This window comes from Blennius ocellaris (genome assembly GCF_963422515.1).
Source record: "Blennius ocellaris genome assembly, chromosome: 15".
Lineage (NCBI taxonomy): Eukaryota > Metazoa > Chordata > Actinopteri > Blenniiformes > Blenniidae > Blennius > Blennius ocellaris.
In genome coordinates this window covers 11,028,275-11,082,692 of record NC_137664.1, presented here as the reverse complement: position 1 = coordinate 11,082,692, position 54,418 = coordinate 11,028,275, and the positions used below count along the sequence as shown (strand labels likewise).

At 40.7% G+C, this 54,418-nt stretch overlaps 1 protein-coding gene across 1 annotated transcript; it reads right to left on the bottom strand.

Moving 5' to 3' along the window:
* Positions 1-13,938: 13,938 nt before the first annotated feature.
* On the bottom strand, positions 13,939-42,385 carry gnaz (guanine nucleotide binding protein (G protein), alpha z polypeptide; the record flags this gene model as incomplete). The annotated part of the gene is made up of 3 exons (XM_080510041.1): positions 42,095-42,385; positions 25,720-27,099; positions 13,939-14,283 (listed from the first exon to the last, which is right to left on the bottom strand). The coding sequence occupies exons 2-3, from the start codon at positions 26,440-26,442 to the stop codon at positions 13,939-13,941; spliced, it is 1,068 nt and encodes a 355-aa protein (XP_080366167.1). The 5' UTR covers positions 26,443-27,099; positions 42,095-42,385.
* Positions 42,386-54,418: the final 12,033 nt, after the last annotated feature.

Sequence of the window (54,418 nt, the reverse complement as noted above, 5' to 3'; positions counted from 1 at the left end):
CTTCTTCTTATTAGTTAATATGCTTCAGTAACTATAGCAACTTGAGTCTCAACTTCAAAGTTTTTTTCTGTAGTAGTTGCTGATGAATGTCTCTGGCAATTGTGGTTTTTTTGTTTTGGGTTTTTTTTTCCTTTTGGTTTCTGGCCAGTGTGTTGTCATAGAAACACACAGATAAAACCAAGACTATAAACCAGAGTGTCAAACTCATTTTAGTCCACAGGCCACATGCAACTTAATTTGGTCTCAGTTTGGCTGGATCAGAAGAACGATGGCGTAAGAACTAATAAATACTAACAACCATGAAGTGTGGATTGCTGCTTAAGTATTCAGTTAAACCAATATCAGATACATAAAAATGTCATTGTTAATCAAAATGCATCAGTAAAACAACCATCAACAGGGGCGTCATGTCACTGATGATCCTGTTCTCATGCTCTCAGTCCAGAAAGCTGCTTGCTGTGTGCACATGATGTGTTTCCTATCATGAAGTATGTTGTTGCCGTTTCATTTTTTATCATCCAGAATGATAGAGATATTGTGAATTATAGCAATTGAGGGAAGTAAATAGCCCAAAGAGCAATTAAAACACAGTGTGTGTGAATGCGTGCATGCGTGTAATTAATTAAATTGCATACATTAATGGATGAAATGCACGTTAATGCTCACAACTCCATATTTAGCAATTAGGCTACAATTGCTTTGGAGATGTGTTAATTCTTTGTTGTATATTTTCGCACACAGCAGTGCTCTTATCCTCTGATCCCACAATATTTTAGACTTTCCATCCCTCGGGCCAAGGACCACTCTCATCTGTTTCATTCATAAGATCCATTGGCCTGCTACTGTTCGTCTTCACTCTCCAAAACCAAGTCTTTATTAAAGGAAACAACTACTGTCCAAATTGAAACAAAAATGTTTAAGGGTTCCAAAGTAGAGATGACGCAAACATGTGCAAAAGTGATATTGAACACATTAGTAAAATTTTGCAAATTCTTTTCAAATTCAGGTTTATTTGTTGTAACTGCTCTGATTTATTTGAAGTTCTTCACCATCAACATGTCCAACTTCATGGTGCCACATTTTATTTCGTTGAAGCTCAGTGTTCCATCGGATTATTCCATGTCAAAGTCACGCAAACAAAGACGGAAGCGGTACAGTTTGCAGCAGATTAGCCTAATCTACACAGAAACCTCATTTGAATACTGCTGTTTGCACGTGATGCTGCTCATGATGATCTTCTTGTTTGAACACCGACAGGACACATGTATACTGAAAGCTTTATTATTATCTATTAGTTATAGTATCTATAAAAAAGGAATAATGTGAAGTCACTGTCACCGTGATTTGGTGATCTTACTGCTGTTTCATTCTATTTACCTGGAAAAATCTGTTGGAGGGAATAAATGCATATGCCCTATATTAGACATTGTGACTGCACACTTTATTAAAGTAAATGTCTTACCAGCTCCAAATGACCAACAGTCATTTCTGCCTCGTGATAATAAATACTTCTGTCTCTCATTTCAGTTAAGCTTCATATGAAAATCCATCCCTTGAACATTTTTCACCTAACAATATTGCTTTATGTCCTCATATTCAGTAGTCAGTGCATGATTTACCGATAGATTGGCTGCAAATATATATATTCCAGAACAAGATTTTATTTTAACTCGACAAGCTGGCTATCCAGCTAACTTGTTTTCTTTTTAAACTAAAAACAATTAACCAAGTAGCAATAATTTTAACTAGTACAATAAAGAATGTACAATGAAAAGAAGACTGGTGAATCAGCTGAAAAACAGTGGCTCACCTCTTAGTTTTTCAGGACTGTAGCAGACCTAATCATCATCATCGTTTTTGGCCGAGAAGACATACGTGTGTATTTTGGCTGCAGTTGCGCGCGTTGCGAGGTGACTCTGTTCCCCGTCGTGCTGCGTATTCGTTCAGATGCTGGCACACATGCAGAGGTATTCATGGGCAAACGGCCCGATCACGGCAGGGAGAGGACAGGCGAAGTATGGGGAAAGTGGAGGCTGGAAAGATGCTTAATATATTTATGCTGCGTGTTTTTACTAAAGCAATTCCTGAATATATAGGGACTACAACTGTCATTTAGATTTTAGTGTTCATTCCTGAAATACTTTGTTGCAGGTTTGTGTTTAATCCTATGCAACTGCAGCTGTCAGTACATCAACTCCCCCTTCTTAACAAGAGGGACCACCACCCCGGTCTACCAGTCCAGAGGTGCTGTCTCCGACCGCCACGCGATGTTGCAGAGACGTGTCAGCCACGACAGTCCCTTGCGCATCCAGAGACTTAAGGAACTCAGGGCAAATCTCATCCACTCCCGGTGCCTTGACGTCAAGGAGCTTAGCAACTACCTCGGTGACTTCAGCGTGGGGTATTGGACGAGTGCATCTCTGAGCACTCAGCCTCTGCTTCCCACCCGCGGCACTACTATTGGGCCCGGGCCCACCTATTTTGACCATGCTTTTGACCCAGGCCTATCAGCCAATCAGCGGCTTCTTGGATCCCCACACGCAGTGTGCAGTGACGTCAAAATCGTCCACAACGACCCGACCCCCAGATACAGAATCTGTTTTTTGGGGCATAACTTCAAGCAGATAAATGAAATTGACATTATCAAAAACTTGAGGTCAGACTTTGTTGGTGATACAGCATTACAGACAGTTGGTGTGATAAAGCACAAGAGGAGGGCAGGCTGCCCAGTATTTGGAAGCCTGTACGCCTATTAATTATAGGTGGTTTGCCTTTATGAAATCATATCTGTGATCTTTATGAAGTAATGGAATACATGACAACCAAAGGACTTACAGAGGCTGGAAATAAATAATGTATTTAAGTAGGCTTATAAAAATTAAGGTCGCCATGGAAATGGAGATAAATAGAAGATGAATGTGGACATGGTTGCAGCTGCGTTCTTGAAAATTAGGTTTCAATACAGAAACATTTTGTTCTTTAGCCAAAATAAATGATTTCCTTGTTAAATAACACATCATATTCTCTGGTGACCCTGGTCAACTGAGAATATGAATAATGATCTCGATTGTTTCAACTGACAGCGTGAAATAAAAAATAAAACCTACAGATGGAATAACAACTTGGGCCTGCGGGCCTTGTCCCTCTCAGATCAACACCACGAAGGAAAAACTGCTGATAGTCTTGTTCCTCCTCTTCTTCCTTCATTTATATATCTGAAGTGACGAAGATTGTCAAAGGTTATCCATTTTTCTTTCTAGTTGATGGACAAGTTCAAGGATAGGCTGATTTTCTTGAGTCATCTTTTGTGAAAGCAAAAATGTCACTGAATGAATTAAAACAATACATTCAAGGTCTATAACCTTATTCCTGTACAACAATGTAATCATGCATCAAAAGAAAGTAATTATTGACAGATGAAGAAATTACATACATACTGCTTTTCTCGTCTTTTTTTAGTCTTGTACGAGTGTCTCCCAATGTATGTTTATGCACATTTTTATCACAAGTCCTCACTTTGTATCGAGAAAGTCATGCATGTAATGTTTGTCCAAGATGTTTTTTAGTCTAACTGACACGACATGAAACTACAATGGAAAAGCTGAAAGTGAGGCAGGAAGTAGCTCAACTTCAATGGAGGGTCCAGAGGTGTGCAACAGTTCTTCTGACTGTTATTTTTCTTTGACAATCAATGGCGATGGGACATTATGAATTGTGTTAGTACAACTGTGAGTTGTTTCTCTGAGCTGACACATAACGCAACATTATTCCTCAAGCAAATATGAACGGGTGTTGAGTTAATTTTGAGAGGAAATATGAAACACCATCCGTAGTGAGTGCGATCTCTGCAACACTGGCAGAACAGAATTTTGGTATAAGAGCGTTTCAGCTTGATTGTCTACTAAAAAGTTCCGTGTACATTTTCGCAGAAAAATTGCAATTTATCTTTAGTAGTACTTGCTGGCATTGAATTGGAAAGCTAAGTTTATGTCTTTAAAATCAAAAACAACTGGTGTTCCCTCAGTTTGATATAACTGATGTTATTTTGTAGATGTAATGGTCATGTTGACCTTCGGTATGTGTGTGAACTATAAAACAGTTATGGGGGGGTAAAATGCATTAGCAGATCAATCAATCAACTTGATGGCTGTCATAGTGTCCGTTGAAAGACTTGCATTGTTTTGAGTAGGAAACCTGTGATTAATGCAGGGCAATGTGTGCTTGGACCCCTTTCCAGCGCTGCGTTGGAATTACAAGGGCAAGTGTAGTGATTCGATTTTATGCACATGCACATCGACACGTCAGTCAGTCATGAAAATGATTTAGTGGAGAACCAAAGCGAATCAGGGCCATGCCCATGGGTAAGTGACACACCGGTTCCCTCAGTTGCACAGAGCCTCACAGTCTTTCAGCAGGAGAAACACAGTAGGTGCTAGTATGCACTGGCAGTCTTGCAAAGAAGTGGAGTTGGAGAGTATATTTTTACGTGCTGATGCAGACCATGCAGCCAACATCACTAAACACATAAAGTGTGTCGGCGTGTTGTGGTAATTGCTTGAGACTAGCCACAAATGATGGTAATCAAAGGAAGCTAACATTTACGAAAAGTGAACAGACAACAGATTGTATCTCCACAGTTCCAAGAGCAAATCGGCACACAGCATGCTGTTCAGAAAAGCACAAGATGAGTGTTTTTTTGGGGGGGGGAGGTGGGGCTGTTTGATTGGCAAAAGAATAGAGTAAACTTAAACTTGTACTTTTAGGGAGGCTCTAAAGCTGGGCACTTTTCTTATATGTTTATTTAAGTGATAAGTTAAAGAACCTAAAGATAGTAGGCTTTATACTTGAGAGTACCAGCTCATGTGTGATTCATGTGTGATTCATGATAACCCAACAATCAAAAATCACCCAAAATCAATAAAGAGGAAGGGTCAGAAAATCCAAGTCAATGAGGTGGAATTATAGATACTAGATACACACAAGATTAAAATATGATTCTCATCTTCCTAGAAGGGAGTGAGAGGGTGGGAGTCGGACCTCCTCTTACTCTTTGGCGTTCCCACCTATGTCCGTATGGAGTGAACATTTGGGCGTTTCCTCCACTTTGTCCCTTTTCGCCCTTGAGTCCGACTGTTCGTTGTGTCCGGCTCGTCCGCAGGTGCCTCTGAGGTGTGACTAAACCATGTCGGCGGACAGCCCATTGTCGAGCCTTGTTGGTATCCGTTTATGCATTTTCTTTCGTGCTTGTGTGTTTCTTGGACTTTGCATTTAGTTTGTTTCTTGCTTTGTGGCTGCAGTGTTTCTTTAAGCATCTTTCCCCATCGAGAGTGTCCTGAGCTCCTTTAGCTTCTGACAAGGTGAGAGTGAAGTTGTAGTGAATGCTCTTCTAACTGGCGGTGCTTTGACATATGTTCTGTACAATATAGATAGCGGAAGAAGAGACAAGAAATAATGTCCTCACAAAATAAAAATTACAAATGGTTCTACAATCACAAATCCTTGAATGTTAAACCCTATTTGTGTCGAGGTGCCTTTGTTTTCATCTCTAAGGGATGGAAAATATCATTTTTCCACTCTTTGCCTTTGCAAAAGAATGCTGGCACACATCTCTATCTGATGCCCAAAGGCACAATGAGATGGACTTGAGCAGGGCTTAGGCATGTTCACAGGCCCGGTAAAGCCTTCTTTTACTACATTCGGGCTGCAACAGAGAGTAGTGTTCTTTCTCCTCTCTGTAGCACAACAAACACTCTACTGTTACCTTGTTAGGACAGAGATTTTTCAGCTGTTTGTGATATTAAAAGAAAGGTTGGGTCTCGGGCTGACTCAGTCTCTGGAGTGTTGCATGCAGACATTGCACGGAAGACGTGGATGGTGTTGGTTGCATGTTGCCATAGCCGACTTCTAAAAACTGACATGTGACAAAATCCATTAAAAACAATGAGAACAAAATATAGTTCTTCGGGAAATGACTATAATAGGATGTGTTTGTGGTTGTGGGAAAGTAATGTGATTAGCACTGTTACCCTGCAGCAAAAAACACTGAAATTTGACTCTGGAGTTGGCATGTTCTCCCTGTGTGGGTTTATTCTGGGCACAAAAAGCAAAGACATGCCTGCTAGGTTATTCGAGTGACTCTTTAGCCTCTCTGTAGTGGCTTCCTGTTTCACAGAACCGCATGCAGTCCTCGATTAGCCAACCAAAAAAAAAAACGAAAGCCCAGCAGAAAAGAGAAGGTTTAATGTATTTGGAAATATCAATTTGTCTTCATTGCCAACAATGCTGGTTTGTTTGTATGTTTGATATGAAGGTCTGTCTTTCTGTTTGGCCTGTGAGTTTTTTTTTATTGCACCCCAGCATTGGATTAAGCAGGTAAAGAAAATTGATGAATGGATAGATGTTTTCTTATGTGTATGATTCTTTAGCCGGCAGGATGTCCATGTTCCTGTTATCCATGAACTTAATAAAGCAGCTCAACAACTTAAAACAGTCATGACATTTTGTTCAGTTTCATGGTTTCCATTACCTGTAGCTGTCGATGTTGGCTGGAGTTAATGAAAAATCATACAAAGCTTCCTGTAAAGACAGTCATGATTACGATAAGAAAAAGTACAACAACACAGCAGATTTTCACTGGACTTAACAAAGACTTTGTTCTGTTCACTTTTTCGACTGACTTCTGAAAAAAGCCTCGACTTCAGTCCACAGATAGATAGATAGATAGATAGATAGATAGATAGATAGATAGATCCATCACGTGGGTCAAGAGGAGGTTTTTATGGCTGGAGCTGTGACTCTAACTGACTCAAAGACAGATGGTTCATGGCCAAATGTCAGAATGGGGTTGAGGATATTCATCAAGAACTAAGAGCAGATGAGCAGCCCTGGTCTGACACAGTGAGAAGGGAGAGGGTCACGGAGGGCAGACATTAACTCTTCTCATGTATTTTTGTCGTTTTTTTTTCTGGTTTGGTTTGTTTCGTTTTTTCAGTTGGACGATGAAGGAGACATTAATTTCAGGTCAGAGGGGGAAATAGTTACCAAAGGTCGGCCTACAGGTGTAGTCACCTGTAGATATGTTGGGTTCAGAAAAAAACCCATTATTAACATGTATTTAGTTGAGGAGAATAGTTTCACCTGCGACTCTTTTCTGATTGAGTTTCGACACCACCATTTATTAGTCTCCCTACTTGTTTCTGATTTATTGTTTAAAGAGCAATAACTTAGTTTCATTATTTTATTTGGGCTGTTGCTCTCCCGTAGTGCAGATTTGATACAATGACAATACTAATTTTAATACACATAGAAAATAAACTGTGAGGTGAAAATAAACTATGATTCAACTTAAACATAATTGGGCTGCTGTAATTATAATTGTGGAAAGGAAAGTTGCCTTCAGATCTCTCTATTATAAAGTAATAGAGTACACCTGGTCACAGAGCTCAGCGTCGGTTGTCATCATTCTATAACAAAGTGAAGAAAAGAGGAGCGGAAGAAAAAGTGACTTTGGTAGTGCTGGGGTCAGGTGAGTGTCTGGACTCGTCTCTGTGGGCCAGAAGCAAATGACTGGATTTAATGTGGCAAATGCCAGATTTGTCTGCTGCTAAGATGAGATACTGAAACCCTTCCAGGAGAGCCAGAATTGAGGGAATGTTCTTCCAGCTGCCTTAAAGAGCAGCCCATTTGATTCTTGAGGTGGCTTACAGCCAAAAGAGCCAGGGGGAGCAGATAGGAGGGCTTAGAGGAAAAGGGGAGAGGGTCTTGAAGGGATAAGGGGGCAGGGATAAACACGGAGGTCGCTGAGGAGACGCAGGGAGGCGGTCTGCCGGTGAGGGTGAGGAGAGGTGAGCCGAGGACAGAAGGAAACAGAGGGATTACAAGATGCTCCCGCAGTGACGGTGTGGGGAAAACCAGTTTAGAGGGGCTCATGCAGAAGGGGAGTGGAGAGGGACATGAGTGCCGGACAACAATGACAGACAAGAGTCAAGAGATGAGGAAGGCCCTTTCTTTCTCATCAGTCTCTGTTTCTATTTAAGATGCATGTGAATGATTCAAGAAGCCTACAAATGGACCGGTTATGGAATATAATTAGGGCTCGAAACATGTTTCTATTTGAGGTCACCATACCAGCTTGTGAACTCCGTTTCATCCATAACACCTCTTGCTCATTTCATATCGAATGTCTCAGGGTTCACAGCATTTTCAGCTCCAATGTGCAGATTTTTGTTATAAGTATGAACAAACCATTGCTAATGATAGTTTCTAGATGTCTGCCATGGCGATGCAGTGGGTTTTCCTCTGATGTCTTCATCTGCAGTCATTGGTAAAGACACAGAACACCGTGACACTGCATGTGACAACACTGACTTCCGTCGACCTTTTTCTTTCTCTATTCGGTACTTTACGGTATGAATTATTTTGTACACAAATGTAAACAGTACTAAAAATTCAGGGTATGAGTGAGAAGAATCATTTTTTTGTTTTGTTCGAAGAACATATTTTCCTTGTCAGTTTTAACAGCGAAGTGACTCATGAAATACTTTCTGTGTAGACGTACGAGTCCCAGCAACGTCCTGAACTCTTTCGACGTGTTAATGAGAGCGATTATTCTGCAAGATATTCGTGACAATCGTGTCCTTTTTTATTTATGCGGCATGTGAAGCAACCGAGTGTCACCGTAAGGAGTCGTCGTCACCCTTGATACTGTTTACTGCGATGGCGTGGTTTAACGAGGCAGCGTGTGCTAATTCAAAGCAATTCCCCTGTCAAGCAACCCATCTGTGCATATAATAAAGTTAATATGATAACGTGGTAAATATCATAAAACCAGGTTGTAAATTTGCAATGTTACCTAGGCAGCATCAGATTGTGACAAAACAAACCCGAGAAGCCCGACTCTTTGACAAAAGAAAATTAATTCTCAAGTCACCTTCTGCTTCATTTGAATCAGTTAACACAGACATTTCTTTACATCTTTTGATGTTTTTTGTAGCTTTTTTTTTTTCTTCTTCTTCATTCTCAGTCACTTTCATTGTTGGCATCCACTCGTACCGCATGACAGTCATAAGGGAATGTTTCCATAAAATGGCCCTTCTCAGCGGACATTTTTATTCATGTTCATCCCTCAAACAGAATTCCTACTGTTACTTAAATCACTCTGCAAAAGAATGTCCTCATGATCTGAAGATGTTTTTCCACATTCGAGTTTAGATTACAAATACATGAGCAAGAGATACTGTGCACAATATGGATGGAAATTGGTTCACAAACCATCTGGAGCTGGGTTTTTTTTTTTTTTTTTTAGGTTTTGTTTGATGTAGTCTCACGTGATGCACTATAGATATTTGGAAGGTTAAATATGTTTAAAGTTTTATTAAGTCTGATCCAAATATTTGTCTCGATATGCATCCCATGTGGGAAATCATCATGAGGAAGATTATTTTTTTTGCTGTGAGATGAAGAGCTATTTGATTCAAACAGTTTCTTCAGCAGTGATTACATTATCCTGGGTGGTTTGACTAACTTTGCTTGTACTTGGCGGAAAATTGTGAATTACCCGCTTTTACTGCTGAATTAGTTTTGAGCCGACTTTCTGCCGTTGGAACACCAGCAGCCATACATAACCCTCAATTACTGTCAATGTGCACGCAGTGTAATTATCGTTGTCAACACAATTTAGAGGATCCCTTTGAGCTGGTAGTTGCTGACATTTGAAATGTTTTAGTTTTCGTTGGACTTGCATGTTTTTTGAGTGTGTTTCCATGGGACATGTCCTAATGAAGAGCAGAGAACCAGCACTGAGTGTTTAGAATTTTAATACTCAATTTTACATGCAATCAGATTTATATAATTATTCATATTCAGCCTGAAGAGCAAAGTAATGCAGCTTTCTGTGGTGGGACAAAGCCAGAGGAGAGATTTTGTCTTGTATTCATAAACTTTAAACATTCAAATGTGTTTTTTACCAAGTAAGCCAGAATCTCGTCATAGGATCTTTTTTCTTCTTTTTTTTCCCGAATGGTATGTTACTTCTGTAAAACATTTACATGAGAGCAGTAAAAGACTGTTTTATGTCAACAATTCTTGGCAGTATGATTGGTACACTAAACCAACTGTCATGGTCACGATAATGTGAGCATTGTTTTGATACGACACACTGACAGTTCAGGTATATTTAACCCATTCCTTCCTGCGGGGGCTGCATTGTAGTGTAAGTCTCATCTTCTGGTCTCTGGGTCTTTCCGTGAGGAGCTTTCATGTTCTCCCTCTGCATGTGTTGATTTTCCTCCGTGTTCTTTGGTTTCATTACCACAGTCTGAAAACGTATGTTTGAGATTCAGCTGGTATCTCTAAGTTGCCTGCTGGTGTGATTATGTGTTTAATTATCTGTTGGACTGGAAACATAACCTATTAGGTTGGAAAAAGTGAAAAAGAAGATGGATGGATTTATATTTCTTTGCCACGAACAAGGATTTGGCACGCTGGACCTCATTTAGCATTTCTGAACTGTTTGCGGTCTCTAGAATATTAACAGAAAATTACCAGAAAGCCACAGAAGTTAGCTTTGTACCCATATCCTTGCCAGTACAGGGTCCTCAATGACTTTCTTTTTTTTGTTGTTGCAAGAATCACCAGTGTTTCACAGATTTGTGATGAGTTTCTCAATACTGTCAATATCGCACATTAAGTAATTTCCAGATCTAGAAAGTTGAGGTTGTTTCACTGACTCACTGAACATTTAATGAGAATTCAAATTGAATCCAGGTGGTTTGCATGTATGCAACTTTGTTGGGTTAAGAGAAAACATACAACAACACAAATATATGGGTTAATATCATGCAGACTTTCATGAAGTCAACTAGTAGTCCACCTTTTCCCCATCACACGTACAGGACTGGACAATGTTGGGGGATCTTTATTTGTGCAGTTTCCATGTTTTTTTTCCTGTGCATGTGTGGCTACTCTGGTTTATTTTTACACTCCAGAATTTTAGGCTCTTTATTTTTTCTATTTTGTAAAGAAAATGTGCCTCTCGATATGAATGTGAACATGCGTGACTGTCTTGTGTTTGCGCCGTCATGGACTAGTAAACATATTCTTGGTTGGCCAAAATATAAAATGCCAAAATTTTTACATTACATTCATTAGACTACGCTATAGTAGAGGTGCTATTTCCTCAGCCGTAAATATTCAAAATTGACTCATTTTGACATTTCAGCGCAGTTAACACAACCTAAATGTCACCATTTTACCCTGGAATTGGAGACATTTTTATAAAATTAGACAAAATACACTAAATATTTTTTTTAATTACAATTTGTGTACTTTGAAGCAAGTGATACAAATTGGGCATCCTGTTTTGATTTGCAGATGTTTTTCATCAACAATAAGTGTCGTAAAACTAAGAAAATACATTATCTGCTGTGCAGAACATTTATAAAGGATTGATCAAACATTTCTTTTTGTCATATCAACTTTATATTTGACTACTTTGGGGGAATTTGGTCAAAATAATGAGAAAGCGTTGAATATGGACAATATGTAAGGGATAAGAATTACCTTTCATTTTTAGCATTGTTAAAGTTTCTTATCATTTTATTACTTTGTGTGAGTAAATTTGAAAAAAAGTTTGTGGTGAATTGTGCAGACCTGTTGGCAGGCTCATTGGGTCAGCAGGTGTTTATACACTAATTAGAGAAGAATCTGGTTTACCACTGTGCACCGTTGCCCTATCACAGATTGCCCAAGTTCAATCAGGAGTAGTCTAATTGCACACTTTATGCCCAAATTGCTTTTGCCCCACTGACTACATTGTATAATGAGGACAAACATGTTTTATCTCATGATTCTGGATGGAAGCGTGGACTGACGTTCTGGACCACGTCGCAGATTTCTTGATGCAGAATGATGGTTTAACAGTAAGAAAAGCCAGTGTAGTCTATGAACAGTCCGGGCACAAACCGGAGCACAGATGACACACCCATCACCCAGAAAGACATTTACTACACCATAAAAATTTGCATAAGTTGTTTTATTCATAGTTATTGTCCGTTTTATATTTCTTTTTTCATCGTTTTGTCTTTTTGTTTGAAGTGGACATCCTGTAAAGTCAAGCCTGAAGCCCTTGGCTGAGTTGTTCTCTGAACTGAAAAGAAAGGGTAAGAGGAGGAGTGGAGTGGGAATTTCCTCCTCGATCTCTCACTCTCTCTTTATCTCACTCACAGTATCCCAACTCAACCTTGATTTTCATTTGTTTGAACAAAGAGTGTACCTTACAGTATATTTACACATCATACTGACTGACTGTTTAACAATTTCCACTTAGACAATGCAAGGAAGATTGAGCCTTCGAGATTTACGTCTTCATTCTTCATATTCTTCCTCATGTTGCTCCTTTCTCATCCACTTATTCTTCTCATGCTAACTTCATGGTGAACGCTTCCTCGTCGGCATTGCAGTCATCGTCATCGTTATCCTCGTCATCACTGTAATCTTTTTCATCTTCATCATGATAACATTATGATCACCGTTATTATACTGATATAACTCTTTTCAATAGATTCCTCTCTGACAACTGTACAATCGTACACAGTGTTTGACTTTTATATATATTTTTGGGAATATATTATTTAAAACCTAGGAAAAGACAAACATAATCCCAAAGAAAATAATATATTAGTATCCAAAAGTAACAAAATCATGCATGTTTTAATGTATTTGTCCATAAAAACAAACAAACAAACAAACAAACAAACAGGGGGAAAAACTAAACAAAAAAATGTAAAGAATGGGATCTTGTTTTATTTACAAACTGATCTTGGCACTGTTCTTGTCATCTTTTGCTGGAAACTGGAATGATCATAAATACTTTTGACTCTGCCGAGTGTAACATACTCCTGGTAATATAAGTCAGTGACCTGCCGTGAAAAGCAGGTTTGAGAGAAATATTCTTCTTTTTTAAAGCACAAAAAGATAAAAAGAAAGGAGGGAAAAGAACAACATTAGAGTGTCGACAAGGGGAAAGAACGTAAATAGTGTGTAGAAAAACACATTTTACTTTAGACGGTGGCAGTTTCCTCTTTTAGACAGAAACCTTGTGACATCATGTCTATTGACTTTTTTTTTTTAACTCTCTCTCTCTCTCTCTCTCTCTCTCTCTCTCTCTCTCTCTCTCTCTCTCTCTCTCTCTCTCTCTCTCTCTCTCTCTCTCTCTCTCTCTCTCTCTCTCTCTCTCTCTCTCTCTCTCTCTCTCTGTCTCTCCATCAGGTGCACTTACTGCTTGCTATCGTTTGAGTGAAACTCCAAAAGAGAAAGTAGATTCTGTCAAACTTATTTTTTTGTAAAGCAGCATTAATTGACTCAGGCAAAAAAAAAAAAAAAAATTCGAAACGAAGAAGACAAAAGTAACTGAAAACCACCAGTACAGACCTACTACTCAGTCACAGGTTTGGCAGGCAGGTAGGGGGGTCGCTGTTTCCAGTGTCGCCTTGTCAAACAAGCGCTTGACTGTTGATCCGAAGATCTTGTGTGTGAGCAAAAAGATAAAGGTGTGTGTGTGCGTGTGTGTGTGTGTGTGTGTGTGTGTGTGTGTGTGTGTGTGTGTGTGTGCGTGTGCGTGTGTGCGTGCGCGTGTGTTTGGGTGTCTCTGCATACTCATAATCAGTGCAAACATGTAGGGTAAAAATCCCATCTTGACCGCGGCCAATCAGCTCGGTTGTTTCGATTGAAACTGTTAAATCTACAGTATGGTCCAACCCCGACCATCTCACTACCTCATTTACTTTCCAGTTCTCTGTTGCACTTCTTCAAAGAGCTACACCGTCAGGCAGACCGACATGCCTTTGTTTATCCAGCCTGACGGCGGGCCAACTGCCCCCCCCCCCTCCCCTACCCCCCCCCCCCCCCCCCCCCACTCCCCTGAACACCCAGCGTCAGGTCCTAGCATAGCCCAATGTACTTCAGATTGTTCTGGATGATCACGTCCGTGACAGCATCGAACACAAACTGGATGTTGCTGGTGTCAGTGGCACAGGTGAAGTGCGAATAGATCTCCTTGGTCTCCTTGTTGCGGTTGAGGTCCTCAAACTGCCGTTGCACATAGACAGCCGCCTCCTCGTAGGTGTTTTGACCTTTGTAGTCAGGGAAGCACACTGTCAGAGGAATGCGTTTTATCTTCTCGGCCAACAGGTCCTTCTTGTTGAGGAAGAGGATGAGCGACGTGTTGGTGAACCAGTTGTTGTTGCAGATGGAGTCGAAAAGACGCAAGCTCTCGGCCATACGGCTCTGTGTGGAAAGACATGGAACAGACAAAAAAAAAAAAGATGTCGTCATCACAACACAGGAAAATGATTTTACAGCACCGGTGTAGTTTTTACTTTAAAGGGACAAAGTCAAGTTCAGTAGAACAAAATGAGTTGCAGTGGCGAACGTTCTGGCTGATTCATGAAGGTCACAGCTGGTGCTTCGCCGCATATGTGGATTGAAAAGAAAAATGTTTTACAATTTAAACTCCACATGCGGTTTTGCTCCTTCCGTGTTTCTCAATGGTGTTGCAGAGTTGCGATCATGATTTACAGGGAACAAAGCGGTTTGAACAAGGCTTGTTTAAACGGTGTTGGCATGACATGTATGGGTACTGAAAAGTCCTGAGAAACCAAGCGGTCTGAGGCAGCAGTTCCCAACCTGGACTGCCGGACTGTATAATGAGCACCAGAGGGTTAAGGTCACAGCTGAGACCGAGGCATTGCCTTTTCCGTGGTTGCCCAAATTAGTTTTGCACATGTGAAAGAATAATGCATTAACACACTTTTTCGATCCAAGAGCAGGCAGTCATTAGTAGAAAAATGTTCCCTCTGAATTTTATTTAGAAATTAAAAACTTGTTTTGAATCAATAGATTAAACTTGGTGAGTATCCAGTCTAACCAGGTTTTATTCTTGTCTCTCTTTTTTTTCCCTGCATAGGCCTGTCATGCCCCTTGACGTGTGTTATCAGTTTTGACAAAAGCCAACTGACAGAATCGTTGCGTGTGAGGTTACAGTTCTTAATTTTCAGGATGAAACCGAAACAAAACTTGAAGTCCAAAATCACCCAACACACCTCGCAAATGTCCACTTGACTAGCCAAAGGTATGGCTCCTGTGTTATGTCAACAAAGACTTCAGACTCGAACAGACAAAGACCTGCGCTTGAACTCTCATATTCTCCTTTGAAAAGCCTTGTTGCCTTTGCCTACCTCCAGATTTTTGTAACACTGGTATTGTAAAGAGTTCCATCACAGAAGCTTGGCAGTTTTAAATGAAGTTCTCTTGAAAAAGAGAAGACAATATCAAATTTTAAATATTACACATAATCTTAATAGGGGAAGTTGTGTGTGGCGGCGGAAACAAACACGGGTGGCTGATAAGTTGTTTACACTTACAACAGACCGTTGAAGGCTGCTCCAGTACAAATATTATCAGGTTAAATGCTTAAAAAGTACTTTTGTTTATGGCACCGTTCGCTTTGATGACATGATGACCATGTATACCTTCGGCCTTTAACGTCCAAGAGTTTCTGAGCTCCCAAATGTGGAGAAATAATTTTTTTTAACATATGATTTTACTCAAGTTCGGTAAAAGATTAATTCACAATCAGTCATGAAAATAATTGATATGTGGAGACAAATAGTTGGTCATAGCTCCTTCTAGTAAGGGGTGTGCACACAGGAGGAATACCAGAGTATTCATATTAATATTATCTTAAATGTTATACAACTCAATTTGATTCAGCTCCATGCATATTATTTCTGAATTATCAGAGCCGGTGTGGAAGTCCATGCTGAAATGGTCTTTTAATTTTAATTAGCAGTGTAGTTGTACATCGCTGGCTATAGCCACAGGACACAGCCTGGGAAAATCTATGCAAATGTGTATGTGTTTTTCTTTCCGCTGTGATGTGTGCATACATGCATACATCCATATGCTGACAGTTTTTTCGCTCATGTGATGGTGAACGTGTATGAGAAAACAAAGAAAGTTGGCCTGCTCATGGCAGCTGCTGGCGTGTGGCGACTGGCCAGCAGCTTGTGACTAGGATGTTGTCAGATTCAGGGCTGGTGTTTAAAAGGTTACGGAAACAACAAGATGCTCTGAGCAAATCACAAGATCGGAACAGCATGGGGAAAAAAAAGATACCGAGAGCGAAGAATAGAGTATTAGGCAATCATTGTGCAGATTCAAAGCAAACCCTGCTTCTTCACTGGTGTAAGTGTTATTATTTCTGGATCGTGATGAAAAAGATACGGCCAAAGTTCAATATAACCCTTTGCCAAAAATATTGCCCTTCAAGCTTCTTAGAAAGACTAAAAAAAGACGTGAGCACAGTTTTGTTCCTGATAAACTATTGCATCCTATTAAGTATTCGTCACAGTCTTACATATCAGCTGTGAAACACCTACAAAGTCAAGATAATGGCAAATAATTGTATTTTGTATGTATAGTATGTGTGTACCTTTTTGACAAATAAGATTTTATTTCTATAAGTAGTCAAATTTGCTCTGAAGATCGTCCTTTTGAGCAGGTTTTGGGTGAATTTCATGGTCTTAAGAGGAGAAAGAGAAGAGAAGTCCCACTGTTGGAACAGGCACTACAGCATCCTGACATATTTCATGATGTCTCCTGATTGGGAGGTTTGGCAAAACGATCTCTGGATGCTGTGGAAAAGCCAGAAAATATAAATGCTGGACAAAATGCTTCCAGTGATTAAAGGTCTTGTTGATCCAGTCATATGGGGTTTTTTTTCCCCCCATGTAAGACCTTTTTAATAACAGATTTGAAGCAGTAATAAATGTAAGCCTGCAGTAAATGTTGGTTAATGATTTGCCAGAAACATGCAAACTGAAGTGCTGCAATCTAGACACTGAATACTGTTGACAGTTTCCCCCTAAACAACTTATTTTCACATTAAGAAAACAGCTAATGGTTTGAACAATTAAAATGAGACTCCACAGGAAGAAGGAAATAATGCAGGGCTTTGTTCAATACAAATTGCATCAGTATGTGTTTACAGAATCAGCTCTGCACTGAAGCATTGAAACGGCTCTTTCTTTTGCCATATGTCCTGTTTTCGCTCCCCATTCTCTTACATGTCGTTATACAATCAAACCGAAACACCAGCTTTCCTCTCTGAATCACAGTTGTTTCCCCATGGACTGAGGCCGGCCCCTAAACATTGTATACTACACAACGTCAGCCACGCTTTTTGACCTCACTCGTCCTTTTGCCTGAGTGTCAAAACAAGAAGCCGGCAGCTAAAACGCGACAGCAGGAGGCAGCCAGCCGAGTCCAGACACTCTTCTTTACCTGACCGCTACACCATTTGTACCATAAGCATTTCTCAATGGAGAGTAGAAGGAGGAGATGGGGGGGGGGGGGGGGGGGGGGCGGGGTGTTCGCCCAAGAGCGCTGAAGTATGCAGAACCCCCCCCTTCCTTTACTTCAAACACCCACTGATTGCACGCACACACACACACACACAGAGCTTTCCCCCCTCACCTCCTCCTGTCTGAGTACTCAAGAGAGGCACAGGCCTTAATTAAGCTTAAGTATTAATGAGGAAGTTCATCACAGTGTCATTGCTTTGTTTCCCATAAATACAAGTCATTTAAGTGTGCAGCCACCTCGCCGTTATTCATTAAGGTTCATTTTAAATGTCACTGCCTCACAAGAAAGGCCACTTTGCATTTTGTCTGCACAGATCATTTTTCCTTTTCGCTTCGTCTTGTTTTTTTTCCTCTTCTTCCAACTGTACCTGTGAATTGCATTATTCAGACTGCTCTCTGTCTGTTTCTCCTCTCTGTTTAATTACTAATGTTGCTTCTGTGGGTGCCAAGACCGATGTGAAAACAAGCAAACAAACATCAAGGCTAGATTCTTATAAAAGTCGCCTTTTTCAATTATAAACTCACCACAGATACTTAACAGTTGATTTGTTCATCTGTGTTTCATCGGTGATCAATGTGCAGCTCACGTAAACTTCAGAACTGTTTGACTCTAAACGCTAATGAGGTTACCTTCAGTTGGACATTATCCTTCCTTCCATCCATTACGCCTGCTTCATCCTATAGAGGGTCACGGTCAGCTGGGAGAGGCTCCAGCCGCCTGCGATCCTCTGCAGGATAAAGCAGGTATAGATAATGGATCGATGCATAATATCCATCTGAAGGTAACCTTCTTCTATTCGGACGGAAATATTTTGGAAACCAGGTTTGCTTCATCTTCGATTTATGGCATGGATTTATAATCAGGATGTGGATAAAATAAAATTAGTTCAGACATAAAACAGCACTCAATAATAGTTTTATAGTTAAAGTATAGTCTGTACTTTAACTATACTTTAACTGTATAGTATGTGAGTTTTGTGTTTTTTATTAAATTGGAATTCTTATCATATTAATACATATACAATACTACTACTACTAGTAGAAGTAGATGTAGAAGTAGTAATAATAATAGTAATAATAACATGATGGCATTAGTAAGTAAATTATTGCTGACATCCAAGTACAGTTCTATTTTAAAAATAATGCACAAGAACAGCTACCATAAGGCGTTGGTATTACTGTTTGCTTTAGCCACACCGAAACTTTTCCTCCCTCATATCTTATTACAGCCACAATATAGTAAGAGAGTGCACAAGGTGGATGAGAGGTTTTATTTGTAACTTTGCATTTTGAAATTGAAGGGGCTGCGCTAGTTCACTTGGTGGAGGCGGCTGGATAAATGTGACTGATCAGCTCATGCGAGGCTGTAACCGTGGTCAAAGGTTCATTCACTGCCGGAATACCCACAATGGAGGTGAGATGTCAAGTATAGAGTGGAAACACTGAGAGCGGCGTCAAAATGTCAAGAAATGAACACAATTCTGATAACAAATACAAAACAGTCACAAAATGGACAAAATGTCGAGAATCAAGTCGAAATGTCAGAATGTCAAATTCTTGACATTTTAAGAAAACAACACTTTCCCAGAGCTTCAATCGCGCCGCACTCCCATCAACGTCAGGTTGTAGATATCCGTGGAATTGTTCGTCGTATTTTTGCTTTATAAATAGTTCTGCTAATATTGTTGCACTAATTTTCTTGCAGGGATGCTTTTCTTTTGTCCTAATAAGCATCCGTGCTTCCAAAATGACTCATAGTTTAACCAGAATCTTTCTTTAAATCTTTATCTTCCCAAAATGATGATGGGAAAATCCCACAGGGGGACTAAAAAAAACAACAACACCCCTTTGACCTCTACTTCTACACCCTACACTTTCAGAGCTCTGATATAACATTGTCGTTGTTTGGATTTTATCAAGAAATATCACATGATAGCGAGGCCTTTGATAAGCCATTAGACGGTTAAGAGGCTCCGGCTGTGGACGTTCCTGAATACATGTCAGACACATCTGACTCAAACATATCTGACGCCCGCCCGGGCTTCTGAATAGCAGTCAGCATGATTTAAAGTCACTGATCAGTGAAAATGTTGTTTTACATCCGCATCACTTCCTACATTGTCTTTTCTGCCGCTTGAAAGAAGCAGCACACATGGCAAACTTTGACATAAAAACATAAAAAAAAAAAACATTAATTAATTTGCAGTCCTCTCTCATGTGACAGGTAATTAATTCTTGTTTGAGTGAGGACTGAAATGGTAATTGGAACATTTGAAGCGGAGCTGCAGTCGGCGTCTGTGCTGCTGTTTGGCTAAGGCGAGCTCAAACAAATGCTAACCTCGTCACTCTGCTTCTCATTTTCTCCTCGCAGACGAGCAGAATTCTCTGCAGCCGCTCAGCCTCGGCTGTTGAATATAAACCTGCACTACATATTCATGATAGCGCACGAACACTGGCGCAGGCACACGACGCGTGTATGCGCATGCACACACACCTTGTTTATTTTCTCCAGCACTGCTGTTTATTGTACACCCACCCCTCCACCCACCCCTCCACTCCTTTCCCCTTCTCATCCTCTCCTCCCAAGTCACAGCTCACTGTCAACAGCACAGGATTAGGAGCATTTGACTGGCCTGTTGCTAAGCAACAGTAACCATGGTAACCGATTCATTATGAAGACAGGGATGGGACAGGGAAAATGCATCAGGGAATGGGTTGATGGGTAAATGTACTGTAATTATTATAGTGTATTTTCTGTCTTGGGTGAGTTGGTGCATTGAAACTGAACCGATGTCGTCCTGCTTTACGAATCATTTTGCTTGGGGTTTTTGCATAATTCCCTTGCTGGTCTTAGTGTGATACTGATATGAAGATAGTTTAGCTGATGGCACATCAGCCAAACCATCATTTTCAGCAAAACGTGCTCCTCTTTAAAGCTGCTGCACCTGTTTCTCAACGCAGATTATTTCTAGGTCGTCCATTAACAACCATTAAAAGAAATCAAACAAAATGATTGTTTTAAAACAAATTCTGTTCCCAAATGTTGGCACCTGTAGCCAAGTATGGCAGTGACATTTGTCTCCAATGATTGTTAAAGTGCTTCAAATTGAGAGGACGAAATTAATGGAATCAAATGTTAATTTTACAGACATCCAGCACTTCTGAGATCGACCGAAAAAATGTATGAGTCAGAGTTGATCCTCAATGCAAATTGAGTAAGCCTCCAGTCATGTCATGATCACATGTCATTTAGTTAAATTAAAGCATGAGCGAGAAATAAACATATTCATCACTTTTTTGAAAGTGCCCATTATTCAGTAATATAAAGGAATGACTTCAAGCTCTTACAATGTGTGGGTTTGTATTCAAAATCATTCATCTCACATGGAATGTACAATATTAAAGCTGATGTAAACACTGGGATGAGGATATTATTCCATCATGATATGATTTTAATGGTCTCAGATCAAGTTTTACATAATTTCCTGAGTGACAAAAAAATGTGTTCCTGCTTAGGAAGTACAGTTTAATAAATAAAATGAAATAAGTATCAAGGGGATTCAGAGCAGCTCCTATTGTAAGGATGTTGAGTAACCCACAAACTGATGGAAGGTACAAAGTCAACCCAAATAATGCAACAGACAAGCTGAGCAGAACAGGCTGTATTGAGCTCGGACACGGAAAAAGAAAAGCAGCAGATGGATAAAGGGCGGCTTGCTGACACCACAGACCGGCCACAGTCCTGTTTATCTGGTGTGACCCTGCAGATTTAGGTCCAATGAACATAAAGAAAAGAAAAGAAAAGAGGAGTCAGAGAAGGTGTTTGCACCAGAATATCTGATTAATTAAAGTCATTTTTAAAGATTTAAACAGCTGGCACTGGACCACACACACACACACACACACACACACACACACACACACACACACACACACACACACACACACACACACACACACACACACACACACACACACACACACACACACACACACACACACACACACACACACACACACACTCCCATTGTTCTTTATCTTGCACACAGTTAGAACGCCCATCACCATGGCAACGCCTTCAAAGTGTCAAATGACATAGTAGTGTAATTTTTGGATCACATTTTACAGCGGGGAAAAAAAAAAGATTTACACACAAAAACATTTTTCTTTTTTAATCAAACTGCAAAAGATAGTAAGTATCCAGTGATTTGTGTGGTGGTGCCAAACCAAAATTTATTGAAGGAATTTCCCCTGAAATAAGTTGTCGTAAATATTAAGAAATAAAAGGCTCACAAGGGACACATTTATGAGATGACTGTGGTACACCATCTGTTTTTTGTACTTAAAATATTTTAAAAGCACCCCCCCCCCCTCCTCATCCCTGCTGCCCCCCCCCTCCCCACACACACACACACACACATACACACACACACACACACACACCTTAAGTACATGGATTATCATGTCTACTGTATGTGATCCTTGTTGCTAAATGTTTGCATCGAAATCCATATTACATATATATATATATATATATATATATATATATATATATATATATATATACATACATACACTTGCAAATCTGGTGTCATATGATCCATTTGGTTTGTGTTTTTTGAAATACTACATGTTGGATTTGGAATTTTACACCCATTTTTTTTTTAACCACAGACACTTGAGTTCTGTACACTTATTCCACATTACATAAGAAACACTGTCATGCCCTCACTGTCCTGACAAATACATAAGATATGACGATAATTATTTTAGTATTGTGACTGAGTGAAGTGTGATTCGTTTGAGGGTTATCGTAGAAAAGGAAGACTGGCGTGCTATCCCTGTTTCTGGTTGTCCTCATGAAAGAAAACCGTTTTGTAGCACATTGCTGGACTCAGTCAGGAGTAGAGCTGACCAGGACTGTGAGGCAAGTGACTGACAGATGAAACCCAAGTCCTGTAGATTAAGCGCTCCGATAAGGTCTTCAAGGAAAGAAATCTCAAATCCTTTTTTAAGAGCTATTATTGAAGGCAGCACCAATACATCTCTGTGTAGACAGAAGGAGACTCGAGCTTTATGTTATAGCTGTACAAACTTTTTTTTCCTTCTAATTAGCACAAGCCCTTCCAGAAATGTATATTTAAAAAATGTAGTTGATAATTAGAAAAATACTCCCCAATATAATAAGATTGTTGGATGCATGGTGTTGCCATTACAAAGCCTACGTGGTCAGATTCCAACGTCATTATTTTGCAATTATATATATATGTGATACAACTCCCCTTTATTTTATCATGATGTTTAAGTTTACATACTGCTATAGTCTTCTTGTATAATAATTTTTTTCCTGGGATTCTCATCCATGAGTTCCTCTCATGTCATCAGCATTCAATTGAAATGTGATGTTTGATATGTAGATAGCGGTCTAAAATCACTGGCTTCCCTAATATTGAAAAATGTAACACTTTGATGACCAAGTGAAAATGACAAACTTATTTGACATCAAAATATCTAATCATTTGTTCAACGTTTGCAGAAATACACTTCTGTTTTTAGAAACCAGAGGTGAAGTGCCAGCAGTGTAGGATGAATGTTTGATTTTGGTTTTTGCACAATTTTGGCATGTGGTTCTCTGTAAACTGCTTATTTTTTTAGTTAATATTATCTTGTTTAAGATGGTCTAAAATGTACCAATCTTAACATTACAAAAAAATATATAAAATAAATAAAAGTAAACCAGGATATGGTAGAATTAGTGTTTGAGCTGCTGGTTTGAATACTGGTTTAGCTTCAGGGCAATGTTCTGTGGCGTTTGCATGTTCTCCCCTGCGTCTCTCTCTCGGGGTTGTACCTGTGATGAACTGGCTCCCATAGTGAACTGGGACTGTCTCCAGCCCCCAACATTCTGAGCTGGATAAATAATATAAAAGATGAGCGTATGAATCATCTTCCAAAACACAGCTCATGTGCCCATCGAGACAATAGTGTACCAACAATAATCTCTCAGTCAGGGGTGACGCTTTTGATGAAAGCACTAATTTGTGTGATGTCACACTTTGGTTTCGGTTTGTGTTTTTAATACACAGAATTGTGTAATTTTGTTTTATATGTTGAATGGTGTCAAATTGTAAATGTTGTGAAAGTTAACTATAGACATTTCTATAGCAAGTCCCAGAGCCAAATGTAAAATAGGAACACATAACTATGCCAAGACCTAAAGAGAAGCTCTACAATAGGAAAGATGTGGATTTTCTTTGTTTTGTTTGAAGAATAAAAGTTGTTTTATTTTTTTTAATTCATGTAACACCAGTTAACTCCCTTTGCTACACCGAGTCGGAACAATCTGCTAATTCTCACAGGTACAACCTCACACGTTTTTCTGTGAACTCAATTAACACCATACTGCATTTTCTCCTCAGACTTTATTTTTAACCTATAACACTAATTGATTTCATGTTCCAACCTGGTGCAGTCTACACCCTACTTTATCCGGGTAACCCATGAAATATCAGGCCAGGTCAGTTACAGTGATGAGGTTTCCTTTGTGCTTGCGCTATTTCTAGAGCTGACTTTTAAGATATGAAGGTGAACATGGATACAGGAAAAAAAGAAAGTTGTCATCATTCCAGTGAAGGAGAAATTCACCCCACATAGTTTTGCCTATTCAAAGAAATCCAACTGTTGATCTTTCATTATCACAGCAGCAGCTCAGCAAGCAAAACCGAACCAACTATTCTAAAACACTCAGATAGGAACGTTTGGATGCTATAGATAGGGAATCGTTCAAATTCCATTAGCATGGAGAGGAGATAACAAACCAGGCATTCACTTTATTTAAACAGCTTTGACTGTAACTATGTTAAGGGGCAATTTAGGTATCTTTTCAATTTTGGACGTAAACTGTTTAGGCTTTAGATTATGAACATAAATTGTTTGATAAAAATGAAGAAATGAATGGACTATAAAGGACATTTTCCTCATTCAGATGTTCCTTTCAGGGGTTGCCACAGTAGATCATTTTGCCTCCGCGACCTCTGTAAACTGAGCATGCTGTCGCATTAGACCAGAGTGGTGTTGGTTACCTCACTGAGGGTTTATTGGATTCATTTGAACAGATCATGCGCCACATACATTTTGTGAAAACTTTTCCAGGCTGCAGCCTGATCATCATGTCACAGCATAAATAATGTTTGTTAAATGTATTTAATATTTGTTAATGATCCATACATGTGGCTGAACTGTGTTGCAATAGGAGTTCTGAAAAGTAAATGAATAAATTGCTAAAAATGAATCCAGTCAATGGATGTTTTATACCATGGAAATGTTTACCAAAAGACGATAGATATCATATCATCTGAACTTCCATTCTGATTTCTGAATCGCTGTTTTCCTACTTTAGAAGACCCATCAATTAAAGGACATTTAACTCCATATTTTGTTTCCTTCCGTCTCTGTCAGACAGCCGGCTGTCATTGTGCTCAGCGAGATTATCATTAATTTGATGGGGCGCAATGAGAGGTTGTGTTAGAAACTGACATCAGCTATAATCTCAGCAAAGTAATGAGGGAAATGCAATTACTTATTTCTTAATTGCAGCACCTGAAATGTGAAAATTGCTCTCTATTCTATGTTAACAATACATGGTAGTTGGGTGTAAGCTTTGCTGTATGTGGTTGGAGATCAACAAAACAAGAAAATAGTCCATTTCCACTGTGCCTCGTGCCTCATGCCTCTCCGTAACCACCGCTGAGTTGTTTGTGTTGTAAAAAGGGGATGTCGAGAGGAAGTGAGACGTCACTACAAGCTTGCGCTCTATTAACTTCCCAGAACTGTATTTAAGTATGTAAGCATTTATCACAAGCATTACTTTTATGGACAGCTCACAACATCCAGCTTTTTTGCAGCTTCTATAATGAATGATAGTTTAGAATTGCCAGTTTTAATCTCAATTGTGCTTCACGGTCATTTAAATTGAATATGTAAGTTACCATTATTTGAGAAGATTATCAGTATTTAAAATTATTATTTCAAACCAAGTGAATGATCTGTGTGTGAGATATGGTCTTTCTGCTTTTATGTTTTACCATTATGATGGGAAAATGTTCTCACTCTTTATATGATTATTACATTTTGACAACCAAGAATTCTGTTAGACTTTGCATTTATTGGCTTTATATCTACCATCTCTTTAAATCACTGTGAATTGCATCTGCATGTGAACACCGTTTGTGCATGCAGGTGCACGCGTGTAATCGTCCAGTGTGTGTACAAATGTGGGCTCTTTAAAACGCTGTCTTACCGTCTGGTTGTCCTCGTAGAGCTTGAGGTCGTAGCCACTTAGCTCAACACAGAAAATGATTGCAGTCACGCCCTCGAAACAATGAATCCACTTCTTTCTCTCCGACCGCTGTCCGCCCACGTCGACCATCTTGAAGGTGAGCTCCTTGAAAGTGAACTTGTTCTCCACGATGCCGGTGGTCATGTCGCGGGATCGTAGGATGTCTTCTACAGTCGGGATGTACTCGGTCGCCGAGATGCGGTCCAGGTCGTTCAGGTAATAGGAAGTGTTGTCCTCTAAATGGTACTCGTTGGAACGTTGAAAGCACTCCTGGACTCCTGAGTCTGCCCACAGACGTTTCATCACCCCCTGGAGCTCTGGAGTGATCTCCCCCTTACTCTCCGCAGGCCCCGTGAGTGCGAAGAGCTGCACGGCGTCGTAAGCGCGGTCGGGATTGTGAAAATCAATCTTAAGGGTGGTGAGGGCCCGGATGATGCGGGTGAGAGAGTCGATGGCGTTGTACAGGATGAGCGGCTTGTACTCCTTGCAGGCCTCCAAGTTGAAGCCTCCACTGTGGATGATCTTCATCTGTTTGACAATGGTGCTCTTGCCCGAGTTGCTCGTGCCCAGCAGCAGCAGCTTGATCTCGCGCCGCTGCCGCTGACTCTCCGACCGCAGGTGGCGGTCGATTCGCCGCGAGCGCCGCGCCGCTTCCTTCTCCTCCGAGCTCTGACGGCATCCCATGTTCCTCCACCACGTGGTAAACACAAAGGAACTCGTGCTGCTGCTTGGTGTGAAAGCAAACTACGATGAAGTGGCGACTGACAAAGAGTCGGTGGAAAGAGTTGGAGAACCGTTTCCACAAAGTACAAGCTTGCAGCGTGAGAGGCGGTCGAAGCTTCACTACAGACCAATTTAACACTAGACAGGAAAGCCACCACACAGAGGAGTGACTCAGGAGTATTTCATGCTTTTTGTTCAGGGGCAGTCTGTGAGTTCTGAGTGGGCAGAACCCAGACTTGTGGGATGCCCACACAGCGCCTGGCACTGAGGTCGGACTGCCTGCTGAAGCCAATGGAGCTGGGGTTCATAGCAGGGGCTGCCCCTCAGGAAAAGCTCAAGAGGAGGGCTGGGGAGGGCTGGGGAGTGCTGGGGAGTGCTCAGCGTGCGTCAGTAGAGAAAGTGTTTGGGCTTGATGCGTACAAATAGCAAACCCCCCTCACTCTCCTCCCACATGGCTCTTGTGGTTTTGTTGCCCTTGTTTGGCTTTTGCAACCGTCCACCTCGGTTCGATAGTTTTGCCTTTTTTTTTTTTTTTTTTTGGCTGATCTTCCTTCTGAAACCTTCGCAGTGTCTTCCACGATGAAATATCTCCTCACAGACAACTGAAGGTCCTCGAGTCTGCCAACACACAAGACAGAGAAGAGAGACATGAATACCAGATTTTACACGTGTTAGCTTTCTCTTTTAGCTTCAGTCCCATCAGGAGCTTGGTGTTTTCAATGAAAATCTCTGCATTTATGAAAATGCTGACCCGAGAATGTCTGAAATTGTTCAATAGACATGTTACAATGTGATAAGTAGTGCACAAAGTTGAGTTTAAATTCATGTACAATGCAGCCCATTCTCTGTTTGTACCTTATAATGAAGATATACGCTAACCTTGAAAAAGATATTGAACAAATACTGAGGGTGAGGATAGGCTGTACTGTCATGTTTTCCAGAAGTCTATTCAAACAATATAATAAAATTGTCACAATCGTGGCTTGTCGCTGCTATAGATAGATTTGACCACAAATAAGGCCTTTCAGTTTGCGCGCGGTTAGTTAGTAGGTGTGTTTGCAAGATTTGCAAACGCGTGTAATTATTATTTACTTTTGTGAAAAGAAAATGGGGAGATTTTGAAATAGTACAAGGTTTACAACTACACTTTAAACAGTATGCTGCTCATTGTTCACTACTGCTTCGATTCTGTACTTCATCCTGAGCTCGACCAGCTGTTTACCGTTGACCACAAGCAATGACAGTGATGTAGGTGTTTTAGTTGTACTCCCAGGCAAAAACAAATGCTGATATTTAATAAAATACTGAAATGTAATAATTTGATCTCTTTCAGGAAAGGGAAAGAGGTTGATGAGGATATTAACCCCAACCCTAAAAATGATATGCACACTGTGCTTCTCTCCTTCCATTCAATTACCATGCTGTCTAAATTCTGTGCGCTCTGCCTCTCCAGGTTTCTCTTAACAGCCACACACCTCAGTTCTTTCCATCTGCAGTCCTGTGTTACCATAGACTCTGGGCCAAAGTGGATGTTTAGCGAGCTACGCCTACCCATTTAACACTACACACATACACGAACGCATATACAGACTCATTATATACACAATCGAGGTTAAACATATGGATGGGAACAGGCTGCAAATATCCCATTCCAAAGGAAAGTGATGCTTTATAAATTGAGTCAATGTGTTTCCTCTTAAAAGGCTGTTCACCTCAGATCCCTGCACCTGAGACTGCCATCTTTTTGCATTCTTTTCAGCAAATCCACATCAGGTGAAACGCTCATTTACTATCGCCGTGGAAAATAACAGCCTCAAGCCAGCAGGTGCCTCTCATGCTTTAATACTACGCTTTAAATCCCCCAATCGAAGCCCTGACATCTGTGCCGTTATCCTTCAAATTCGAGATTTTGGTCGGCGGATGAACAGAAATATTTCAGGGGATATTTGTTTTTCATTCTGCCTCCTATGATGCATTAGCTGTTAAGGAGGCATCGCTTTGTTCAAACAAAACGATCACTGAGAGAATACGGAGAACGTCGGATAAATAGATGTGCAATGAAATAGGTTATGTGATATTGGCTGAGAAACAAACGTGAAATCATGATGTGGCCTAGTTGTGTTGGTGAAACTACACCCTGCAAACCTGTCGGCGACAGAAAAGGAGGATTTCTCGGAGCGTGGTGAGTTCGGTCCACTCCTCGAAAGCCACTGAGGCCAAACAGAGCAGAACAAAGCCATAGCAGAGTATCACAATACAAGCAGAGTGCAGAATATTGTTTCCTGGCTTCGGGCACCTGACTGTGTTCTCGAAATGGCATAGCCAGCCAAACTGGTTAAAACACATCAGTGTCTTTGAGAGTGTATGAAACACACTAAAGTCATTTGTTTTAGGAAAAAAAAAAAAAATGCAGCACCTGTATTTCCACACATTTTGAATTTATAACAGCTGCCTGATAATTGGAATGGGAGTAAAGTGTCATCCATGTGAAATCAGTTTCATCACATGAATTTCAAGCAAATACTATACATTGCTTATGCAATGTGTAGAAAGAAATGCAAAAAGAAAGGAGCTTGTTTCTTACCTACACCATTTTAACTAGAGCATCACACAGCAGGAGGAAATGCCCGGAACTTTGATTCTTTTTTAACCAAAAAACTAAAGAAATAAACAAAAGTTAATTAGGAAAGCGCCCGCAGGATGGAAATATGCTTAGTTTTTGTTGGAAATTACAAAGTCTAATATGAAGCTGAAGCGGCTTCAAATAAGAGCAACGGCAAATAACCAACTGTGTGAGCTTGAGAAAAGACCAATGGTGTGGCAGGAGTCCACAAGACGCCTGCAGTTTCATCAACTTTACTGTAAGGACACATTTTGAAGTTCACCGTCGCTGGTAATGCTTAATTGAAACAACACTGTAATGCAAGATCAGGTGCTGTTGTTTACGTATGTTGTAAGAAACTTGTATCATTATGTCAAATCTGTGCACTTATACTTTTTTTCTTTCTTTTTTTAAACTTGTGAACCAGCCGTGTCCATCAGTTAAGTGAACAACAAAAAAAAAGCCCCAACCAAAAACAAAAGTGTTACAAGGACAGTGAGAGAGTGAGTGGCAGAGCGGAGGCAGCGTGGTGAGTGAAGGCAGAGCTTGGGGGGGCGTGCAGTGAAGCCAGCAATCTCGATGCATCATGAGGACTGAGGAAATTCGATAGCCAGCATGAGACTGAGCCCGGTCACTTCTGTGGCTTCCCCTTCACGGCTCCTGCTGCACACGGCCCGCCAGCTCCCTTTCCATTACTGTCCCACGTGCTTCCTGGATTCATTTACCATGCTGCAAATAATTACAACCACACCCTTTACTGAATATAAAGCCACAGTGTGTGTTTTCTGCGGTGGCTTGTTTATTACGTAACAAAATGGCATTAAGGTCAAGAGGTAGAACACGTAGGTATATTGTAATTTTACATCTGAGGACATAAGAACACAGGCTGAAAATTTGAGTGTTGTCACATTTAATATAAAGAAAAAAATCAAATCATAACACTCAAACAATGAAAATAAGGGACTGATCTCGAGGTGAACTTCAGTACTTGAATTATCGCCACCCTGTTGGTGACCATGAGCTAGATGTCCTAGATTAGTGCAACATTCAGAGGACGTGGGAAGGAGATGCGGTTGTATTGCATGGCATCTGTTTGTACGAGCCACACAAGCATATTGAACCCATTATATGTTACCATGAAATTAATCATGTCATGCTACTGAAGACATGTGATTCGAATTAAATTAAATTAAATTAATCCACCTATTAAGTCGGCCTGTGTTGGTTGAAATGCAACAGAGCATTACTTGTGGCACTGACATGAGTAGGTCAATGCTGCAGTTGGTGTGTATCCAGTGAGCATGTCATTGTTACAAATCTAACTCTTAGTTTTACTTAATCAGCAGATCTAACCCGTCTTTCATGCACCCGTTCATGCAGCAACCAACCGACCTCTCACCCCATTGCTTTGGCAAGACTTCAGGCAGGAGATAATACAGTCTGTGCAGAGCTGCTAAAAAACTCTCAGAAAACTGATGACGGTGTTGATTTGTTGCAAAAGGACAAGAATGTGCCTGTGACTTTCTTTGCACCACAAGTTTTGTTTTATTGCTCTTTGAACTTATTTTTTGCACATTCCAGCTTTGTGGTATGATTCTGATAAGGAACATGAAAAAAAACATTTGTTTTGCATTTAGATCTTAGCTTATTGATGGCCTTTGTAAGATTTACTGTTTTATTGTGATTAGGAATTTCCACATCACATTTCAGATGTTGACAAGTAACATACACATTAGTGAATCAGCTTAAACAACAGGTAATCAGGTGAATAAACACATTTAATACATTGCTTCTGTGATCCCCACTGTTTGTAATCAATTAATTAATTGAAGAAAATCCAGATGGTTTTGGTGGTCGCTGTGCAAAATATTGAAATATGTGAGAGTCGAGCAAATTCAGGAAAACATTTTAAAGCATGAACAGCAAAAGTGCGTTGCTGTGAGAAGAAAGGTGAAAGGCGGAGGCGAGTCTTCAGTCGTCTTGTAATGGTTTATGAATGAGGCATGCAGGTGTGTGTGTGTGTGTGTGTGTGTGTGTGTGTGTGTGTGTGTGTGTGTGTGTGTGTGTGTGTGTGTGTGTGTGTGTGTGTGTGTGTGTGTGTGTGTGTGTGTGTGTGTGTGTGTGTGTGCTACAGTCAGCAGGCTTGCATTTCAGGATGGATCGGATGAGGCCCCTGTTAGATACAGTACTTTAATAGGGATCACGCAGAAAGGCACATGAACTAGAAGTTTCATGGTAACTATTCAGAAGGCAATGTTGCTGAGGTAATGTGACTTCCTGACAACTGTACACTTATTCATATAGCATTTAAAAAAAAGAAGAATAAAGAAACATCCCAATAAAGCTGGATACTGGCAATGCTGCAGCTGAACTCCCTCTAGCAAACTATCATACAGTATATGCACATAAAAGAAAAAAAAAATGCTCACATGCTTTACAATCAGCTGCACAGTGCTGATGCTTTCTCTTCCAAAGGCAACTGGTTTAGAGTCTGAAATCTCACCTCGCTTTCCCCTCAGTGGTCTGACAAAAAGAGGTTACCAAAAGTCTGCAGGCAGTCTGGTACCATCCATGTACAATATCATACTGTAGTCGAGCAGAGTGATTTATACAATATTATTAGAAACCCCAGGAGTGGAACAGTAGCTAATCCCCACATCTGTGCTAAGTCTTGCTATTGTGTCACGATTAAGCAGCCGGTGTGACATAGTGATCAGATTTTTATGAGCTGCAGTATGATTGCAATCTAAAACACCTGTATGTCATTCTTTAAAGGTCACCTCTGAAGAATCTGTTTTCAATGTTCTGAGTTATATATATATATATGTGTATGTATAGGAAGGACAATCCGTGCTGTTATAGACGAAGATCAGAAAAATAAGAGCCTTGTGAGGTTCCTGGGACTGCAAGTTGCCCTGCCAAACAGAGAAGGCCTCTAAGCGAGACAAGAGCCTCTGCTGGAGAGATGTTATTTATTTATGTAATGCCACAGAGGCAGTGAATAAGCAATGCATTAAGTGAGAACATGTGAGAAGATCAATAGACATGCATTCCTCAACTGCTGCTGCCTTATAACAGTATAAAATTAGCCCAAAGACAGTTTGGTATAGGCAAACTGAGGTGATCAGTGGGTGACGATTAACTTAGATTGAGCGGGAAAGAAAAACAACGAATACATCAAAAAGCTTTCATTCCCAAATGAAGGCATATAAATCAGAAAATCTGATAAACGGATGTTGGGGCCAACTAATCCTCTTTCAGATAAACATGAATGTTGACATTTTTTTTTCCTCGCAGTGCAGTGATTTGAAATGTGCCAAGAGAAAGGCTGGCTGAGGACTTAAATGGTAACGTCATGTCTGTTTGCCTGCATTAAATAAAAGTTGTTTTTTTGTTGTTGTTTTTTTAAAGCACTGACGTTCTGCCAAACTCAAATGCAGCAATAGGAGGAGGTCATGCTGACATTGACTGCTCTCTGTCGACGGTTCAAAGATTGTTGGTGTAATTGTGTGACTGCAGAGTATCAGCACTATACACCTGCTGAAGCTGTTTCCCCCTTTTCCGTGAATGTTTGCATTTCTTCGCCCGGAATTTAAGGTCTAGAAACCACCATGTTGACAGTTAAAACACTCATATCAGAGTATCATCTGCAGCTTCAGAAACTGGAAACAAAAAAAAAAAAAATGGCACTCATTCAATGAACTTCACTTTCACTAAAGCATGAGGCCTACAAAGAACTCATACTTCTATTCTGTTTAAGGGTAAAATATTCAATATTGATATATAAATTAGCGCTGCCTGGTTGGTCAGTGACAAAGTAATCATAGCCTTGAGGCTGTGCTCACTGGAGATTTTTAAATATTTAATCTGGAGCAGACATGTTCTTGCAGCTACTGACTTTTCAGTAAAGATTTGCCTCCTTAAATGGTCCTGTAATCTAAATGTTCACCATCAACAAACATTTTCTTTTGAAAAGAAAATGTTGGAGCTTATCTTGAGTTTTCAAAGAATAAATTGGCTTAACTGGAGACGTGAAGTTTCCGTCTTATTATGCTACATTCTTTGGACCACGCCTGGCTGATGCAATACACATGACTCAAATCAAGTCTTTAAAGTCCATTTTTAGCTACTGTGGCTTCAGATGTGGAGGAAACACGTGAGTGTACATAATGTATATGAGTGACCCCATGTCAGCAACACAACAAAGTACAGTCTTAAACCATATTGAATCAAGTCCCAACTGGCACACTGTCAACACAACCAATCTTGACTAAGACATAATTTATCGCACGCTTTATTGTACAGGTTGAAGTATTGGATTATTGGATTGCATGAAGCACACCTCATACAATTGCTCAAAAAAGAATTGATCCCTTGTCTTTAAAAGTCAAGCCTTTGGAGGAATCTTAAGAGCCTGCAATTTTGAAAGAAAAAAAAAAAAAAAGTCGAGCTGAAATCGCCACAGTGCAATCATGGAAAAAGGTTGACATGCTCGGTAAATGGATTTCTGAATTCATCCATCCATCACTCTTTCGTACCCACTTTATCCAGCTTAGCATCACAGGGGAGCTGGAGTCGATCCCAGTTAACAAAAGGCAGGCTGCACCCTGAACAGGTGACTAGTCCATCATAGCACTGCACAGAGAGATGGGCAACAAACACACAAAATTAACAATTTTATTTTAAATTTTAATTATTTTGGGGGAAACTTTGCGTATGGGGAGAACATACAAATTCTACAAAGAAAAGGCCCGGAGCAGAGATCCAAATCGCTGTACCATTGTGAATCCCTGGATTTCTGTAATATCATGGAAGAACCTGGAGCTGGCTACGTACCATCAAACAGTAAAGGTCACCAAAATGTTCTTTTACTGGCTCGACTGCACTTCACCTCTAAGAAAAGCTGCAAATCCACAAATCGGTCTCTGATTTATCAAAATATTCCAGTGAAGCCACAAGTCTCATGTGGGCGAGAACATACAAAGACACGAACAGATTTAGTGTCCCAGCTCTGCTTTCGATCCAAAACACTGTCGTATTGTAATATTCTTTAGTATGGGTAGCGATAACATGACGTTGTCAGGGTAAACGAAGCTTCACTCTCCGAATGTTGATCTATGCCGCTCCCCCAAAGAAGCAAGGGACTTCATTTTGGGAACCACTGCGCTGTCATTTTAGAAGTGAGCAAAGAATACTTGAGATGCTTACTTAGGAACTGATGATAATAAATCAAAAATATTAAAGTACAAAAACATCGTATGTAAAAGTTATCCGCAAATGGGCCTTAAATAAAAAGTATTTAAAAGATGGCACTAATGACAGAATGGCAGTAAAGGACATCAAAGAACTCAGTTTTTATTTTATTTTTTTTCTTTTGTGTATGTTATTCAGTCACCACGTCTCATTTGTGCGTTCACATTGACCCTGACTGGATTCTGTTTCGAGCCAGAAGTAGTTTTAAATCAGCTCTGTTTGAGCTTCAGGAGAGAGGACTGGAGATGTTACCAGTGTGGGAAGGTTTCCAGGGACTCTTGCATCTAGCAGCTAATATATAACAAGTCTCCGTGATAAAATGGAACTGGTACTGCAACGATCATAAGCTTCATCTCTCAAAAATCCTTTTGCAACCCGAAATGAAAGAATTTTTAGATTTTTCTGAAAATACGTGTTTCCTTTCCAACATGCCTGACTATCTTTAGCATAACATATTCACTGTCTAACCAGATGCTGTCAATTTGTTCCCAAAAACAGAACAACAATGACATTATTTGAAGGCCAGAAACCTCGGTAGATAAAACAGGTCATTGGCATGCATGTGTTTGAGAGAATGCAGTTGTAAATTATAGGTGGCTTAGGGTTATAAATGGTTTTTGTGTGCAATTCATATGCAGGATATGCTGCAACTACGTTATTGTAGAATGTGGGACAAAACAGCAGACGGTCAATTTCATGCTTCAAGCTGCAGAATGATAGATCAATGTCACCCCAATGCCAGTTCCTAACATAGATCCTACAGTGTCATGTGACGCCTCTGCAAACATAAACTGAGTCTCTTGTTTCTAATAAAAAACCAAAATGTATGCTTTGTCGTCCAGATCGCTGCAGGATCAGATAAATGAAGTATTCTAACCTAGAAGCCTTGCATCTGTGCGATGACTCAGAGCTTTGTGGTCGCCCCACTTTACGTCAGTATCATATGAGATGTAGGTCATAGGCAGGGTGATCTTCAGCTCCATTCAACAGTTTCAACCTTTCTTCATTTTCATTTTATAAACTAGTTTGAAATTCCACCTTCTCATATGTCTTCTGTTATCAGAAATCCATGAGATTATAGTGAAAACTAAACAAACAATAGGCCTCATTATTCATGTTGAAAAAGGGGAGCAAGTTATTCACATTTCAGAAGTAAAACGGTCTGACAAAGACTCTCTGAAAGGAAATTAGGTGTCTGATATTTCACTGCAAGAACACTTATTATGGCAGGGCTGCCATATCTCCCAGATCACTTTGGTGCACCTCAATTAAATCAGTCAAAAATCATTTAGAAGCGTAAGATAAATTTAACCTCGTGAAGTGTTTTCAACTGAGGACATTTAAATCTACTCACGCTATATGTTGTGAGCCAAAATACACTGTCAAGTCTGGATATGGGACACCAAGGCCAACCTTCACCTACTCTGAAGGTTATAATGTGGAATAGGTGGTAATCGTGGATTTGTTGTTATATTGATGTTTTTGGCATATTTGTTTGATGCTCGTTTCGGCATTCAAATCACGTGTGTAGGTTTAGTGAACACTTGATCATTTCTGTATATTGCTGCCTTGCTGCAATGGTGACATTAATAAACTCCTTGTTTATTAATCCTAAACACCTTGTTTGGTTGAATAAACCATTGCATATTTGTCACCTGCAGTCCTCTGAACCATAAACAATTAGTATCCTCTTGACTTAAAACAATTTTCTTTACATCGGTTTCAGTTAGTCTCCCAAGCAAAATTAAATTGCAACAGCCAATAGGAGATTACTGTATATCTTGTATCAACTAGTGCAGTTTGTTTTCTATTAACTGACATCTATGGTAGAATTGAATACAATAGTTTACTGACATTTACAAATTGACACCACGATAAAAGTAGATTGGATGGAAAACCAAGCAAAATTCACTATAGAAGTGTCAGAAAAGGTAGATATTTGTTAAAACATCCATCCATCCTTTCTTTCCTGCTTTATGGGTGGATGGTGCTGGAGCCAATCTCAGCTGACTATGGGGGCCACGCAGGGTCCACCCCGGACAGTCCATCACAGGGCAAACACAAAGAGGCAAACAGCCACACAAACTCACGTTCACACCATACAGCTTCAGATGCCAGGAGAAAACCTACACACTCACAGGAACAACAAGCAAACTCCCATACATATTACTGCATAACATGTGATTGTACATACATGTCGTGGGTATAATGACAACGGCCGGCAACAACCATTTATTTGGTCCGCAAACATTTAATTTCACTCTTTGAAACATGCATGAAAGAAAGCCAGGCCTGCTTTTTCCAGTGATGTGAAACTAATCGTTCATTATGAATGCATCAAATCATCTGAGAGGTTTGAGCTAAATTAAATATAAGACGTCAAGCAGAAGGTAGTTATGGTAAACTAACCCAGCTCTCTCTCTCTCTCTCTCTCTCTCTCGCCTTCCATGTCATAGTTTAGTAACACGCTGCCCTGATTGCAATTTTCAGAGAAAGATGTCTGTATACAGTACACATGTGAGGACACTGCTCATTCATTATGGGAAACAATGGTGGGCAGTGTTCTCATTTCTACTCCCCCAAAACAGAGGGCTGTTAAGAGGGTGGAGACAGGATGGGGGTGAGGCCTCCCGATGCTGGATGCTTTTTTTGTGATAGTGCTCTGTCTAACGTTCCTGATCTCAGTGTCTGCGTTCCTTCTCCTCCAATGCAGCGGGTCACACTGAGTCACAAGGCCAGCCAGCGATGACAATGGCATGTTTGTGCGGAGGCTGAGCTCTGGTTCGGCTTTCCGAATGTGAAAGGATAAGATGGCACAAGGTGGATAGCAGTACACTGAGCAATGCACTGGTGTGTAAACAAATCTATTGCACATGTTAATCTTTCTCTCATAAATGAATGTTAATATTTGACAAAGACTTCTCTGCTTATTAACAAGGAATTACCTCTGCTACTAACTGTATTGAATAGGCTGAAACAACTAAGGCCAGTCTTATAAACAGTATTGTCTACATTCTAAATGAAAACTCATGTCAGCAGAGTGTCCATTTAGGTCACGACAGATAAAACAAACGCTTTCTGCAACTAAAGGAAATTGTGGGTAACAGACACTTTCAGGCTTGTACAACCCACAGACATTATCCGTGATTTGATAACTGCAACAGGAAAATGAAAAACATTTCACACCGCAGTAGATGAAACAATATTACAGCCATTAGTCCAAACAATAGCTCTGTTATTACTCGATGGCCAATAAGTGAAAGAAACCTGACACAAATTATTAAGAGCACACTATTCTCTATGTTAACAATGTGGAGAATAAAAAAAAATCCTCCAGAATTATTTTTAAATAATATCCTTTTAAGTCTAATATACTCATAGATTCCCAACAGATAACAGCGGAAGTATGGAAGCACGGAAGTGAGAAAATGTCACCTGTTCCAACAAAGACACATGCAAAATACTGAAAATCAAAACTCACTTTTCCACCACCTCAGACCTCAGATATTCTGTTATTTATTGGAACGGCTTCTGGTAAAGCAGGGAGTGGGCCTACCGGTGGACTGTGGAGGTCACTGGCACGCTTCACCATCCTGACATTAGTTTCATGTGTTTTCTTGGAAAAGCAGACCTGTAACACCCTCATCAAAACAAGATGGCCGTTCCGCTATGAACTGTGTTACTGGCAGTATTTCAGAGAGCATTATTCTGACCTCGGAGTGAAATAAGAGGGAAACAAACCAGTCCACATTCTACTTGTTTCACTTTGTTTGTTAAATGTGTGGAGTTGTGGATTCTACAATAAGCGTTTGCCATGTGACCATCTTTGTTGCTATGGTTTAGTGGAGGGATGGGCAGCAATAAATTTTGACCATAGAGAGGGCAGCAAAAATGTCATGCTCACTATCTGAAAGTCCTGTTTAAACCCTCTGTCCACCCCCGACCGGCCTTCCTGTGTGAACTTTGTCACTTTTAATACTCGTCGTCCGACTTCCTCCTTTGCTCCCAGGATAATTACTACAACCACTAGATGTGGCAATCAATGTAAATATAGGTCACTTTACCAACCTCGGACAATCAGCCTCTGTTGTTTTCAGCAGGAAAATGTGCTGCACATGTATGTGCAGCCATGCATTTATGCACACGTTCGCTCCCTTCATATTTCTCCATACAAGACCAGCATCCCTCACCAGTGGGTAGTAGGCCACAGCACTCCCTCGTCATCCCCCTCCCTCTCCACCACCTCCTTGTTGTCATATGACCGCTGTTATGTGTGTGCAATGGAACACAAAGTTGCTCTGTTAGTCCCCTCTGCTCTGCCCTCTCATCACTCACATTTGAGTGCTGGAAGTAAGGCCCTCTCACTCGCCAGCCTCAGGAAAACAGGCAGGGCCCTGTATGTGACTACCAGCAAAGATTAGAAAAGAGGGCAGGGAGAGGGAGAGGGAGAGAGAGAGAGAGCGAGGGAGAGACGGGGATGAATTGAGCTGATGTTGTTTTATGTAACACCGAAAGATAACCTAATCCTTACTCATTCACTGGGCCCCGCCCATAAGATTTTGGTCGATTCATGTGACAGCAGTTCTTACCGATGCTTTCCTCTCAAGTAATTCATCAGTCTCTCTCCACGTCAGCGCCTGTCAAAAAACAAATGGCTGCCAAAATGTGTCTCACAGCTGTCTGTGTGGGGATGATACTTTGTCCTAGTACCTGGCTGGGATTAAAGACCCAAAACAAACACAACTGCTGAGCCAGATGAATGAGAGCAATGACCTGTCTGAACACACAGTGACAGAGCAACAAAGACACAAAGATTTCAGGGACACACACTTTTCCTATGGCTTTACAAGTGATTAAGTTCACTGTGCAGTTTTCATGCTCATTCTCACCACGACATAAATGTGCATGAAACTCATGATAAATGGCATAATTCCTCTTCCCTCTTTCTAGGACAAAACTGACTGACACCTTACATTAATCATTTTATTAAGTAGGCAGCTGAGGGGCCTCTCTTCGGCCCCCTTGGTGCTCAACTGTAAAAGAGCCGAGTTTAATTGTCCGATTCAGTTGAAAGCTCATCTACAACTTTAAAAATGGCTTAACGTGCCCCGATACAGTGACACAGGAGTCGCTACCTCTACGGCCGCTGTCACTTTAAAAACCAAGGCTGTCCCTGCTGTCCTCGGCCATTATGTCACCCAGTGGAATGGATGTAGCAAGTAACAAAAGGGGTGGAAGGAGGTCAACTCAGCATAGGGTTTGCCACACTATTGCTCTTGGGTTTTTTTATATGCATAAAGCCACTTGAGTCTCAGCATATTGGAAATCAGCTTTTGGAATAAGATTTATTCCTTTATGTGATGTTTTTTGACACCGATTTCAGAGGTTTTCGTCTTGATATTGTGTATTCTGTTTAACAAAACAAATCAGTGTTTGTGCTGCTTAAAACATGATATTCGAGCCGTCTGTAGAAAACCACAATTACGTTTTTCAGTGTGGTTTTTTTTCTGTATGAAGCTTGCTGAGGGCTCATTATGTAGGCATGTGATTAACCTTTCAAACTTCACTGCAAACCTCGTCATCCATCATTTTAAAGCCACGGTCATTGCTGACCCCTGACATTTTCTAACATGTTGCAGAGAGCAACAGAACATTTTAGAGCTGGTAGGAGACGCAAATTAAATGTTAGTGCAGCTTGCAGAGCTGATCAGAGCTGAATGTGACCTTGTTTTGTCTTTCACTGCTTAATAACCAGACTCTGAGACATCAGCAGGACATAAAAAAACAGAAAAACCTGATCACAGTGGGACGAAATCATCAAAAACCATTTGAATTCAGAATGCCATACACAGACGGAGACACACTGTGAGCGGTCTCACCTGCAAAAGAATGTTTACATGCAAAACATCAATTTAGGCTACAATATTATGGCCCACAGTTGCTTCTCCTTCACTCACTGATATGGCAACAAGCCGACAAGCGTTTTTTTTTTCTGAGATGGTGCCATGAAGCATTTGCTGATATGGTTACCATTTTAAATCACTACTCAGACCTCTTGAAGCCCGACTGAGACCCATTTCGTTATCATCACTACAGCCATCACTGGACGTGAGTGTAATTCATCAGAATAATGTTGTAGTTATCTGTGAGTTACACTCCCCCCCCCCCCCCCCCCCCCCAACTTGCAACTGAACCTTGTCGAAATTTGTGAATATTCTGTTTGATGACAAATGATTCACTTGCATCTTGAGATTCTTTTTCATCACGATACCTCGATTAAGAGGCATTACCAAGGGTTCAGCAGAGGTCTGATATCTCTGATTCAAGAAAGAAAGGCGTGGTGGAATTTCCACCATCTTTTCCTTGATTCACAGATGTCTCAGGGCCTCTGTGTGTTGCTGCTGCTGCTGCTGCTGCTGGTGGTGGAAGTATCACAGACACATCCAGCATTCCTTCTCTGTCACATGCTCAGAAAAGCGCTGTCTTTTTATCACCATGAAATTATCACGGTCCCCCCCCCTCCCTGCACTCATCCATCCAATCTGTTCCAAATCTTCTGTTTCCTTCCCTCTCTCTCTCTCTCTCTCTCTCTCTCTCTCTCTCTCTCTCTCTCTCTCTCTCTCTCGCTCTCTGCTGCATCAACCTCCGCCCCTCTGCCCCATCTGCCTCTCTACTGTTAAACCCCCCCAGCCCCTCAACCCCTCCCTGTACTGGTTCTCCCTTTTTCTCTCCCTCTCAAGCATGAAGCACAAACACATACAGTATACACAAATACACATGCTCTCCTGATGCCATACAACAAATCCCAACACCCCCCCTCAGTCCTTTTCATTGAAAAAAAAAAAAAAGAAAAGAAAAGAAAAAAGCATGATAATGCTCGGTTGAAAATATGAAAGATTGTTGAGACTGAAAATGTCACAAACAGTCCTGTTTTGCCAGCTGAGTAATGAATCCGCTCTGCTCCCTCCCTCTTTCCCCGTCTCACCGTTTGGATTTATATTCATGAGCCGACGCAAACAGCTGGACACAAATGGACCAAATAAATTCCAGGTCAAGATTGAAATTATTCATCTATAAGAATTTACAGCAAATAAAAAGCTCCTCTGGCAATATTCTGCAATGTTACCAGTGCTGCTGTCAGGCCACAATTTGCCTGCTTCCCCCTGTGCCCGCAGAGCCGGGCTTCACAGGGTTTGAACGCCTCCCACTTGCACATTCACATTCAATGTTTCATAAAGCCAGTTGTAAGTACTCCACACCTGATCGTGTATGATGGCGGTTTTGCTCTAATTCCCCCTCTGTCTATTACAGATATGGCCTATACACACACACACACATACACACACACACACACACACACACACACACACGCACACACACACACACCTTTCTGATGCATCCTCCACTTGTCCTACATACAGTAATTATACAAACCAAGCACTGCTTTCAGATAAAAGCTTTCTGTGAGGAAGCAAGGATGCTCTGGGGAGATGATGAGTCAAATTGCAAGCTTAGGTTAGCGTCCGTTGGCACAGACCTAACAGGGTGGAGGAGGGGACTGGACAGGCTGCCTGCTTGCCTGCCTGCCTTGGTTCCATCTCTCAACATCACCTTCCCCATTTTATCAAGAAAACACAGTCAGCTCCCACAGAATGGCTACAGTGAAATATCATCTTGCAGGCTGCCCCCCCCCCCCCCCCCCCCACCAAAGAAAAGAAAAGAAAAGGAAAAAAAATGCTTGAGAGTAGTCAGACTTACCGTGTTCACAAGCCAGCATCCATTTACAAAGGATACTGCAGACCAGCCCCTTGCAGGGAGAGAAAGGCTGTGTGCAATCCACCTTTAGTCCCGCTGCTTCATCTTCATATCTTCCTCATATTCACAGCCTCTCTCTCACACACACACTCACACACGTACATCTCTCTCTCTCTCTCTCTCTCTCTCTCTCTCTCTCTCTCTCTCTCTCTCTCTCTCTCTCTCTCTCTCTCTCTCTCTCTCTCTCTCTCTCTCTTTCAGCACCCCTCTTTCTCTGTCTTATTAACGTCTGTGTTCTATATCCTCTCTTGTTTGCTCCAAGGCAGTTGAGACACTGCAGCGATGGGGGTGGAGGGTGTGTATATATGTGTGCGTGTGTTTGAGTGTGTCAGAGACGGAGAGGCAGCGAGAGGGAGTGCAGGGCAGAAATGGAGGGAGGAGTCAGCAGGGATAGAGAGAGAAGGGGGAAATGGTCAGGATTAAATCATGAGAGTAACAGAGAGGGGGAGAGAACTGGAGGGAAAAAAACAAAAAAAAAACATGCTTTGATGGGGTAGCTCCGGCATCCTGAGTGTCTTCATTTCGTACTATAAAATATACATATCTCATTAAGAAATCTGGAGGCTGTCAGTGGGAATGGAGGTAACACAGGGAGTAGATCTGTTTCCTTGAGGTATTAGATGCTTCATGACAGGCCAGCAGCAGGATTGGTTGTGATTTCATTGATGACTGAAAAAACATACAAGATAGGGAGAGAGGGAGGAGGAGGTGGGGACCAGACCGAAGAGGAGAGGAAGGGAGGGGAGAAATGACGACAAAGGAATGGGAGGGGGATTGGACGATGGTGTAATGTGCTGTTTCCGTGCCAACTGTTTCTGTGACAGTGGGACCACTTCCTTTATTGCTATTGGCTATAAGGACGAATTGATAGAGGCTTGGGCAAATGAGGCAGCATGCCACTGGGTGTGAATAGGTGGTTTTCTTTTTCTTTCCCCCTTTTTTCTCTTCCAGTTCTTGTCTGGGAACAACACACACACTCCTCCACAACCACCCGCCACCCCCCCCCCCCCCCCCCCCCCCCCCCCCCCATCAAAAAAATGAATGTGTTGTACTCGACTGCAGCGACAGAGAGCACATGCATGACCACACAAAAACATAATGATCGCACTGCTGGAGCATGATTGCTTTGTCATTATGGATGCCACCAGTGTGTGGAGAGACTCCTCCCGTATTAACACACACACACACACACACACACACACACACACACACACACACACACACACACACACACACGCACGCGTGCACCTAAACACACTCCGTTCAGCAGGAGGGGGGAAAAATCCCCAGATCAGGTTGCTCAGGGTGTGTAGTGTAATGCAGTTTCCTGGACACCAAGCCTTGTGTCATGAACTATGAGATAATTAATCGGCTATAGGCCAGAGCAAGTGCACATCTGGTGAGGGTGAACAACTTTGCCTCTCCCTGTTCTTTCATCGGACCTTTTAATCTGCTGTGACAGGCAGGTGGTGTATTGTCCCCCTTCTTTCCCCACTGTCACTTTCTCTCTTACTGTATGTCTTTATCCCTGTTCCCCCAACTCATATGTTAATAATTAACCTAAACAACAGTTCCTTGCTCCAGCAGAAATATACCACCTCTCAGCTTTGGATTTATTACAATCTAGATTTCTCATATGTGAGTAAGTAAAAATGCAAACCATGAATCAGCTACCCAACACTTAAAGCTGTCACACAACCTCCCACAGCCCTTTGTGAAGCATCCACATCCGTATCAATTACATTTCACCGGACACTATTTTCAGGGTCCTCTCTGGTACACAAAAGACGACGTACAAAGAAAGTGCCTGTTCAGACAAGACGTCACACTCAGTAGTCTTTGACTTGAATCTAGGTCAGTGTTTCTACATATGCTCAACTGTTGTCGTGGACATTTCAAATGTCAAACCTCTGACGATCTATGTGAAGAACCAGGCCAGCGAAATCTCTTCAGGTGTGACAGGCGCATTTATAACACTCAAGATTTCAGGGATTTTTTTTTGTCACGCCCTGGATTGCTAACAAAAAAAGTGTAAACAACAAAAGATGCAGACAACAATACAAAACTTGATATGGGTTGAAGAATCTGTTTTTTTATTCTGAATGATTTGGGAGCCTGTGCATGTCTTGAGATATCTGGTAACAAATGAATTTATGATTGAGTTGGCTGACTGAAGCTCAAAGCAATAATGAGTCAAGATACATATGACAACGTGTATTTTTCTTACGTTGACAAAAAAAATTAATCTTAAGGTGCTTATCGATTCTCATTTTGTTCTCACTCGGGGTTTAACTCTTCAGAACTGCAGACCAACAGCGTTACATTATACTGTTTCACATTGTCTCACTCGTATGCTACATTACCCCATGCAACGAAGCTGTGTCATTTTTACGAGTCGTTTAAAATGAGACCATCTGATTAAGTCTTTGAAGTTAGCTTTTTACAGCTGCGAGTTTCAGCCTCATGTTATGTCCTTATTCACTGACCTTGAAGCATTTATGTGTGTCTTTATTACCTTTAGCTCATTTTCCTCGTCAATATTGAGCCACTCCGAGAGCCAAACCTGCACTTAAAGCTGAGCAGTTGTTTTTACTCTCTTAACAGCCTCCTCCTTTATATCAGGTCAACAGTCTCTCAAATTTAGATTCAAAATATATTTATTCTTTTTGGCTTTTCCAAACTACCTTATATTATTATCAATTGCATACATTTATGCTTATTAGATCATGTTTCACTGTATTTACATTTTTAAATGTTTTGTGCACTTTAAGCATTTTGGCATACAACTGACAACCTAAATGTATTTAATAAAATGATTTGGCCTCTTTTACTCATTTTCTGCATGAGAATAAATATGTGTAGTGACTAAATACATGTTTGCAGCACCATTAAGAAAAGGGGGTGTCCAAACATGGGGCCAACAGGCCAAAACAGTGACTGCCAGTGGCAGTCCAATCTATCTGACCTTGTCTAGGCTACTGTACAATTACAAAGGCTTATATAGAAATTGAAGTTTTATCAGAAAAAGAACTGTTTCAAAAAGTTGTCTATTAGACTTCACAGTACTTCTCAGTGAGGGTTTAAAGTTACACTAATTTTTCTGACGATATTTCAGGTTATTCTTATTAGATTGTGATGCATTTACTAATAATTATTCATTTACACTAAAAGAAATTGACAAACTGGAGTTGTTACACTGTCATGGGCTGAGATTAAACCAGATGTATGACTCCCCTGAAATGAAAAGAGGTTGACAACCTAGTTTGAGACTTTGGAGTTTTAACAGTTGGGCAATATTGACCAAGTAGATAATAATCTTACACCTGTGTTCTACTGCATTCTTTTAACCGCTTATTTGATGCCTAAAAAGAACTCCATCGACAACTTCACTCGATGTTTTCTCTCCCAGTGTCTTCTCAATACAGATTTGCTGCACCGCTCACAAATATGTTCAGTATTCAGTCATACGAAAAACATAGTCACCTCCGCTAGGCATCTGCAAGCTGGTTCGGTTTGAAGTTGATTGTAAGATTTTACTGTTAAAGCACAGCAGGGTTTGTCTTCCAGCAAACATATCAGACATAACACTTCACGAGCTGCAGCACAGCCCGCTTCTCTGGGAGAGCTCGGTTGGTAACAGAAGGTGACCACACTCCCACAAGATGCAACCAGAAAAGCAAAAGCTGCCAGATTGTCTTTTAAATAAGTCTCATTAAATCATGCTTCAGAGATATTTTTTTCTTCTCTCCATTTATGTTGTTTTGAACTTCCTTGGATTATTAGCGCCCATGTTTGGTAGTTTAATAAATCTCTTCCTGTCTTCATTCCGTCTTGTTTTCCAAGATGCCCTTGGTGCGTTCCTCATGACCCCTGTCTCCTTCAACATTTCCCAATCCCCTTCACTCTCTCTAACCCTCGCTATCCCTTTTTTGTCTCTCCCAGATTGTCTCTGTGCCTCTCCCGGCTTCCTGTCTCCCTAATCCTTAATCCTGTGGAAATCGGTCAGGCAGAATGAGCCAGCTTTGATCAGGCCCTCATATCAGGCGTGCTAACAGTGTCAGCACACCCAGATCCCACAGAACCCTGGAGCCCAAGGGGAGAGCTTCAAACAGCCCCCCCCCCCCCCCCCAACGCAACTTGGGAGGAAGGGGGAAGAGGGGCTGCGGAGTTCCTGTCCCAACTATCAGCAACAGACTCTGACATGAGTCCCTCTCTTTTTTTTTCCTTCAAATTTTCATCATGACTTGACACCGTTTAGCTGTGATGACACCTATACTTTTCCGCTTGAGCTGAACTCGCTGTGGGAAAAGAGAACAGCAAACAGTGTAAAGCCATCTGTGACTGAGAACAGCGAGCATGAGTGAGACACAAAAGTCTCTCCTGCTTTTGTCAGAAGTGTCCTTGACAACAAGGATGAAAATCTGTGTCATTAGTGTTCAAGTGATCCATAGAGAGTAAGAAAACTTTCCCTAGTGGGAATAGAAACACATCTGTTGACCAGGAAATCCACCTTCTATACAGCTTTATCCCTATTAATTAATGTCATGCAAATTAATTTACTCAAATCAGGGTCATCATGGACATTGACCGGACACACTTTGGAGATGTGACCAGTCCATCATTCAGCAAACAGAGAATCAGACAGTTACAACACATATTTGCACATGCAGGGAATCTCAGAGACCCGAATTAACTTCAGATGCTTCCTTTTGGACTGCTAGAGGAAACAAGAGCTCATGGAAAGCCCATGTAATCATGTGGCGAACATGCAAACTCAAGACAGGAAGGTTCCCACTGGACTCAAACCAAGGGTCTTCTTGCTGTAAGGTGAGAGTGCTACAAAAAGTGTACAAAACAACATAGAAGTCAAGAAAATATACCAAAAATGTCACATACTAATTATTTTAGACAGTTGTAATACAGCAAATCCTCACTAACTTTAGATTAATGCACCTTTGACGTCATAGTGGAAAAACATGATTTTTCCACTTCCATTCCTTTAGTAATTTATTCCCTGCAGACCTTGTATTCAGAGGCAGATATTCTGAGTAGAAAGACATATGGCATGTAGATTTTCATCACGTTAATTAGTCTTTCACTTGCAGAATAAACTTCCCAAACCAACAGAAATGGTGCATAAATGTTTTGCCTTCTCACAGTCACATGGCCTGGAGGCCGACGCTCTCTGCGGATCTACAACAATACTGACAGTGTCCTCAAGACTCTGTTTAATCAGTTCAGCAATGTAATCAGGTGTTTTAAATCAAGCCGGCGAAAGGAAGCACTGCCTGTGAACTGAATGATCAGTATCTGACATACCTGGTATGATGATGGTCTTTCTTCAACGGGAAATGCAAGCAGGAAAATTTTGTGACCAGAATGGAATGGAAGGTATTAATCCAATATTTGCTGCAGTCATCACAACAAATCTGCAAATACAGTGCATGATGATGAAACTGAAGGAATTACAGTAATACTGTTGAAATCACTGACACCAAATGAAGATAAAGGCCTGAGGAACTTGTTTTGTGGTGAGATTTTTGCTTTTGTGGTAAACGCTGCTATCTGGTGGACAGAAATGTGTACTTGTAAGGAGGAACCTCTATCCATCTTCATTCAAAATAGGGTGGTTGAGGGAAGGAGCTGATCCCAGCTAGGGGAATGGAGGGTACAACCCGGACAGGTCGCCCGTTTATTATACCAAACATAGACAAATACACAAACAAGAAAACAAAAAAGACTACCTGACAAAACCCACATACCCATAGGGAGAACCTGCAGATTCCACACAGTAAGGTCCCCCGAACATGAAATCGAACCAGGGAGTTTCTCACTGTGAGGTTAAAGTGCTTACTTTTACTGTATTTCAGTAGCTCTTTTGTTTTAACTGTATTACATTCCTTACTGTAGAATAGAATAGAATAGAAATGCTATATTAATCCCAGAGGGCAATTCTATGACAATTAAATCCCTTTAGATACATGAGCCCAGATTGAATGAGTTGAATTTACTTAGTTCAAACTGTACTGTATTGTTCATACTTATGTAATGTTCAGGTGAGTCTTTTAGGTTTTTAAATTCTGTCACCCTACATGTCACGCAAGCATTGTTGTAACAGTGCCCTCCTATGGCCATGGCAGTAAGGTCAGGATGTAAGTGAGGTGCAGAGGTTGTTGCACATTGTTCTCATAGGGAGAGTTTATGTCCTATTTTCTCTGAAAGGGGGGACCTTTCCAAATCCTAATTTGTCATGAGCGCACCAAAACAGAAAGCTGCGACCCAGCTAATACACACTTGTCTACATTTTATGTTGGATCCCAACATGATAAGCTCTTAAGGTTGTTTTTTTTTGTTTTTTTTCATAATTTTACGAAATGCATGCACAATTAAAAATCATTGTTGTGTATGTGAATTGTGGAAAATAAATAAATGAAATGAAATTGGGTAAAAAAAAAAATTCTGGCTTGTTTTTCTGCAAGTTCTGTGTGTTTGTTTTTTGAATACATTTTCAGTTTTTTCACCACAGCTGCAGCGTTTCCTCCCTTTTTAAAACTCTCGTACGTCCTCCTCATTTAATTATAAAGTCAGAGCTTCAGAGAGTGTAAATATAGCCTTTAATCGTGCAAACAATGAATGAAGACAGAATTTATTCTCAGAGGTTCTGCCTTCGTTCACAAGAGGCCCACAACACGGGTATCATATGCGCCGAATTATATAATCTTAGAGGCTTTGTCACATCTGAAGTTGCTGTGACTATTGTGGTGCTCGTAATTATAAAGAGCCTTTTCAATATCTCATCGCAATTTATCTTTTTGATGTTTTATTTTATCACTGATTTTTACTGTGTTTCAGAGTTGTTGGTTTATTCTTGTCTTTTTTTCATCCTGCCGGAGAGCTTTCTTTTCAGTGAGCTACACAGTTTGGACGTAAAGCGTGGCAACAAGGTGTTCCTGGAGCCAGATGCGTTGACATTTCAAACAGTAAAGATAAGTTATTGTTTAAGAGCAGTGGTGGCCACTACCGTTCTGTCAATCCTCATTTTGCTGCATGAGGTGAGTGGAAGTTGATGAATGCTCCAGGAAAAAGACAAATTCTTGTTGCTTGCGGTACATGCGGCCTCTGTCTTGTGAATATGTGGCTCTGTAGCTGAGAACAGATTGCACATAATCTGAAAGAAAAGCAGCTCTTTGCAGACTTTGGTAATCCGCACACTCTTTGGCCAGAGGGAATCCCACTGACCCCTTTCTAAACCCCAATGGCATCTTTATCTACAGCAGAGACACAATCTTATCTGGCACCGGCTAAGCCCTCAGAGGAAAGTTTTGTGTTTTTCAAGAACAATTATTGGTTCCATTGTTCGCTAAATCTCACTGATCATGTTCCGTGCAGGTTGTTTAGTATCTGGAAAGTTACACATTTCTATTTGTTATTGAGGCTTTGTTCATTCACATTAAAATATTATGTCGGAGGCTGCATTAAAGTGCTGTGTCAGCTTCGATTTGAGGTCATTTACATCATTAGTTATTAAAGAATCACTCACATGTGTAAACACCCATGCGAGAGGGGCAAATGTATCATCATATCACTACATACACAGATAAAATAATGGAATACCTGTAGCTACATTAACTAGTTACAGACTCAGAGCCGAGTTGACTCATTGTGCTCAGACAGCCCAGTGAGATAGTCAAGTCACAGCTCGTGGCTTAAAGAAGTCATTGGGACTGATTTGAAGGGGCACAGCTTCAGGGAGGACTCCTCTTCCTTCTCCTCCTCCTCCTCCTCCTCCTCCTCCTCCTCCTCCTCCTCCTTCTCCTTCTCCTCCTCCTCAGGGCTTGGCCCCTTCGTGTCCCCAAACCAGGGGTCACTGGGAAGGTGTGCGTTGTGCATTCACTTCATTACTGGTTTGACATTCATGAGAAGAGAAGTGTCACATTTTGATGATTCAGCGCTGAAATATGTTGTGAGAGGTATTTCCATATTTGGTAATAATCAGTCTGTAGTCGTTGATGTACAATACATGACATGAAAGTGTCAAATTTCACAAGTGGCTGGTTTACTTTGGCATTCAAGGATAACTTGTAACAGGCAAATCCACGAATAAATTGCCATTATTTTCTGGGAATGCTCTATTCTTTAGGAATTAAATGCTAATAGTTTGGGTTGTGGGCAAACCCAGTTGTCTGCCCCATCCCTGACTGGGCATTTACTTCTTACACTAGTGCAGCAGTAGGAATCTGTCATACTCAAAACATTACAAATGAGGGTTTATGGAAAGACACCACAGTGTAAGGTGCTTTTTCCAAAAGACAAGAAGAAAAAATAAATCTCTGGTTTACCAAAGAGCACCTTGTCTTCCCAGGAAAATATCTCATGGATAAATGGAACTAAGGCTGGATTGTATGGGAGAACCATGCAGCACTACGTCACAATGCTACTTGGAAAATCTTTTGTGGACTGGTGAAACTGAGGCCGAATTGTTCAGGGAGTAAATGCAGCATGGTGTGAAAAGGGCACTGCATAAGAGCATGAGAACATAATCCTCACAGTGAAATACAGTGTACTTCCTCAGTTGAAGCTGCTTTGCTGACTCAGAGCTGGACCACTTGAGGTTTGTCTACCAGACGAAGGTCGATAAAAGTTGAGTGAGGTGACAGGACAGTGGCTTTAAAGTGAGGTCGTGTTACTACGGAACGGCTTTAAAAAAGTAAAATAACTGAGAACCACTTGGAGTGCTGTCGTTGAAGTCCGGATCTATACAGGATGGAGTTGCTCTCGGTTGAGCCCAGTAGATCTATGCAGCCCCGGCCATCTAAAATTTGACTGACCTGAATCAGTTCTCTCTCGTTCGATTGTAATCTCTGATGTACTATGAGATTATGATGATAGTTAAATTTTTGGATGGCGCATAATACTTTCGCCACACTGATCCTGAGTATTGACACACCACAGGGATGGATACTCGGCCCACTCCTCTTCACCAATGGCTATTTATCGATCCAACCCAGCACCACCATAATCAGTTTTATTGATAGCACCATCATGTCAGAGCTATTTCAAACACACTGATCAGTCCGCCCTCTGCAGAAGCATTGCAGAGAGGGGAGATTTTTAGATGTCATTGTGTCCTGATGTCATCTGACCTCAAGAGTAAAACCCCAACTAGGACTATACTTTCTTAATAACCCAAAGTAAGGTCCCCTCTTTTCCATTGTGCAATCCTCCACCTGTAAAGTGTAGAACAGGAAGGATCTACAGGGGTGAACAAACCACTACCTCCCTTTAGGGACATTTACACAGACCAATCACAAAAAGAAGTCCTGCGGAATTTTGAAGGACGACACCCACCTTGGTCATCACCTGTTCCCCCTGCTGTCTTGAGGAATGACATACAACTCTTTCAAACTCCCAATAAACCAACTGAAATACCCTCGAGGAGCCCGCTTTCTTTAAGTTCAGACCATGACAATAAATACTGTACTTTTGTTTTATTCGGCAGTTTTTGGTACCACGTGTTCTATCAGCTCTTCTTCACACCAGCTCAGTGCAGAAAACTTTTGAGCACTCGTCTGACTTCAAGGCAAAGTTTTGAATGTGTGAGGTTTCTTTTTATTTTACATAATGTTTCCTCTCCTCACTTGGTCCATCTATCTATGCATCCATCTCAACATGAGTCTCTGTCTTTTAGAAGATAAATTGGCTCTATTTTGGAAACTTGTCCTGTTACTCTCTTTCAGAACAAATTATATATTTCTGGAGGACATCAGAGTTTATTCAGCACATTATAACCAGAGAATAAAAGGTGGCGTCAGCTTTTTATTTGTACGTCGTTATCTGATCCTTATATTGACGGTTATGAATGGTTTCGGAGCGCCTGTGCTTTCCACTAAGAAAAAAAGTATACCCCAGTTTTAATGGTGCAATGGTATTTGAGTGATTCCACATCCTGATGAGGCTCCTTGAAAAGAGCAAGACAAAGAGTCTGGAGCTCTGCCGATGGTTCTGGAGGCCGTCGTGGTCATTGCTGAGAAAAGACAAATGAGATTTTGACCAGATGACGTGCAAGGTCAGGAAAAGCCAAGTTCACAATAACCATGATCGTTTTCAGAAATGATTTCAACCATTTCGCTAAAAGATAAATGCCATCTTGCCAGCAGGTAAAAAGTGAGGGGAATGTTAAGTTCATCATCTGGGGGCCGTGAACGTCTGCTGAAGATTTCATTATGTCGGTATTTTTTAATCTAAAGTCAAAATCTAAGGCCAAGCGGACTCGCAAAACTCTGTGTGGAGCTGTTCTTCTGTGGAGCTCACAGAAAGTGTTTGCTGTTTCTTCTTCATCAACACTTCACTACTGAAGCGCAAATATTATACCTCAGCGATGCCAAGTAAGACGTTACATAGATCGTTCATATAGAATCTTTGGCGCAGGCAGTAAAGGTTTCATGAGGAGGATTGAAAATCAATCTTTGACATCTACAATATATCAGAACTATCAGAGTCCGTTAACTGAAGTTGGTTAAATACATAAAGATGCATAAAGAATGAAAACAGCCCAACATGAGGGATGAGTGCTCCCGTTTAAAAGCTTTGCCACCCTGCAGACATGAATAAACAAGGGAAACCGGCCAAAACAATCTGCAAGGACAAACAAGTCTGTCACAACAGATCAAAGCACTTTTTAAGTATCTGTTTCTATTACAAACATTTTCCATGGATGTTGCTTATTCTTGCAAATTCTGCAGATTGCGATAGCTGGAGCTCGACTGTGACGCACACTCTGGTTCTGTTGAGATTTCCACGGTTTGCGAAATCTTCGCTGCAATGAAGTAATTTTCTTTTTTTTTTTTCTTTTTTTTTTATCAGTCCCAGCTGAAGGAAGGGTGTGGACACATTATTAGAGGAGATTACAAGGGTCAGCCAAGGAGTACACCACAACATTATTATAGGCATAATTCATCCTTCTACTATTACATTTCACACAGCTCAGGGTCAGGCAGAGCTGGAGATGAGCCGAGCGGACTATAGATGAAGACAAGTTACACTGTGGACAGGTCACCAGTCCATCACAGGGCAAAACCAGAGACAAGCACGCACTCACATTCACTGCAAAACGTACAATCTGGGCAAGATATAATTTCTTAAATCCAGTGAAAAATTACTTGTTTTTGACTAATAAGTCATTTTTGCTTAAAACAAAATTGTCTGTTAAGATTATTATTCTAGTTTTAAGATGATTATTACTTTATTTTCTTATTAGCTTGAATGGTCTTGGTGTTGACTATTAAAAACTCATTATAAGTACTGTTAGGCTTAAAACAAGCATTTTTCTCATTTTAAGATGACTGACCTGCAATCAAAGGACCTGAACTAGCATTTCATAAGCCCAATCTTCTTATTTTAAGATTTGAAAATAATAACTCATGAAAATAATACTTGATTTGATTCCGAAAATGCTATTTTCAAGATCACGCTGGGTCATATGGGGCAAGAATTATTTTCTTATTTTTGAAAATCTTGTCAAGTAAAATTTTCTTGTTCTGTTGGCAGATCATTTTTCTTATTTTAAGTATTAATTTTCTTGTTTTAGTATATTTTTTTCTTATTTTTTTCAGAGGAATTTTTGCAGTGTTGAAACCACAGGCAATTTGGAATTCCCAAATGCATATTCTTTATACTGTGCCAGGAGACCTTATCTTATCTAAAAAAAATTTATTGCATAATTAGAAGTCATGATGCATCACAAACAATACATATATAACAAACTAACCCTAACAAAAGAATGATTCAAATTGGCTTTAGAGAAGATTTTCATCACTTATGCAATGTCACAGCGCATACCAGGGCATAAACCTTAAAAGTTTACATTTAAAGATAATTATGGCACTATTTTACTAGTCGGATCCACTCAAGATTAAATTGGATTGTTTGTGGCCCCTGGATTAAAATATGTTTGACATTCCTGATGCAAAATGTTAAGTATATGTTTTTGGTTTTTTTTTTTCACATCAGCATTAACGTGTATCTGGTATTTGAAAAAAAAGAAACAATTTGCCTGTGCTAGAATTGAATTTTTCTTATCTTTATTATTACTTTTTTTTTTTTAATCAGACATAAAACGAAAAATAATTTAATGGAGTAAGATTGATTGAGGGGGGGGGGGGAATCATTTAGCATCTCAGGATGGAAGTGCAAAAATGCGTTTCCAATCAGTGTGGTACGATTGTGGAAGCGATATCCAGTCCTTCGATGAGATTTGGCCCCTCGGAA